The sequence below is a fragment of the Amia ocellicauda genome, chromosome 9, assembly GCF_036373705.1.
Source record: "Amia ocellicauda isolate fAmiCal2 chromosome 9, fAmiCal2.hap1, whole genome shotgun sequence".
In the NCBI taxonomy this organism is placed as follows: Eukaryota; Metazoa; Chordata; class Actinopteri; order Amiiformes; family Amiidae; genus Amia; species Amia ocellicauda.
This window is the reverse complement of record NC_089858.1, coordinates 41095420-41156367: the sequence shown is the minus strand read 5'-3', so window position 1 is coordinate 41156367 and position 60948 is coordinate 41095420. Positions and strand designations below refer to the sequence as shown.

General features: G+C 38.1%; 1 protein-coding gene across 2 annotated transcripts; it reads left to right on the top strand.

Moving 5' to 3' along the window:
* Positions 1-6713: 6713 nt before the first annotated feature.
* dok2l (docking protein 2-like) lies at positions 6714-31103 on the top strand. 2 transcript variants are annotated; one of them, XM_066714484.1, is made up of 5 exons: positions 6714-6877; positions 11431-11736; positions 14796-14913; positions 28372-28544; positions 29050-31103. In XM_066714484.1, exons 1-5 carry the CDS (start codon positions 6818-6820, stop codon positions 30031-30033), a joined length of 1641 nt encoding a protein of 546 aa, XP_066570581.1. In that variant the 5' UTR covers positions 6714-6817; the 3' UTR covers positions 30034-31103. The 2 variants fall into 2 exon arrangements, with proteins under 2 accessions (XP_066570581.1, XP_066570580.1); XM_066714483.1 differs by having other exon boundaries at positions 28369-28544.
* The last annotated feature ends 29845 nt before the right edge of the window (positions 31104-60948 follow it).

The window sequence follows — 60948 nt, the reverse complement described above, 5'->3', positions numbered from 1 at the left end:
TGCGCATTATGCAGTTTCTAGATACAAGTGAAGAGGTGTATGATTCTGCCTTATCATGCATGCATGTAAATAGAAGTACAGAGATACACTGCAGAAATAGGATCCCTTCCTATAATTGGATTGTGTACGCTTCTAAATAGTATGTAGTCTCTTGAAATGGATGAAGGAAGGAAGTTAAGTGACTTACGCAGGGCCATACAATGAATCACAGACTGGGACTTGAACCAGGAACAGCTAGGGTAGCAATGTGGAGTAGTTATTACTGGACTCTGGACTCCTGAGCATGGGTTCAATCCCTGGTGGGGGACACTGCTGTTGTACAATTGGTAATTCTATGTAAAAATGATGTGATATATTATAACAATTGTATTATAATAATATGTCTAACTCTTATTGTAGTGCTCTTTAAACACCTGTCTTTGAGGGATCCTAACTTGGGTCTCTTTCAATCAGGAGTCCCTAATTCTGGTCTGGGAGGTGGACCTCTAGTCTGGGTAGATCCAGCAGGTTTTTCCTGAATACACAAGCTTATGCTTTCCAACGGATCCCTGAAGTACAAGTGAAACACATATTTATACTCTAAATATATTAATGTCAGCATTTCTGTCTATTTCCCATTGCAAAAGGCACTCCTTAGTATAACTGTGTCTATAACCATAAGTCTTTAAGTTAGAACTTATTTTCTATGTGGACTGTACGAGGAACAAGGAATGTTTCAGGTCAAGCAAATCACTTCACAGCTGTTGCACTTAAGTGTAGTGATGCATTTTGTTGACCTAGGCGTATCTCGTATACAACACTTCCAATTAATCTTATGTGGAGACATTCGTGTTTTCCAGTGGGCGGAGGGCTTCCAATCTGTCCTCCATTTTGAGCAGCACTTTCCCTTTGTCTTAATCCCAACCCAAATCAGGCCCTCTTGGCTGACCTACGGATTGGGAAGAGGACAAACACTTCCAACACAAAGATCACGACAAAGGTGAAAAACAGTAATCCCAAGAGAGGCCATTCTAACTTGACAGCCAACGAGGCCATTAACATATCAAGTCATGGGAAATATCATGGCCCGATTCTCTCTTTCCACACGCTCCAGCCTAAATGTCAGGCAGCCACGCTGGAATTCATTGTCCATTGAGAGCCTGTTCATTTCTTTTAATTTTTTTTCTCTCTCTCACAGTTCTGTTAATTAATGGATACAGGCAAGAACACAAGGAACAGTCTTGTAGAACACAGAAACCATCTGCCAACCATCTTCTCTATATACCCAGGAACCTGTACTTCTGTACTTCCACTCAAACAGGCCTGACAATTCGATTGGGTGGGACAACAACCTCTCAAAACCACAGGGCCGCCCACCTATGCCACACTATGGCAGGGAGGGGGTTCATTTTCCCTCCCTGCCTGCTCATGTCCTTCAGGTGGTTGGGGTGATTGACCTTAATTGACCAATCAACCCCAGCCAACTGCTATATAAGGAGGCCTCAGCCGCACATATTGGGGAGTTAGAGTTGAGATGTGTTGAAAGCAAGTGGTGTTTTGTGTATGTCGTGGTTTGTTTTATGTTTTTACCACAGTGAAGACCTTGTCCTTGTGTGTGTACTTTGGTTTGTTTGTTTTGTGTATCTTTTTGGTTGGCCCTTGTGCCTGTTTACTGTTACTTGTTACCTGCAGTCTCTGAGCCTCCATTCCTGCCCACCACACACACACGGACATAAGCATAGACCATAAAAAATGCACATAATGAAGAAGATGAGGATAGATCACATAACAACACTTACAACTATTTACACCTAACCATAATACCCAGATTGATTACTATTTGCAGTCCCATCATCCTATGTGCTTAGTTTACACTGACTTCACTAACTTAAGGTTATGTTTTTAGCAACTGATGTGATCATTATTTCAATAAATTAGCACTGGCCAGAAAGGAAACAAGAAGTACACATTTTCACTTTAAAAAAACTTAAAAACGCAAATTGTGGTCTATAGTGTGTAATTCATTACTGATAAGGACTTAGACAGACAAAATTAGACCAGGAAATGGATCCCATTGATTTCTATGGATCGTTAGTCAGAGATTTAATCACACAGGGTCGATTGCAACGAACTTGCAGAGTTAGTACGGAGCTCTGTACTAAGTGTGTACTATGATCTCGGGATCATCCCCAGCTGTGTACTAAAGTTAGTACCCATTGCAATGAAAAAAGAGGCGGAGCAAAGTTGGAGACTAGCAGATTAGTGGTTATGAATCGAGTTATGAGTAGTTCAGTAACAAAAGCAGTCAATACATTGTGATTTGGCACATTATGTTCCCCTTAGTACGGTGCTATCATAGTTAGTCTGTGGCTTGAGTTAGTCCCGTACTTAGTCTACTCTAGAGGGCGGCAGCAGTGATTTTGGGGGTCGTTGCAATGGAGACCTTTTTAGTCCGCAGCTGGAGACTAACTTTAGCCCCCGAGTTCGTTGCAGTGGGTATTAAACCTGCGGACTAGTTTAGTATGGAGCTGTGTACTAACCATGGGATCATCTCCAGCTAGTACGCAGCTTTCAGTTCGTTGCAATTGACCCAATGTGGCTTCACTCAGTTCTATTAAGTGGACTCTTGACAGTTTTCTGCAGGTCGAAGCAGTGTATAAAAAATGTATCCCAGGATAACTTTCAAACATAGGGTGTGAATATATTGGACAATGAATGTAACACTCTCTGTTCAGAAAGTGGCTGGACTGCCATGGGAACCATCAGTGAGGCGGGGACAGATGCTAAAAATAACTTAGAGCTGACAAAAAAATAACATTATCTTGGGAGTGTTGACTAGTGCATTTCCCACAACAAAATCTGCCCTGTGTTGAGAGGTAAAATTATTTGAATTTTTGTGTAGCCTTTTTTCCCTACTTTAAAATTATTTAGCTTTACATACAGATTGATTCATATCAGACATGTTTGAGAAGGATTTTTATTGGGTGGGGGAATCACCAATAATTAAAATGCACCAGCGAAATGTTGACTAATTAAGCCCAACAATCGTCTCAATTAAGCAATTGAATGATGTGGATAAAACAAAACCCAGAAAGCACTGCTGCTCTCCAGGACCAGGGCTGCCCACCCATGTCCAGTACTATAATGTTCCAATAGGTGTTAAAAATAAAAAGTAGGGTGACGGCAGCAGTTTTGTGTTGCAATCATCTTCTCAGTGTTGCGCTATGACCTATTTATCAAGTTAAAAAAAAACTTTTGGAGTTATCTGAGATTAACATGGAGTTTGTACTTATACATATTGATGCCATGGTTTTGAGGTATTTTTATATATTTTTTTAATTTTCATGCAATGAAGAAACATCAGCTCTGCAGACTCAAAATAGAACAATCAGCAGCAGACGATGAGATGAGCAATTATGTGACAGTTTTATCTGCTATGTTCCCCTTTTGGAGTCTTATAGTCTGAAGGAAAAAAACAAAACAAAGCAGAAGTAGTTGATTTTAGCTCCCTGTAAAACCCAGATATTCTACCAAAATACACTGCTAAGAAAACCCATGAAGAAAACAACTCATCAGCAAGTCATGTAGTCTGCTTCTAATAGGTGAAGCAGCTTTCAATATAATCTCAATATACAGACACAAGACACGAGGGCATAAGTGAGAATTAAGGGCAATATAGTTTTAGGAAGTATAGACACATGGGTGTGGGGGTGTATGGGGAAAACTGCAAATTATTTAATTGATTTATTTATGTGAATTATTAATTTGTTTGGTGACTGCTTTATCCAGAACGATTTATCATTAGTTACATTTTCCACTTACATTCCGGACCCATCTGTACAGTTATTATTATTACTTTTTGAAAATATTTTCTTGTAAAGTATCTTGCCCAAGGGAAGAGCAGAAGTGTCACTGCCTAAGACTCGGGTATTGGGGGTGGGTTCAAGAAGTCTGTATTGGGCATTAGGATAATGTGGGCTCTCTTGTATGCTTCTAACAACTGTACACTGCTGTCCAAGAGAGTGAACCCTGCGTCATAATCAGCTGTTGCCGAGTCCCAGTAAGCTGTGAGTATCATGTCTTTAGAAGTGAGGGGGCGAAGGCACTCATTCAGGGTGACACACAACGAGCCACAGGTTGAGCTGTGGCTGGAAAAGAGGAACCTCCTCATAGCAAAACAACCTTAACTAAACCACTGGACAGCGATGAGATCTGGCAGTCAATCCTTTGTTCTAGAACCAGGCAAAACAGATTCTGCAGACAGAGCGAAACACATGGAGGTTTTGATCTTTTGGGTTTTGTCCGGTTGTTTTATTTGTTTTGATGAGTAATCGGGAAGACCCATCTAGGTGAGTTCCAAGTATTGTCAGCAGCATTATGTTATAGTTGGCTTTGAGTCTGGGCCCAGGGAGCACTTTTCTTTTTTGCACATGAAAAGCCCACACGTTTGGGGCTGTGCAAATCAGCCCACGCTGGTTTCATGAATGAAGGGGTTCCACCAACTGCTACAAAGACTACATGAGGAACACACACACACAAAAATAAAAAGACTTAAGCAGAAGACAACCCAAAGAGTTATCTCTCAGAGAACAAAGACCCATGCAAGGAAGTTGGCAGGAAGTTGCACTGCTCAGGATATATATCTGCCTGTACTCACAAAAAAAAAAAAAAAAAAGGAAATGACACTTACAGAATACAGGCTTTGCATCAGGTCAAAGTCAAGATTAACTGCTTGCAGTGTGACTTTGTAACCTGCCATACGTACCCGTGAAAAGCTTTTTTTAGTGTAGTGTTGTTTTTTTGCTTGTTTTTTCTACTGCATGGCAGTGTGAAACTTCAAATCCTATAAATAACAGTGCACAAGCAATTTCACTAACGCAGAGATGGTAGTGAAAGCGAAATAAAAAAAAACTAAACAAGAAAACATCAAGAAGACAACGAAACAGCCTAGAAACATGGCGGCATAGACCTCAAGGTCAGCAAGACAGTAGCACCTAAAAAAACGCTACTAGAATCTAGAGGTACATGTACAATCCCCACTTATATTCTAGGCAGATGGCAAAAAGTAGTCCTCGAAATGTGGGGCAATTACAGGACACAAAACTCTTTGTGCCTTTTTTCAAGAGTTATTATATTATTATTTTTCTCAGAACTAGCTGCTCTGTCCATCTGAATGTCTATGTGATTGCTGTGACAGGTTTCATATGAGCCTGGCAATGCCATAGCAATCCACCATTTACCAAAACTCAGACGGTCATTTCCATTAAAAGTAAGGCTGCCTCTTGGTCACCACGCCCAGGTGGTGTAAAGTAGGGTTATGCTTATGAATTTACTTCCTATCTACATAAACACCTGGACTTCCTTGTTGTCCAGCAGGTATCATTAGGATGTGAAAGGTGTAGATGAGATACTTTGTGCTGGCAGCGTTAAACAAGGGGGACACACAAATAAAAGCAAACTTGAACGAACAAACAAAAGAGAACTGCCCATGTCTTGGACATGGCCTGACCGGCACCTTACCGCAGTGCTAGCATTATTGTTTTGCTTCAGGAGATAAAGCTAAGGTCCTTATAGATTGCATATCTACATCGCAGTTCAATTTCACACAACACAAGTGTAATCTAGGCCCTGGGCAGGACATCTGGCTTAGCAAAGACAATACATGATTTGCCTACATGAGTCACCTGACCCTTCATTTTGCAAGCCCCAGGGAGATAAGGGTTACCAACCACAATGGATGGTTGGAAAAATAAGAGATGACTACCATTACAGCTAATTATAGTAACCAAGTATGGTATTTTAACAATTGTGTTGTTTTTTATTTTGCATGTAGAATAATCACAGATATTGAAAATATGCATATTGTCCTATTGTTTATATTTTGACAACAAAGAGCACTTTTGTTGACAGCCTTTCTTTTGGATCACTGTGTTCTCTCGTGACAAAGATGTTTTGACAACCATGATCAGCATCCATTACAGTCTACCTCAGGAAAACTTTAAGCAGAAACCTAAAAGTCTAGTATACTGTGACTTGACTGGATGAATTTAAATCGGAGTTTGAAATAGCTGCAACATCAACACACTGTATGTTTTACTCAATACTAAGAGTTTTAAACTATCCCCGGATGAAATTATCTCATATGGCCGAGGAAGGTAGCTTATAAAACAATAAATAACAACAATACTATCTCACATACACCTATACACCTTCAATTTTGCATAAGTTTTGTATTAACTAAAGAGTAATTCTATGATTCAAATTTTGGTGATCGGTTATTCAGAACAATACAACATAGTCCTGGACACTGAAGTGGTATCTCAGCAACAGGTAACTGTTAGTGTATTCTGAACACTTAAAAGACTGGAAAAAATAAGTGCAGCTTCCTGTTTGTGGCAAACATACAATAAAAACTGGCAAGCCACATAGCTGGATTTGCTAGAAATCAGTCTTGCAAGTGCTGACTAGAGGATAGAGGTGTTCGAGTGAGGTCTCTTGCCCCTTGAGAACAGAAGCAACTTATAGCTTGGCCATACAACCACTGTGAGAAGGCAAAATTAAGCAACTTGGGTCTAAGGACATGGATTTTTAAACATAAACACAACAAAAACAAAACAACTAAAAAATGGCTGGTTAATTTGTAGTGAAACTAACAGTAAGAGCAAGCTTTACAAACAGCTAGAAATGCACAGGAAGTTTGAAGTGACAGGGAACTTAAGAGTGTTACGTCATCTCGTTACCACAAGGCTTGCACAGTGCCTATTTAACGTACAAAAGACAAGACGAGGGAGGCAGTATCTGAAAAGGGAAAGAAGCGGACCCTAAAAGGCAGTGTAAGATGGACGAGGCCATTCGGAAACAGGGAATGCTATATTTGCAGCAGCAGAGGTTCGGGAAGGTAAGACAATCCATTATCTGAAACTTTCCTGGTTTGGTCTGCATAGCTCTTGCTGGTAGACTTGTTTGTCTTGTACTCTGCCAGCCTAGAGCCTAAGTCTGCAGCCCTCTGTCTTAGAGGTGTTAAATGAAATGAGTGAGAGAAATCAAATGGATCTTTATTTCAATACAACAAAACCAAACTAGTCAACGGCCATTTCAAGAAAAATATTGAAACCGTTGAGTCCTCTGTGCTTTCTACATGAGTACACAACTCTTTAGTTCTTATTTTTGTTTCTCTTATTTGGAAAAAAAAAGTTTCACATTATTAGGTATTTGAAGGAGCACGTGAAAGATGCATTTAGTGCATTGCTCTGTGAACTTTTAATTTCATGTATGGATTATTTTCAGTTTCCTTGAGTGACTTTTGCAGCAGCAGTAGCAGGTTCTTACCTTGATAAACTGCAGCCAAGTTCTTTCATACCATTCATTTATTTCATACCTGAATCTGGCTATCTGGAAAGCCATAATCATTGATTCCACTGAGTGTGGAGAATTTGCAGACTGAGGTGTCAGAAGGGGGGTAAAAAGCAGTAATAATAATAATATTAATAATAAAATACTTTAAAACCAAAACACACACTTGGAATTTTGAGTATGTGTCCACGTGTCATCTTATGGCAAATTGTTTCACCTTGGAAATAAATAACACATTGCTTAAAGTCATTTTACCAAATCAGCTGCATTAATAAAGAAATACAAAGCTTAGCGGTGAATTATGTAAAACAACTCCAATTAATATCTCTGCAAGTTTTCACCTTGAATTAAGTATTCCTTCAGTCTCACAAATCACCTTAATACTTTGGAGTTAACACGCAACTTAAGGGAAAATATACATAATTTGTTAACTAAATTACTGAAGGCGAAACTTAAATATCTAAGGCGTTTTATTTAATGGATCACTGCACCTAAGAGAAAAGCAGTTCAAAGCAAAAGGATTGCAGAAGCAAGTTGATATACCGGGAAACCATGAATATTAACACACAACAACAACAACAACAACAACAACAACAACAACAACAACAACAACAACAACAACAACAACAACAACAACAATAAAATGCTTCCAACGAATCTGAAACTCCCATGTATGTTAAGGTGAGAACTTTATATAATAAAATAATTGGTTTCCTAAGCATAATGGGAGAAAACTACACCTGTCTTGCTTTGCCATACCGGAGAATCTTTAAGCAGGAAGTCAACTGAAACAGATAACAAAAACATAAGAATAATCATGTTGACATCGCCACGATTACTTTGCATGTTTCCTCTGGCTTTTCTGAGCTTTTGACATTTTGTATAAAAGGAAAACGTTATTCTCTAAAGTATATTTGAAATTATTTCTCAAACTTTTTAGATTATTTTAGTGAAGACATATGGAAAGCTACTGGGAACAACACATAGTGGAAACATTTACAAAGATGTCCATACCAGAAAAATATGTATTGTTGGGCTTGCCGGAAAATATTGCAGTATGTGATTGAAATGATATAAAGTATTATACTTAAATAATATTAATAATTATATTCTGAGAAATGTGTTAAACTGAACAAACTTAAACAGAGTTTATAAAAGTAATAGTAGCACTGAGGATCGATCCCCTTTTCAACTACAATAGTTTCATGCTGTGAATAGACACCCAAACTGGTATCCCTTTTGTTTCTACTTGGTCTAATAATGAGAGATGTTAGCATTCCAAGGCTTGCTTTATAATATTTAAAAGAAAGTTCCCCCAATAATTTAAGGTCCTATTAATTAGTAGAAAGCGTCCCCTTCTAAAGTATAGAAGTTTAAACTGGGGAGCTATTTGTTAAACGGGGAAAACACACCCAAACTGGGATTGCACTTATACTTATGTTGTAAGTTGCCCTGGATAAGGGCGTCTGCCAGGAAATAATAATAATAATAATTCACCATGCAACAATTTAGTGTCTTAAACTGGATTGCTAGCATTCTGAAGCTTCCTTTCTAATATGTAAAAGAATGTTCCCACAATTATTTTAGGTCCAATTGATAGCAGTAAGCTATCCCTGTTAGGGAGGTATTTGTGAAACTGGGAATAGACAGCCATTTGACAACTAGTGTCCCACATGCCACAATGTTGTGTCTTAAATTGCATTATTAGGGTTCCAAGACTTCCTTTCTAATATTTAGAATATTTCGTCAGAATTGTTCTACTTTTATTTTCTACTTATATATTTTAAACTGCAGCACTGTAAAATGCTGAGGATTAAAACACAGCTTGGATCAATCGTTTCTCAATGTATGTTGCATTCGTACACTTGTTAATTAATTAATTTACTCAATATGACATTTAACTAAGACATTAATATGGTAATTACCTCTGAGTGAAAATCATTCAGTACCAATATTTATGTCCCTGTGATTATGCCCCCTAAGATAAATCAAATGTCAAATCTTGACCTGACTTTGTGTAAATATAATTTACTCAATGTATTGTTTTCTGTAGCCTATGTATTTCCTACTATTATTATTTCAGCAAATAATACATATTTATTCCCTTTGCCTAGTCCTTCTAGTGCTTGCATTTCTTGAAAGGTGTGCTATGATTACAAAATAGAAAACTGATTAGGTCACAGCATAAAATGTCAAGCTAATATTTCAGGTGTATTTCTTTTCTTTTCCACAAGGATGTATTATCTATTAATTCTTCTCTGTTATTTGGATGCCACATATCATTTTACACTGTTAAGTTATGTTTTCATTTTAATTGTCATATAGCAATATGCACATTGACATGACACAGACTTAAGTTCATATTGATAATAATGAATAATAATAATAATCAACTTATAATTGTCACATTAAAAACAGTACATTTGTCTTTTCTTGAGCGAAACATTACATGGTTTGGCAAATATGACAAACTGACCAATAAAAAGGCACAAGACTTCAAAATAATTGACTTTGGGTTAAAGTAGTTTTTATATATTTTTTATTGCCAGGGAGAATCTACCAAAGTTACCTTTTATGGAGTTTTAAGAAGAATCTTTGAGCTTACAATCACAGTGCTTCAAAAGTAAAATATTGAAATGGCTTGTGTAAGAGAAGGGGGACTTTTTTTCACCACAAACCGTATCTCTATGATGAGATTAAGACACTGTTGCTGAATGCATAAAAAGGGACAATTACACAAAGAAATAGACAACCACATTGCACGTATTTTGGAAAAAACACAACCAGAAAATTGTCTTTCCAGGCACTATGTATAAAACTATAAAGTTAATTTGCTTTATATTAATTCAGAGTGGAAAAGCTCTATCTGCCAATACAGTGCATTTGTGCCACTTAAATATGACCGTTCTTACTGGAAAAAACAAAAACAAAACAATTGTGGCTACATAGCTGTAACTGTTTAATCTATATTAACATTTGTGTGAACTTTTATTTGTCAAAGGTTGCATTTGTGAGCATTTCAATTTGATACATTTTACGTCAAAACACACACACACAACCTATATATTGTTCAAACTGAGTCTTAGCTGTGTGCAACAGTCCTTTACTATAAGAACATGAATAAAAAACATCTGAGTCCGAATAAATCAACGTTAGACTGAGATTTGGCTCCACATACCAGTAAAGGTTATGGTTAATGTGAAGGGGTCTAGGTGCCAGCACGAAAAGAGCTCTGCATGAAACCTAGCAACACAATACCCTACAAGTCTACAGAAAGGCTGCATAGTGAAAACAAAACACACTAAAAGTTTTTTTTGTTTGTTTCCATTTTCCATCAAAATGAGATAGTTGGCAGCCATTCTGACACATTTAAGCTCTGAAAAGTGGAAGAAACCATCTGAGAAGGGAAAGCAAAACACTTTTCATAACAGTTTCTAAAAATGTATTTAGAGAACATGGGTCGAATAAATTCCAAAACCCATACTGTTTCTCTAAAAGACAGATTTCAGACAAACATATGCTTTCTATCAGTAGTGTAGCATCAGTTGGAAATAATTTAAGGAATTCAATGTGCTTTTTTTCTAAAACTCCTTTTTTAATATAAATGCATTTACTTCCTGAAACCAATCCAATGGGTTTTTGACTGAGCAGTTTAAGAACTGAATTATATTTCTGGCACAATCTAGTACTGATGAACCCTGCTAATAAAAACTCATGCAGACATGTTTTTATTTTAATTTCACTTTAATGATTTGCGTATTGTAATTTGACAGATTTGGGGGAGATGTGAAATGAATGGGAAACAGATTGCTTTACGTTAGTCTCTGTCATTCCTTGGGACAACAGTTTTTAGGTTTACTTTTAAGTATATTCCAAACATTTGTTGACACAAGTAAAAAAAAAAAAACGTCCTTGTTTTATACAGAAGACATAATCCTTATTCTGTTCTTATGTGCAGACTAAACCCATATTTACATTTATTTACAAATCAATTACATTCATTTTAAGTTTCCAATTTTATTATAGAACACACACACACACATATATATATATTGAATGGCCTTTCTGAAAATGTCTTTTTCCACTTGTCCCATACAGAAATGGAGAAAGGTGTGGTCGATAGTGTATGGTGAGAGTACGTGCTCCATTGCCAGAATGGAGTTTTTCGAGTTCAAAGATGGGGGGAGTAACACAGAGAAAACGGACAAGACCCTCAGGAAACAGGAGAACAAGAAAGTCATCAAGCTGAGTGACTGCATACGGGTGTCCGAGGTGGATATAGAGGGATGCCCGAAAGACTGCGTTCCGTTCCTGGTGGAGACCACCGAGAAACTGTTTGTGTTTGCCACCGAGACCTCAGAGCTGGAAGACTGGACGCAGAAGCTGTGTGAAATTGCTTTTCCTGTAAGTTCACAAAAATGTTCTCCCTATTTAGCAGTCGCTATGCAAGGCCATTTTATTCCCACTGAGGGCAGAAGAACAAAGGCTGCACTTGACCAAACATGAGCAATTTGCCAATTGCCCCTGGTTTATTTGTTCATTAGGTGCCCTAACACACAATGCAGGAACCAATTAGCTTTGAATCAATATTAGTTTTTTTTTTTGTTTTGTTAGTTTTTTTGTATCAAGAGTAGACACCATTTAAAAAATGTCCAGAAATATAAGGTTAAAAGGTTAATCTCATTGATTGGGAAAGTTCTTTCTTACTGTTTCTGCTGACTTGTAGGTCTGGGTCCTTCCATTGAAAGGGCACATCAGCTGAAACCTGTGGAAGGTGCACTTTATGAACAGCAATATTATGTCTGTTGCTGAGGGAATTCTTGGGACGTGACCATTCAGTATAGTCCTTCCAGGCAGACTACTTCAATTCCATATGCATTTTCATTTGTAATTAAAAGCAGATCACGAGATCCACTCCTACAAAAGAACTCAATAGTGAGACACTGAAGTTGGGTTGAGATCAGTTGTAACATCTCTCTCCTGCAGTGCCACAGACTTGTTGCCAAACTGTGCTTCTCTGGTGAATTGCTATTTGCTATTGGGGTTCAATTTACATGTACATATTTATTTATTTTTACTAAAAATGCGGCTAGCTTATAGATCACTGCCCACTCCAGGGAAAACTAAATTATTCCTTCTTTCAAAATGTTGCAGTTCGAATCTAACAGTGTGGGTGCCAATCTGCTCATGGACTCTTGGCATGCCCGGCCTCTTCTGTGAAAGGAGCCAGACGGGAGCTTGCTAATAGGATTATACAAGGGACTCTTGCTGAAATCCGTAAAGCGTTTGGCTCCAGTAAGGGGCAGCTCGTCTGAACGGACTCTCAAAAAGCAGTCCCCCGCAGGAAACGTTAACAATCAAAACCATTGTGTCAGCACTGCCAGTCACATTACAGCCCAGTGCAGAGACAGACCTTTCATCCAGCAAGCATTCATGAGTGGCTGTGCATGGGCTAAACCTGGGGCCGTGAACTGTGTCTGTGCTATTTCGGTGCATCTCCATTTACAGCAGTGTACCGTGCTGTACTGCATGATGTATGAATCTACTACAGTGTGTTCAGGTCTTTTACTCACCTGATATGGCATCATCAATTGTTAGCACTAAGTTAAGCTTCAGATTTATTCTCACACTATACAGGTCAACTTGCCTTATATATTATTAATAGCTGTAGTTGTCACACCCTTCAATTCATATTTTGTTATAAATGTAATACTAATATAAGATTAATTAAAGATTTCAGTTGGCTGAACCAAGTTAGGACAGACAGGAGGTGTGTAAAATGTGGACTAACAAGCCATTGATATCTATGAGACATAAGGGCAAAGTTTCACACCCCTCCTGTCTTAAATGAGCTCACTTAAACACATTTTTAAATTTTCTGATCTTCATTGCATAAAAACAAAAATAAAGAAGCATCTTGAACACCAAAAAAAGTTTTATATTTTTATGAATGTCTCTAAAACTTGTAAAATCTAAAATGTTTTCAAACTCTTTAATAGTTAATTGTTTATATTACTTAACAATCTAAGTGGGCTAAGTGACAAAGTGGCCCATGCAGGACCACCCCACCTCCCCTTCTACTGGTAGTTCACCCTACTTAACCATAAACACCTTAAGGATAGGGACTTAATTTAGCAGGAACCCTCACACAATTACATGCCATCCCTACGCCGAAATGCAAGAGGAATTAGACTCCAACAAGTCAAATCACATACGGCTTGTGCTTTAACACCGCATGTAGCACTAGAGTACCCCCTGACATGCTACAGTATCATTTATGTTTGCTTTTTCTAATTAAAGAAATTTAACCATTGTAAAACAGATTTATTTACTGCATACACCATGTTAGTTCTAACAAAAATGATTTGCTGACTATTTTAATACGGGAAATGCTCAAGGCCAAAGCTCGATATAATGTGGTTTCACCTATAACGTGGTAAGATTTTAACAGGGTAGAGGTGTATTATAAATAATTCAACAAATAACATTGTTTCAGGTTTGTGTGGGCGTCAGTTCTTTTGCCCACTTTTGTACGTACCTATGAACCACCCATATGTGATAGATATTCATAAATACAACTGGAAACAGAGTACTCCTCAATATCAGCCTTGAATGTGAGAAATTTTATTGAAATTGAAAAATACTGACCAGTGGCTACTGTCCGCAAGGTAGAAGCAGGTATTCTTTGGGAAAAATAATACATCTGTCAGAAACAGGGTATGCAATTAACGATCGACAAGGAGGTTTAAAGATTTGGTTACACGTGTTTTTTCCATGGCATGTGGCTTCATGTAGATAAAGAAAAGAAAACTGGGAACTATAATAGACAGCTTTTTTGTTTTAGCACAAACAAAACCAAACTTGCTACTGTATAGAGAGTGGTCAACAAACACACAAAAGGGACAGGACGTTCAGTAGAATGTAGGGTGGTACATTGTGGTCTGTCTCTTGTAGCTGTGAAGTATACCACTAGGAAACATCACACGATTGTGCAGATGGAAAAATATCGCCCCCCCAAAAAATAAGCAAGAAACAAACAAGAAAAAAACATATTGTTTCAGATTATATTGTTTGTCCAAATGTATGTGTTGAGTAGGACTTTTACCTACCTCCTAATTTGCCTTTCAAAACCTCAATATAAATGCCAGCTTCTACTTTGGTAGGGGTCACTGCCTACTTCCCCAATTGTTTTAAATTAAAATGTGGGACACACATGTAAAGATGCTAATGTAAGGTGAGAAATGTCCTTTTGTTTCCTTTTGTCCTTTTGTAACCCAAATGGCAATGGGAGAGCTTGTATTGTAATGTGGTGACAGGAAAAATAATACCAGCCCATCTGGAATTTCTTACAGCCCCACAATTGGTACGACAAAACCCACATATTAACACAGCCTTTGTGTTGCATTTGATGAGATCGAGAAGACCAAAAGAAACAAAACCCTTGTCTTATTTGTGTCATGCAGATGAACTGGAATGACCGACCGATCCTGTTAAAAAAGAACAGCATCCAACGCTCAGTCAAGGCAGAATCTGCAACTGTTTCAATGGAGGATAACTCCCTGTACAACACACGAGAGAGTGGTAAGAAACTAAAACCATCACAGTCGGAGCCCTGGCATTCTCTTTGAGTGCAAACTAAATAAAAACCTCAACAAGCCACTCTGCTCATCTTTGGGTGCTCAATTGCTCCCGAGAACTGGTGACAAAAAAGGTACTTATGTATCATTCTGAAAATGAACCTTTGACCTTCAGAAAGTTACATTGACAGTCGGAAGGTGGGTGGAGGTAGATGCCCTCATGATGTTTCTTTTCAGTGGTTTCAATTAGTACTGATGTTGAAACTGAGTTTTGCACAGCACTTGCAGCAAATGCAATCGAGTCTGCTTACTCTTTAGGGGTTGAGGGTCAATGAGACAGTGTTTATCATTGTAAATCATTCTAAATAGGATGTTAGCTTTCTTGTCAGTTTTTGGAAAGGTATTGTAAATAATGCATGAGGGAGCTTTAAGTGTAACATGACATTCCACAGCATTGTGACCGTTTAAAATCAAAACAAGAGAAAGCTAATGGGTATGATTCAATATCAGTTTCTAGCTAAGAGTGAAGCCAAAAATCCCAATCTTTGCACACCCTTATGTGATACTGTTGCCACTTTCAAATGAATTCTACAGCTTGCCAGTAGCCAAAGAGGAATCTAGCCCTGAATTAATGGTGGCAGCTGCATTCTGAACAAGCTTGGAACTTTTCAGGTTTCAAATTGGTTGTACCAGTACTGTACAGTAAAGTTGAGTCCCAATTATCAGGAGGAAAGTTACAAAGCACAAAATTACTTATTTGAAATGCTAAATTCCAGGTCAATATAACAGGGTTATATAATATAGAAACAAACTAAAATAAATAAATAATACATTTCTGCACATATTTTCTTCCTTTGTATTGAATAAGATGTGTCAAAGAAAATTCTGCATTAAGCAATAATACCCTCTAATTGAGCACAGAATGACTAAGCAGTATCTGATAGTATTCAATTTCATCCTAATAGAATACTTTAGGAATAACAGACCTGGTTATGTACAGAAAAACAAAATGGATGAAAGATTTAAACTTTTTACACCACCACTTTTTAGTTAATGCAAACTGTATTCCATAAAGCAACTACCAAAATGTGACTAAATTGATTTTATTTTTATTTTTTTTGCACCTCTTGAAAGGAAATTAGTTTTGTATTCATGTTCACTGCATAATTACACAGCTGTGCAAGTTGAGAGAAACAACTGTAGGAAAAAAACACATTTGTGTGTGTGTTGCCTGTATACATTGTGCTTTGCCACTGCTTACTGTGTCAGATGGGCCCTGCCCAGTGGAAATTACACTACTGCCATGACTGATTGAGCCATATTTACACCTTTAATGTTACACTAAGTTAACAAAACAACAAGAATAATACAAAGAAGGTGGGAAGTGTGACATCAAACTTTTGGGGTCCTAATTTAGGTAAACACAATTTAATTTGTACTATAAATAATTTGGGTGGTAAATTTAACCTCGACGTAACATTTTTATGAATGTGGCATGCTAATATATCTTGTATCTTAAACTGTTCAATATTTCAGGAAAGTGGAGCGATACTGTAAGCACAAAAAATGCCCTGACCCTCATAACATTATAAGTAATTCATGTGAAGGTTCTGATTTGGCCTGTCTATTCAGTGATGACTCAGAACATGTAGAATGATAATGTGTGGGCAATAACAGACAACTGTCATTTGTCTGCAAGAGGAGATTAGTTTAGTGTTATATCTGCAAATAGTTTAAAAACAATAATAATAAATCCTTACTATACTAATTGTAGAAACATGACTGTGAGTCAGCTATTCTTTCCCATTATTGAAATAACCTCAAACTACTTGAAGCTATTTCAGTCTCCAATTGCAAATCATTGACTTTGGCCTGCATACTACAGGAGTAATGACAGATTTATTATTAATAGTGGCTTAGACCTAGATTGATGATATTCTTGGACTTCTTTACTTAAAGTAGTATTAGGATACCTAAGGTTAGTGTTAATAATGGTCACCGAAAGCAGCTCTACATTTTTTGGTAAGCAAAATCATGAAATCCTATAAGCTGTGACAACATTATGATCATGCAAAGGCAAACAACCAACCAACCCAAAAAAAAGCATCTTGTTCTTCTTTTCTTCACAGACTGTGATGTCTACGTAATGGAAATTATCAAAGTTTGGCGGCTTATTTTTCCTGTCTTGTGGCTGCCAAAGCTAGCACCATTTTTAGGCCTCTGTCAATGCTGACCAGAGGGATACGGTTATCACGTTAAAAATGTAACTTCCTGCCCAGTACACAACTTCTGCAAACATTATTCTGGCTCCTCTTTTTTGTGCAGGAGTAGCCATCTTGCTGTTTTTCTTCCCAAGAAAAGTGAAAGGGGGTGGGTGGGCATGTCCTGGACTACTAGTTTACTGTGGTGTGTTTCGTATGAACATCGTCTTCTTATTGTGTTGTTATTGTGATGTGGTTCAGGGCACTGTACTGAGATTTCAATCTTGTTTATGCCAGCAAGATGCATTTGTCATTTAAATTCAAGTATTTGCATCCGTATGACAACATTTCAAGAAAAGATTGTATTTAAAATGATATGCGCCCTTTTGCCCTTTCTTTGAGTTTATTACTGTAACTCTAAGCATATTATGAGAGCACAAAAACAACAACAAAATGGCTTGATTTGACTTAAACAAGTACCAGTACAAATACTTCTATTGCATCAACAAAAACTAGATGTACTACATTACCATTATCTGAGCATTAGAGAGATGCATGTCAGGACTGGGTAAATAGTTACAACATAACTTGCTGATTTAAATGCATACAAGCTTAAAATAGTTTATAGTGGCATGTTGGGTTAGAGGTGTAGCTTGTGTGGGCAGACATGTTTGGACTGGAGTGGTCATCTCAAGTACCGCTCCAAGCACCTTACCCACACAGCCTCAACAGAGTGACAAACCTGTTACGCCAGCAGAACAGTCCCCTCACATAATCTCACAGTCTTATATGCATTAAGAGATCTGTATCAGTAGCTTGCTAAGGTGATTGACGGAAATCTTTCTTTAAAATTGGCTCGGACTTAGCATTTATTTAATTGAAACTGCTCTCACCTTTTATGTATGTACACTGAATAAGCAATTCTAAGCTATGTGAAATGGAAAACACAGTAAGCTTGACATGGCATTAATAAAAAACTTTTTGATAATTATTAACATTCTCTATTTTAAAGTGTTTTTCCAACAAATCTGACATTGACTGAATTCAACAAAAACTGTGGGGGAGTTTTTCTTATGTCTTCCCACACAGTGACATTGCAAAGCTCTGTGAATTCATGTAAGTAATTCAAATAGATAGTAATATGAAGTATACTGTGCTTTCATCAAGTTGAGAAAATAATCACATTGGAAAGAAATTAAATGTGGTGCCCCCGTCTCGCTCTGTAAGCAACTTCTGTGATTGAATTACACAATAACAGTAAAGCTCTATCTGAATAGGAATCATACATTCTCGACACACATGCAGAAACAAAGGATCAAGTAATTCAGTTTAACAGTGATCACTGCAGGGCTACAGAACATGAAGTAAAATAAAGGGATCCCTTATGGGTATTGAAAGTAGTGAAATGTAGCAAAGAACAGTGGGAGTTGTTAAACTGAGGTTAAAACAAACAAACAAACATAGCTCTTTAATAAAGGGAAGTCTGGTCCTTTAGGAGTTTTTAGGTGTTTTCTTCAGGTCTCTATAGGACTGAGTTTACTCAAAACATCTGCTTAAAATTGAAAGGTTTCCCAGTGTTTATAAATAGATGACTTCACGTATAAAATCTGCTGGACTAGAGAGGACTAATGTTGGAGACTTCTGCAATAGAAATATTTATAGAAGGCAAGCACACACATTAGTATAAGCAATGTTACAGAGGTGGAGAAACAGACACCTGAGTAAAATTACAAGGGAATAACTAAACTGTGTTAGTCCTTATTCATAAGGTCAATGTTATACTTAATGAGTATAACACTTTATTCACCTCTACCCCCCCCACCACCTCGTCCTGCTGTAGTGAGTGCGGTGATGTCTAATGGCTAAAGTTAAATGTCATAGTAGCCGATTCTGTGTTACAGTGGCATTTGAATAGACTTGTAGTGACATTTTTGAAATGTACTTAGGGTAATACTGTTTGACATTAGGAAATAAAACACTGGAAATTCATCAGCCATTGTATAAAGTTTGTAGAGGTGAGCCAAGTTGATACACTAGTTGGGGGGTGGGGTGGGAAATCAAGTTATGCTGAATATCAGATCTGAAGAGCATTTTTGCAAGGGGAAGGTGACCGGAGATTCCGCAATGAGCTTACAGGATTGTTTCTCTCTCTCGGATGCTGTGCTGTGTCAGGTATTGATCGAACAGGTGCAAGCAAAGGCAGCAACACAGCAGCCCTCTTTCACAAAGCACACAACAGGAGCTGTCTTCTGCAAGATTACCAGGGAGAAGCGGATCCCCAAACCTATTTGGTTGAGCGCTGAGACGCAAAGCTGCCCCGCTGGTTGATCAGATTGGACGTGTCAGGCCTTTTCGGCTTTTCACTCTGGATCGGACATTGGGCACGTTTCAGTGCTGCAACATCAAAGGTGTCTGCCCAGGCTTGCCATTCCAGCTGGCCCACAGCGCAGGGAATTGCGAACAGAGCTTCTTTACAATTTGGGCTCAGTATAGCAGAAAGCATCATATTATCTTCAGCCCGACTGAATGTCCCTTAAAACAAAAACCCAGCCATTACACCCAAACTTATTTTTCTTTCTCCTGGTTCAGTAGCGTCTCACTTGGCTAAACGTACATTGGCAAACCTTTGACAGGAACTCAGGCATGGCATTTTATTTCTGCACCAAAAAATGACTTGAAAGTGTATTTTAAATGCTGACCCAAAAAAACAAAAACAAAAAGACAAACAATAATTTATGCGTCTTTTCCTTCCAGTGTGAGGTAACAATCTCAGGTGCTATGTGTAACATTGCCAGCTCACTGCAAAAACACATTTTTTTTTTTGTGCTGCTAAAAGTCTCAAGGTGATTGCCTTTTTACTGCTCTTCACAAAGTGGCAAATGTGTTGGTGAACAAGAGCACAAACAGACAAGGAATAACCAGAGACCATCATCCTTCTTGTCTGCATCTAAGAAGGTTGTTTAAAATAAAAGAAAACAATCAAACAAAAAGACCTGCACCTGTTTTCACTCAAACACAGTAGCACAGAGACAAAACCACACGTGGAAGTCATAGAATCTATTTTCTGCACAGGAAAGTTCTAATTTAGTGCTTCAACACTACAGGAAGGATGTTGGCTTTTTTGTTTCTCTCTGTCTCTTGTCTTTTTTTTAACTCTTGAGGAAAGGCTGTAAGATGATATCAAAGTCGACAGCTGCTGCGATACAATGGGTCTTTTGCGTTTTGAGTTTGAGAATGATTCTTGTGGCTTTCCTGCTCAAAGTGCAAAGACAGAAGAAAATAAAAGGAAAAAAAAACATAGTAACTGCTCCTAAGATATGCCCCCTTAAACAGGTGTGCAGAAAAACAAAGCAAAAGCCGACATCGACCAAAAAAATTTACAATATTTACAAGAAAGAGTAATACAATTGCATGCTGTATTTGCTTTAGCTAGCGATTAACTTGCCTTAATTCCTTTCTGTGGAAATATTGATTTGAAGATAGTTGCCCTGCAGCATAAGCTTTACAAGCCGGGTCAAATAGTGCAGAAATTAGCACTGCAGGGCTACAAATCATGAAGTAAAATAAAGGGCTCCCTTGCCAATTGTGAAAGTAGTCAAATGTAGTACAGAACAGATGGGGGTTGTTAAACTGAAGTTAAACAAACATAGTGGAACACAAGAAAGCATTGGAAAGACACTGTAGGTACTTTATATGTGTTGTTAAAAAATAGGACAGGGCTTATGTAACCAGCAACAGCTACAACAACTTAGCATATTTGCTGTGGTTAACCTTTATAAGAGCAATGCTGGTGCAAAAAGCTTTGCAAAGAGGTGCTGAGTCATTGAGATTCAGGTGCCCCCACATGACTAAAATAAGAGTTGACCAGGAGTCAGCATATGCTAGGCACTAAATGACTATAGTGTTACTATTCCTAATGCCCCGTTTCCACTGGCGGACGCCCCGGACGCGTCCAGGTTTTGTGGCCGGTTAACTTTCTGCTCCCAGACGCGGCCGTAAGCGTCCGTCACCCACTGAGGAAATCCTTCTCTTTCAGGAGCGGAGATGTGCGCTGGACTGCAGACAGACAGGGAAGAGATCAGAGACATTGTGTCGGAAGATATCATCTCAAGTGCCGAGTGCGATCACGAAGAAAATACAGTTTTATTAGCAGCATGGATTGAAAACCACGTACAGAAACAATGACTGCTTACAGTTAATATCCGAGTGCATTAAAAACTTGGATTTCACAGGACCGGTGCAGTGCCCTGACTAATTAAAAATAAACTGAAGGATAATAATCGGATCGTAGCAGCAGATTTTATTAATATTGTATGAACAGCTGGACGGTGTTTCAGGCTGTGTTGTGTGAATGGTGTGCAGGACAATCCGCAGAGAGAGTCAGTATGAAGGCGATTCAATTAACGTGTGCCCATTTACAAGTTAAATGAATGAATAAATAAATACAGCAGATCTGGGTTCCCTCTAAAAAATTAAGGACTGGTTTAATAAATGCGTCCATAAACGCCATGACTGAAACGTGCGCACTTTATTTAAATTATAACCTGCCCCCGGAACAATGCAGCTGATAATGTCAGGATATGAGGGTTTAAAGAAAGGTTAGCGGCTAAATGTAACACTGTGGCGGCCAACAAAGCCAGGGAGGCTTTTTGGGAGCGCATTGCCGACAGAGTCAATTCGTAAGAACAGTGTTCTTGTCATATGTTCTCTATTTTGTCTTACGGATTCTTGTTTTATTTGTAATATGATTGAGATGTAAGGACATGTAAAATAGTATATCTAAATATGTGACAACAATTAGGATACTTCAGTTATAGCCTACACATGGGCTACATCTCTGAAATTAACCAGTTACTCACTGTTATTGAATTAAGATCTACTCCCTAAAGCACCCAGGCTGTAGGGCTGCCTGTATGAATTGAATGCTATTGTGTTCACAATAACTTCATTCTAACAATCATTTCAGCTGCAGCCCCAGTGGAAAGCGCACCTGCAACAAGTCCGGATGAAATATAAAAATATTCTATCATGTGGTGTGTATTAATAATTCATGTGTTCACAGCAAACAGAAAAAGGCAGAGAGTGAAAACTGGAGGAGGGCATGATTCACGCATATTTCGGGAACCCACTCTTGGTCTTGGCTCAACGCCTAATGTGTCTTTAAATGTCTTGAACATAAGTAGGAATTTTAAGGACAAAATAATGTAGACTAGCCTATATGTCAGATCAAATACGATATGATCAAATACCTGAACACTGACGCTGTGAAATGACTTCATATTCACATTATCCCCCTCATGTTCTCCCAGGGGTGCTCTAATGGGGATATGCTTACAGTCAATTACAGTCAATTTGGATCAAAACCTCTGATTGATCAAAAAACGATTTTAACTCAAAATAAATTTAGTTTGGTCTAGATAAATACCTCAGTCATTGCCCATTTGGTTCCCCCTACATCCGGAGACTAAAAACAACAATAAATTCAGCAAGCAACCATGATTTCCTTATGACATGCTGAGTGTGTCTCACAATTTTATTTTCCTCCTCCTGTGCAAAATGTGCTTCCCGTTTTCTTGCAATCATTTTATGTTTCCAACTAAGCACCTGGAATCACCAAACATGTATTTGTTGAAAAAATATTTAAGTAACCTGTTTTACAAGCAGCAGTTGCTAATCTCCCTGTTTTCTGTCAAGGATCTAAATATGGACACAAGAGAGATGAAGTCAGAGTATGAACACCGTGTTGCTCTAGTCAGGAGCTCACTCTGATAACACCCCAGTCACAGACAGACTTGTGTGACATGCCTAGGAAACTCACTGTGATGAACACCTAAAGCATCACTCAGACAGCTGAGATCCACCCCCTTAACACAATTCATTAGGCAAGTGTTCTCTGGACTGTAGGACACAACATGTAACTGTGATATTTCAGAAGATGAATGATTTGGATTAGTGTAGGCATGGCAATTAAATGTATTTTATATTGATAGTGTTATTTTACCGATAGCTGTCCTGATACTGTAGTATGCCTTGCTGTAGCTTGTTTCTCAATGGAGTCATGATAATGCACTGTTTCAGTTTAAATATAAAAAAATCTGAGTCAGCTTTGAAATGTCTTCAAGCAGGAGAAGAAAAACAATTCTTATTTTTAATTTTCCCATTGCATCATGTTAGTTATTGTGGTTTTCAGTAAGATACGCTCTGTTGAGCTATTTATATGTTATAAAATGACTTTACACATTGGCTGTGCCTATATGCTGATAAAAGCATGTTGTAAGTCACTCTGGATAAGGGCATCTGCCAAGAAATAAATAATAATAATAATAATAATAATAATAATAATAATAATAATAATAATAATAATAATAATAATAATAATAATAAAAAGTAATGACAGTAGAGGTTACAGCTGGATTACAGTTTTAGAGTAACTTGGTTGTCTTTATTTAACTACAAAAGGTCTGGCTCTGGACCCTTATGTTGTGATTATGTTGATTTGAATCAAAAACCAAAAACCAATAAACCAAGAAAAGAAAAATAAGTAGATAAATAAATTAAGAGTAAAGTCTCAGACTACTACGAGGAAGTGAAGGCTGTAAATTGTAATGACTCAATTTATGCAGTGTAATGTATTGCTTTATCCCTTAAGTGTAAACTGATCACTTCTTTTTGGCCACGTGAGTAGTGAAGTCTTCAGTGAAGCACTTCCTGCTGAGGAGAAACTCGGACCCCTCTGTGTAACTATACAGCTGTAAGAGCTCCACAGTTTGTTTTTGTTTGTTGTTGTTGTTATATACACAAAGCATAAAAATAAATAAATAATTGAAAACAAAAATAAATGGCAAATTCAATTAAAAATGATCACTATTTAAAACTGAAGCCAGCCATAACCATCTTCATAAGTCATGACTCTTTTTCCCAGCATGTAAACACAGCCAATGATTATATAACAAATCCAGATAAGCATGGTGCCTGCTGGATAGAGATGAGTGTGGAAAATGAGGCCCTGGAGCAGTGTTCATTTTTGATCAAATTGGTCTCTGCAGGGTGAATGTAGGCGAGCTCAACATTAGTGACCTCAAACTGGAGAGACTGATGGAAAAAGGAGTTGCCCTTTGCGATTATGAACCAAAACAAGCGAGATTTTTAATAACATTGACAGGGCCTTGACTTTTTACCCCCTATGCCAGACTCCTCTTCCCACAGCACTCTCCCTTTCACAGTGCCAGTATATTGATTAGATTTGTATGACTTGAAGCAAACAGTCACACTCCCAGAGGCAGTGGTGAAATACACACCAAGTTCCTGCTGCTGACACGCTGCTTGCTGCGATCTGAAGTCTGCAAGTCTAACTGGTCTCAAGCAGAAATGTATGAAAATTCAATCCCCACACCCCCACAGCAAGGAAGGCACTGAAACATTCTTCAAGATACATTTGGGTGATTCTTTTAATTACCTGCAAATGTAAATTTATTTTAAGGCCCATATTTTTAGCAGAACTCATGTTGCTGCTGATAAGATTTCACTACAACTGAATTTAATTAACTGCCTCAATTAATGTTAAATATTTCCCTGGGTTTATTTTGGAGTCACGTGTAACTGTATATATAATTTGCCTAAGGATAATAACATTTTCAATCCTTTAATATATATATAAAACTTAAAACAGAAATGGATGTACAGAGAATCATTACAAGATCTTACCATACATTGAGATATAGCTTTTGTCTGTCAACCAAAGCACATTATAAATGGTTATCAGTGTCTGTGGGTAGCTGTGTATCAGACAAATTTAGGTCAATTGGGGTATACCACCTGATGGGATCTCTTTGCTCATTCGATAATTTGTTAGGGTTTGGGGCATGCAGAAAATGCAAAACTGCCAACACTAATTCTGCAGACTAGAACTGGGGAATAAAGACAATCTTCATGATCAAATGGGTTGGATGTGTGGAGTGGAGATCAAAAAAAGTAATATTTTGTCTCTTAAAGTGTATTCCTGTTGAGAAGAAAGCAAAGAAATGGAGAGGAGTTTTTAGCTGAAGCAAAAGCTTTTACTTTTGATCGCTATAGTATTTGCCTTTCGTTCCAAGCAAGCTCGCCGTAACTTCATAGGTATGTTTTACCCGATTTACTGGATCAAGCTATCAGCAAACTTTGCTGCAGTTTGCAAATGATATGAGAAGAACTGCACCTTGAACACAAAGAATATATCAAGGCTAATACATTATTGACTGTCAAATTGGAATATATTTAAATTGATTAAATAATCTAGACTTAGATAGGTAACTATCTGAGAGGGCCACTGGAGGACAGTATACCCTTTTACCCTTTAATTGCATGATAGCCCTGCTGTAAAGGTATGCCATTGTATTGTACAGACTTTGAAATGACACATGGTGAGTGAGGGACTCTCTCCCTTTGGAACCAAGGTTTTACTAAATAGAAATAGAAAATGCTTTTATGGTTTTGAAGCATTTCACTCACCTTATAAGGTAATTAGTCATTAGTAATTAGTTCTTATGCCAAATGTTCCATACCAGAGCTAGCAAACTGAATTTGCATACTGTGGTTACTAGCAAGAGTAGTCTTGATTGGTGTGCTGTATCATGAGGTCTAGCAAATTAACTCTCAGAATACATTTCCTGCAGTCACCAGACTTTAACAGCTTTGCATGACATCAGTCTATCACGATCAACAAAATATCTGTAACCATCTCTGTATATCTGTGTATTTGTGACATCGTATGTTTCACCTCAGACTTTTAGTATGTATTGCTCTCAACAGCACTGATCAAAACATATTTGCTAAGAAGAAGGAGGAAGAATTCTATAACATTTCAAAGGATGAGAACAGGTCCCGTTTGACAGCAATGTGTCAAAATTGCCAATTGCTTCAATAGAACAATAAGAACAATAATATCATCATCAACATAATTTAAATGTTAAATACATGCTAAGAATGACAGGTTAAATCATAGAGGGCTGGCATGCAAAAAGGGCTTGCGATCTGTAATCACATTCATTGTTTAAATGCTAATCCTATACTACCTATATCCAGAGGTGTAGTGGTAGGAAAAATGTAGCGGTCCCAATCAGAATCAATCAACATAGTTAAAGAAGATACAGTAACACCCTCTTTCCATTTCACATGATTTTATCGGTTATTAAAATATATATTATATAGCATCTTCATTATAAAAAGGATTTAATTGAACTTCTGCAGTTGCTGCTTTTTAAAAACTGACAAAGTAAAAACATGTCTACACACATTACACCCCAGATTACCATCTGCACAAGGACAAGGAAAGTGTCAAGGTTTCTCTTTTCTTCCCATACCTTTCTTACTTCAGCTGCAGTGTCTTTTCACTATCTGTTTCAGTTGTGGTTGATGTGGAACGACGCAAAGTCATTGATTAAATTTTTTTGTTACTGCTGTTTTATTGATTTGTTAATGCTGTTTCCAAAATATTGCATCAAAGATTCCTGGTGAGATTGTTTCCAACAACTCGTTGACATTTTGGACAACTGACATTTTACCATAATTATCACCTCACATAAACTGCTGTGTATTTTGGTTTGGATCTACCAAGGCTTGTACAGGTGTTGCCACCCGACAACTCTCATATATTCAAATTGGTCATTACCATTCTCGAGAACTGATTCTCGCAGGAGACTCTTGAGTTTCAAATTGCATACTTGTATACTACACTACGTGGTTTTGAGCATACCAGACAGAGTAGTATGTTCACACTGAGAAAGAAGACCAAATTAAGTACACTAATGACCAGGATGAGATCCTTAATTCAGCCAAGAACTGAAGTGTGGAATGATGTACACTTTTTGCACTCAATATGTCCAGGCAGAGGAAGAGGCCTGGCCAAAAATCAGTGCCGTCTGGCCAAATAAATACATGAACGGCCAACACCTCCCAAAATGTAAAGCACAATCGCACATGTTTCGCCTACCACTTGGGTTTGCCACGCCTAAACCTTCTCTGTAAGCAACCAATCCCCCCCACTACAATCTGCGATCGCTCCCCACCTCCACAATCCGCAATCGCACACACCCCAGCCCTTGACAATTCAGTATCAGACAGCCTTGCCTATGCAAATTTCTGCAGGAAACCCAGACATATTATTTCAGACAAAAAAACTGACAAGGACATATTTTAAATACATGTATTGATAATATTAAGAATATAAAATAAATATTATTTAGAATTGAGAAACATGCCACTCTGACTCCACTACATTCCTGTCTATATCCTTCACCACATTAAACAAGCAGGTGAAGTGGGAGATAACTGGTGCTTTGCCTAAGTGACTAATACTTTAATGCAATGTAGCAACGAAACTGAACATTTGACTTTTCATAAACAATTAGAAAAATACCTTGGATAGGTCTGACATTTTTAAATTTCCTTTGAAATTGAAAGTTAGGGCTTTTTGAAGTCTATGTAAAGAAAATAATAGTAATAATAATAATAATAGTAATAATAATAATAATAATAATAATAATAATAATAATAATTATTATTATTATTATTATTATTATTATTATTATTATTATTATTATTAACATTATTATTATTATTATTTGCCCTGTACCTGCAGGTTAGGCGATGTCTGGATGTGATCCTATAATAGATGAAGCGATTAATGCAAATGCATTGATGGGTGGATTATGTATATTTTATAATTATTCTTATTCATGAAAAGTCTAGCCCCTTCACCATCGCACTGGTTTTGGGTCAAAGTCATGCCACTCTTATAGCAATTTATCATTCACGCTTCTATACAAAGCAACCTACAGTGAGAAACGGCCGTGAACAGCTGCTTCTGAGTCACTTTCAACAGCATTTCACCTTAAGGATGGAGTGCAATGAAATGACACATCTTAGAGTCAGTGATAGGCTGAGCCTGACCTTGGAAAGTCCCTTAAAACAAGTATTGTATTTTAAACTAACCATGAGCGCCAATGTTTTTTTAAATATAAAACCCTTATCTATGAAGGATAAACATTGTTATAAGAAGGTTTTTTTAAATAGTGTTTTATCTGGTATTTACATTGACAAATCACATTTATTATTTTGTTTAAATCTATCAAACCTTGCACATATAGTCTGTAAAATCGAGGTATAGATGGTTAAAAAACATTATCAATCATTAAAATCCAAGCAACAAACTGCAAGAGTGAACAAGAAAACAAGTCTGTACTCTGTCTGAAATAGCGGTGTGTTTCTGTCCGTCTCTCAAGCAGTGAAGGAGTTCAAAGTTGTCATTCGCAAGACAGAGGCCACAGAAAGATGTCATCTACGTGGGACATACATTCTGAAGGCAGATTATGACAGCCTTAGTCTGAAAGACGTGAAGTCTGGAGAAATACTCTACACTTGGCCCTATCGATTCTTGAGGAGATTTGGGCGAGACAAGGTGAGCGTAGCTATGAAAATGTTCTGCAGATATATCCAGGAGATACAGGTAGCCAGCATCCTACCATTGAAAGTGTTTTAGCAATAGTTTTTACAATCATAGTATAGAGAATTACAGTGTTTGGGTGGGAGGAGGAGGGTGGTTATTTCTACCAGGACAAAATATGAGGTCCGAACATCCAATCTGCAACATTTTGTAAAGCAACAGATTTATGTATGCCTTTGATTGGGAAGAGTATGTGCATGGGTACTTGTCCTTTACAATTAGGTTTGCTTTACTTTTGAGGGAATGTAAAATTGTACATGAACGGACATATGCAGAAAACAAATATCTGGCAGAAGTTGAAAGTGTTAAAATAATTGAGCTGCCCGATATGTAATTGTTCAGAAACTGAGCTCCATGTCTTGTTTGTATGTCACTGCAAGGCCTTCTATGAACAGTTAACATCCTTACTGTCTTCCAAATACCTTTTGTGAATCAGTCCTTCGTGTATTTTTTTTTTAAGGTTACATTTTCCTTTGAAGCCGGACGAAGATGTGAGTCAGGTGAAGGAAACTTTGAATTTGATACCAAAAATGGCAATGCTCTTTTCCAAGCCATTGAGTTGGCCATCAACGTCCAAAAGAGCTCCTTTGCAAACCACAAAAAGGCTCCTGCTGGCCCAGAAGAGGACCATGTGGCCTCTCCCAGATCTCACGGAGGGGGCAACGGTGGCATTTACAGTCTTGTCAATGATGCTGCAGGGGAAATCCAAGAGAGGTCTGCTGAAGCCTTAACCTCTGGAGTCAAGAGCTTAACCCTAGATTCCAAACCACTGCCACGGAAAGCCCAAGTCAAGAACATTGCTAGCTGCCCAATCCTTAAGCAAGATGACCAGACCTACTCCCAGATCTCCCTGATTCCTGGGCAGCAGGTGGACCCAGAGAAGGACAAAGGCCCACCTAAGGGGCCACCGAAGCCCAGCGACCATGATTCCGAGTACGCTGTGCCTTTTGACACCATTGCCAAAAACTTGTCTGCCACTTTCCGGTCTTTCTCGTTGCCTGTGCCGGATGACCCCGAACCCGAAAGGGAGTCTTATGTGGCTGACATACAAGGCCCCGAACCTCTCTATGACTCCATTGATGAAATGGCTGTGCGGAGCAGATCCAAAAGCCTCAAGCCCACCTATACGCGAGTAGAACACATCTATGATGAGCCCGAAGGATGTGCGGCAGCGGCAGCATCAGTACCTCTCCCATCTCTCTATGATGACCCAGAGGAGATGAAAGGCTTTGCTTGGAAGCTCCAGGGTACCCCGACGGACCCCGCGGGCCACGAGTATCCCTACAACCCTAACATCGATGACTACGCTGTCCCAAAACCTGCAAAGAAAGCCTTCCAAACAAGCAACTACAACAATGGCAGTAAAGATAACAAGAACCTGGACACCACTTACGATAACGTGATGATCAAATTCAAGGACAAGGCGGATAAGACACACACTTAAAAGGTGACCAGCCTGGCTTATCAATGTATAAGGGACAGTTTGAAAGTGTCTGCACCTCAGAAAGTGTGCAATGAAGTGAGTGGAATCATCGCAGGGATGGTAGAATTGAATACAGTGACAGGAATAGCCAGGGGTCTACATCACTTTTGCAGAAAGGATCTCACATGCACGGTACACATCCTTTGTTTAAGTTCACATTGGCTTGCCTTTAAAGCAAACAGCGCATTTTCTTCCTCTCTCTGAAATGTTCTGCGGCCCTTCCAACACACTTGCCTTCAGAACTTGTTGCACAACTTAAATGGAGGAGATAACATGTTCAGCCAGTAAATAATTCCAGTTGTTCCAAGTGTTCTCTCTCTTAACTGCTTAGCAAGCCATCAGGGTGGAACTCATTTATCCATTGCTGGCCCACATATGTACCCGTGTATGACTTATGTTAACCCCTGTAAATAGATTTCAAAGTGTCAGTGTCAAAACCTAAATTAAATAGAGGCTGCTTCTGCTAATCACTCAGAAATAAAGACCAACATTAACATTAAGTCAAAACATAAAGCAATCATTGATAATTTCTCTATAATTCAATCTTTATAAAATAAAATGTGATTTTATTTTTTCCACTAGAACGTATTTATTGTTGACTGGACAACCGAAGATTTGACTAAGGCATATAACTTGTACCCACAAAAGCTTGATGGGTTTCCATTGATTAGAAACAATTAATAAAATAAAGTACTGTTTGTAATTTTCTATAGTATTCTATAGATTTTCAAGAATGTGACTGTGACACCAATAAGTCAGAGGTGTTTTAACATTCAGTTCAAACTAAGTAGAGGTCTGTTATTTCACAGTGTATGGCCTTAAATTACTGTATATACTGTATATATAGAAAGAGAGAGAGTAAAATCTACCTGGTCTTGCATTAGGTGAAAGCTGATGAAATTGCAAACTTTAATGACCAGAAGTAGCTTTCAAAGATAATGTGATGTTATGATGTCGAAATGTACAAACTACAAAGCAGAAGTAAAATATGAAATGTTGTAAATAAAAAATAAAAATGCTGAACAACCTAATATGTTTGACCATATGAATCATCTGATTTATAAAGGCAAAACTGTTTTACATGACAAACACAATACCTACTAATTCGGACTGAGCTGCTATGAATATGTTTTAGTCGCTGCTGTACATCAAGTGAAAATGAATAATTTTGTGTAAGGGTTTTTGAGTTACTGTAATTAATGGGTTGGAAGTAATACATGTAACACTACTTTTGATGGATATGCTGCAATTTGATAAAGTTTTACCCCCATATTTTAACTATGAGGGGAATAAAAATCATTAGTTTTGATAGATATGGCGTAAAATTCAAACAGCTTGGCTTACATTTGTCACCCAAACTAAGTTATAAGAAACACACACACTACTTGCAGTTTTAAGTTTGAATCATTGACACCATTTATCAGCTGATGCTTCTTCGGTATGATTCTCTTTCGTTCCTCATCTGCCTTTGGAGAATCTGCCCAGTTCTAAATGTAAACCTTCAAACCCTTCATTTGTAACAATGTTCTTTGGCGATTCATTTAGTTTAATGAATATGATTTGTTATACATTATACTTGTAGAAATCAAAGGAGCAACAGTCTGAGGTTTACACAGCCCTGGTCTTTTCAGTTCAGTCACCTGGAAGCTTAACAGCTGTCTCAAAATAAAGTTGGCCATTTTGTGTCCCTTCTAGCATCATGACACAATATATCTCTGATACTGTTACGTTCATGGGGTGCATGGAGTGCAGGGCTTAAGGCAATATCACAGAACAGGCAAAAGGTCTGTGGCTGGTACACACTATATCAGTGGTTCTCAAACCTGTCCTGGAGTACCACCTACCCTGCTGGTTTTTGTTTCAACTGAGCTTTTAATTACTTAATTGAACCCTAGTTGAACTAGTTGTCTAATAAATGAGAAAATGCTCAGAAATGCTGCGGAAATTGCAAACAAGACTTTGCAAAGAAGACTACAAAGAGAGGTGTGTATATACTGAGGGAAGGGCAGAAGTAACTGGGGACAGGTGTTAGTTAAATGATTATTAAAGATTGGGCAATGATTCAATAACAGCCAGAGAAAGGGAGATTAGAACTGGTGTGATGGAGACCTCTGGTGGTGATCTGAGTCATATTGTGGGCCTGACAGATACCAAGAAATGGAAAACAACCAAAAGGAGAACCACACAGAAGCTGGGAAGAGGAGATCTGAAGCTTTGCTGGAGTAACATGAAAAAGAGGTAAAACACATGGGGAGGTCTTCATCCATCCATCATAAATTAGATAGAAAGATAGTCTGATTAGTCCCCAGATCAATGGTAGTCAATAATAGTCCTGGGGGCTCATCAAGACTTGAGGTTTGTGTTCTACCTAAGTTCTCAATGACTTATCAACTAATAATAACCCTTCGCTTAGCAAAACGGAGCCAGTAAACAGTTGGTTCCAGGTTATAAGCAGATGGGGATGTAATGAGACCTGCAGGACTACAGCCCTCCAAATCCAGGATTGCTCATTGCCCTACCTTCTTTCTTGCCATTAGAATTCCCCATCCACTTAGAGACCAATTTCATTTTTGCACCTTCTACAAATTAAGATATTTTATTGCCTTTTTTAATGAGATCCCAGAAACCTTATGTCCGTCCTTTGGAAACTAGAATATAACAGGGGCAGCTTGATTAATTAGAGTGGCTGATTTCAAGTAAATTACAGCCATTTATAATATAAAAAGAAATGAACACTTATTAAGTAGGTTACATGCACACGTTAACAGCGTCATTAATCAATGCAGCAGCGTCCTGATAGGGATTTTCACAACTGCTTCGTCTCCTTATTAAATAAATAATAAGGGCGGCAAAACTCTGACATGGAAATTATTTCTAAGCTGGCAGATAGAGAATGAAGATGTCACTGGGCTGTATTAATTCATCTGGCCTGTCATTTGTACTTGTGTGCAAAGCTTACCTTCAAGGATGTAACGGAAAGTCATTATATTTAGGTTTCTTAGTTTTTATTGCCACTTCTTTATTAAAAAAAGACTGCGTGGAGTCCTTACAACTAGGAACTAGGAACTGTTTTGCCTTCTAGAGGACAACATATCAACAACCTAATTCAAGTTGTTAAGGCCTATTATGTAAATGAAACACACTTTCGAGCCCATTTAGAAACCTTTGTTCATCTTCGGTCAGCACTTTACAAACAAACAGACTAAATATATAGATTATTTGGAATCAGTTCAAAGACTAGATTAGCTTCTAGTCTAAGAGGATTGTCCCACACAGAAAGACTACAGGGAACTGAGTCTCTTTTGTTTTGAATAGAGACAATTATGAAAGGACTTGAGCTTGAAAGGTTTTGGCACAGTGAACTGCAGTGACTTTGCAATCAACAGTGACAAGTAGAAATTAAGAGGAGTATTAAGAGGCTGAAAACAGGAAGCACAGGTAGGATTGTGAAAGTCAACAAGTAAAATGACAAAGGTTGTAGCTTTCATTCCTAAAAGGACAATAAGGGTTTTAGTTCCTATTCTGTAAATTTCAGTTGAATGGGGTTCCCAGCAGGCCTTTTATGGTTAAAAGTAAAATAAGTAAAACCCATCTTGATTTCCTGGAGAAGGTGCTCTCTATCCAGAGAGTGAGCAATCTTATGGATGTATGGCCAGAGATTGTTAACTCCTATATGTATGATATATCTTGCTGTGTTTTCATACATTTGCAGTCCTCCCAGGGATTTTGTTTAGTGTACTGTGCATGTTGGCTATTTCAGTCTTGAGGAGTGAGTCAACTGAACTGTTAGAAGTCACCAGCTTGCCAGTTCCACATGACACATTTTAAAAATAAAATATAAGGCAAAACATGCAGTAGCTTTATGTCTTCACCTATACTAGCATTGAAGAGCTGGAAATTACAGGAGAACATCCTGCACAATAAATCAAGTTGAAACGCAATCTAAATGCAAATTAAATAAAATTCTGAAATGCAAATATATATGCTTAAACTGTAGCTGCTAATATTTGAAAGACAGGACATTTCATTTGATGAGAGAGAGAGTGAAAGAGGGAGGGAGAGAGAAAAGTTGTTTGCAATTCTTGAATATGAATTTCCTTAAACAACTTACTGATAGAAGTTTAAAAAAAAAACAGTGTTCTGGTTTGCTTGGATCAAAATAATGCCTGAAAGTCTGAGTCTGAGAATATATCTTAAAAAGGAAGGCAAAAGTTCAGGATAAAACAGAATCATTCCACAGAACTGAAAAATGTATTATATCTTTGTATTCCTAACAGTTTGCTTTTACATAAGGACTTCCCATTTTATCTCAACAATATTTTACTATATTTAAAGATATCTCTGAATCATTTAAAGATATCTGCAAATCAATCAAAGATTGACATGTTATTAATTGCTGGAACTAAATAAGTCCTAACACTTAGTCCAATGAATATATATTTATTGAAATTCCTTACTTAATGAAAGTATGTTTAGAAGGGGGTGTTTCATTTAAAAAAGGGGGGGTTAAATAAGAATCATAAATCTCAATATTGGGGAGTATCACATTTTATCCTGTAATTGTAAAACTGTTTTGCATTCGCTATATATATATATAAAAAAAAACTATATCACTCCAAGCTCCTGAGAAACATTGGTGGTGATCTATTCACAAACCCATTGATGTTTTAAGACATTATAGCATTTCCCCTAGGTCTAGTGATTGAAGACAAATAGCATCACTCATTTTTACAATTTCTACATCAGTCTCAATGTAAACTGTACCTTTTATTTTCAGAATTATATATATATATATATATTTATCTTGCCAACTTCTCATCATCGAATAACATGAAATTTTAAGATTCTATAAGTTGCTTACCACCAGAGACCCTTCTTGGAACCTTTCCCAGAATTCACATACAGTTCGTTTTCTCTGTAAAGCTAATGTATCTAATTCATACTAGTAAGGTGCACTTATTGTCAGCAGGATACAAATCTTGGCATTGTACAATCAGCACAAGGCTAAGGCAAGGCAGACAGGGGACATAGCAGCATTCCTCTTAAACACTAAGCTAACCTTTTCCATAACCTTCTGAGACAGGGATGCCATGCAAACAAGTACACACTAGATGGCAGTATCTCTCTTCATTGGTCTATCAGCTGTGAAAATATCAATTAGGGTGTGTGTGGCATGGCTCCCACGAGAAACCCTTGCCCTGGTTACACAGATATCAATACCAAGAAAGCCATGCTCTCTATATAGTAAAGTGTCCTTTCATCACCAAAGCAGATTGGGGCCAGAGAAAGGGAGGAGAATAATATCCCTTTTAATATATATATATATATATATATATTACTGTCTTTAATGTCAATTACAAATGTCTTAAATTAGGTATTGCATTGTTATTTCAAATCAGCGTCATTTGAATGTGTTTTTATTTCTGTTAATTAAATATGTTAATTCGTTATGTGAATGATTAATTATGTTAATTAATGCTGGTCATCCTCATAATGCACTCAGGCTGAGGAGAAGTCAACGAGCAAGTCTGTTCGGAAGCAGAGGAGGGTAACTCAGGAATACCAGGACACGGTGACTCTTATCGGAGGGCCAGAACCTTTTTGACACAGTTTCAGCCTCAGCCTCTCTTTCACACGCCACCCGAGCCTAGTGCCAAGATGTGGTGCAAACGGGAGCAGCACAGTGGTAGCAGTGAAGAAAATTCTTTATTTTGATTAATCCTCAAGACTGTATTTATGGTTAGTTCAGCCTCTCTGTGGTGAACTGTGTGTCAAGAGAACAGACTTCCTGCTACAATCTCCCTCTTAAGAGCACTGTATGAAATCCAGATTATCTGCACTGGCCTAGAAGTTGCAGCCTTGTGCCAGTTTGCCTAACATTACAGAGATAGCTTTATGAAGATGGTTTTCCTCTTGCATTTCATTCGGATGCCCCTTGCTTCCTCATATCCTCAACATTCCTCATCACCATAGGGTTGCTTCACTAGATTTTAGAAATACCACCATTCACCTCAGCCAGTCTTCATAAGGTAGTGTATCACTCAGCATTTAGAACAGGAGATGCCCAAACTCCAGTCCTCAGAAGGCTACAATTCTTGGTGGTTCATGTTCTCAATGACTTGTGTATGTATGTATGTATTTACTTTAAATTTACTGTATCTTGGGCCAAACTTTCAACTACCTGGGATCCACATACTATAAACCTCTACCCTAACATGGTTTAATTTGTTATCAGAAGACACTTTTTACCACTTATTAATAAACAAATGGCAGGAAAGAAGGTTTGGATTTGAAGGTAGGTCAAAATATATTTGGTTTAATAAAAAGCTTCTGGAAGCTTCTGGGCTTCACAGGACTAGATTTTGGGCACCTCTAGCATTTAAGAGTTTAGCCACCAGAGTAAACAGTTATAAATAAAACTCTTTAGTGTCCCTTGATCTTCAGCTGAGCCAATTGGTGAAGAGGCCAAATACACCTTGATAAAACACTATACAACAAACATTGGGTTTCAGGGTTTTGTTGTAATTTTGAGTAATTTACCAGGTATTGATATCCAGGATGATTTACATGGTTTTACAAACACTGTAGTACATATACACACCATTACAAAGTTGCTATGAAAGATTCAGTCACATTTTCTGCTCAGTAACTTTAAGGTGGAAGAGAAGCAGAGAATGGTATAGAGGCGTAATTTAAAGATGTGTCCGATGGTAATAACCAAGAAGTGAATATAGTGAAATAGGCTTCACTGACAGATTTTTGCTGAGCAATGGCAATACAGTCTTGTAATAAAAGCAAGCTACTCTTTCTTCAGAAGCACAACGCATGCAAATGCAACATTTAATAAGATACTAATGTAAGCCTAATTATTTTTTTAAACATTTAATCCTTGACGTCTTGTAACTGCTTTGGCTAATTGTAGTCACATTAACGAGGATTAGTCACTTATTGAAATGCAATGCTCTCCTTTAACATGCTGTTTCAACATTCTGTGTTTAAATTAAGAAGTTTAAACGGGGGGGGGGGTGATTTAACAAGTCAATTTAGCTGTTATACATAACAAATCCGTGTATGATCTCCCATTCGTTTTTAGTTGAGCATTTCTCTCGGTTGTAATTGAGTAACACAAATGTCTTAAACTCATGTAAATGGAATGAACGACAAACAAAAAGTCAGAAGCTCCATGTATAATGCAATCAAACCTTAGGATGCATAGTTTATGATGCTTACTTTCTTTACTGATAGGAATGCACTGAACAGCTCAATTGACATATTTAAGATCATATAGTTAAACACACAAATATATACACCGATTAGCCATAACATTATGACCAACTGCCTAATATTGTGTAGGTCCAAATACAGCCCTGACCCGTCAAGGCATGGACTCCACTAGACCTCTGAAGGTGTGCTGTGGTATCTGGCACCAAGAAACTAGCAGCAGTCCTGTAAGTTGCGAGGTGGGGCCTCCATGGATCAGACTTGTTTGTCCAGCACATCCCACAGATGCTTGATTGGATTGAGATCTGGGGAATTTGGAGGCCAAACTCGTGATTCATCCTTCTTCCATTGCTCCGTGGTCCAGTTCTGATGCTCACGTGCCCATTGTAGGTGCTTTCGGCAGTGGACAGGGGTCAGCATGGACACCTTGACTGGTCTGCGGCTACGCAGCCCCATACGCAACAAACTGCGATGCACTGTGTGTTCTGACACCTTTCTATCAGAACCAGCATTAACTTTTTCAGCAATTTGAGCTAAAGTAGCTCGTCTGTTGGATCGGACCACACGGGCCAGCCTTTGCTCCCTACGTGCATCAATGAGCCTTGGCTGCCCATGACCCTGTCGCCGGTTCACCGCTTTTCCTTCTTTGGACCACGTTTGATAGGTACTGACCACTGCAGACCGGGAATACCCCACAAGAGCTGCAGTTTTGGAGATGCTCTGACCCAGTCGTCTAGCCATCACAATTTGGCCCTTGTCAAAGTCGCTCAGATCCTTACGCTTGCCCATTTTTCCTGCTTCTAACACATGAACTTTGAGGACAAAATGTTCACTTGCTGTCTAATATATCCCACCCACTGACAGGTGCCATGATAACGAGATTATCAGTGTTATTCACTTCACCTGTCAGTGGTCATAATGTTATGGCTGATCGGTGTATATATATATATATATATATATATATATATATGTATAGCTAATTTATCGGCACAGAGACTTAGATACCTGTCTTAGAAGTCCTGTAGTGTCAGCCACTTCAGTCAGTTTCCTCCTATACCCAGAAATAACCCCCTGAATAGTCAGTTAATTGTAAGCAGACCCAATTGCAAAATAATCAACCATAAAGCAAAGAAAGAAAGACACGGGGCAGGGGAGCCTTCAGGTCCAGCATACTGGGAGTGTAACGTTAAACAACCCTTCACTTAAATGTATAATTTAAAACTGCTGTCTGAATTCGGTCAGTGTGTCTTGTTCAGATGGGATGGGATGGGATTTTACTTCTGTCAATATTTGAAATGGTTTATATAATGACAGGACAGGTTCTGGACCCATACTCTGTAAATGAATAAATGGATAAAAAATACATTTCTGTAAATGTATGTATCACTGTAAATTCTTAAAGAGAAATGTCAAAGGGAGAGAGGAAATGAAAATAAAAAGTCAGACTGCAAGACTTATGTTCAGAATTGAGTGGAGTAAAGGCATTTCATTTATTAAAGACTTCAGAATCAATATTTAAAGCATGTTTGGTCTAAATAACCCAAACCTTGCCTTACCTTCTCTGTCTACCAACAAGCCTTTGTAGATGACTGGGAAGAATAAAGTAGTAACCATCCAGATGTTTAATTCCCTAGACCAGTGATCACACAATCGACATCACGAGCTTGCAATTGTAATCTATTATTCATCAGGCGGTATTATGTTAACATTCCAGCAATGGAATCTCTTAGCACGTTATACAAGCTAATTGATTATTTCCTCCTTCTATGCTGCAGTACAATACGTTCCCTTCAAAATCTAAACTGCAGCAGTCTCTGTAAATGTATATCATTTGCCAGAGGTGGAGAGCATGGCGGAACAGAACTAAATTGTGTAATGCCCAAAACAACAACCATAATAAAATAACAATAAGGATAAACAAAGCCATCTGACTTCGTAATTAAATTCAGATAGTAACAGAAAAGTATTACTTGGATAACTGGGAACTATTGGGAACTGGATTGTAAGATTTTCTTCTGACTCCTACTCCTGTGATCCCTCATACACACACACACACACACACACACACACATGCACACGCACACACGCACACACACATTATCTGACTGCAATTTGTCCATTAGGGATCCTCTAGTGAGCCTCCTCAGAAATATGCCTGCTCAGACGCTGATATCATTTTAGATACTGTACAACGAGCAATTAATCACTGTCAGCCGTCTGACACACGTTAAATAATTTACCGAGTTGCAAACTGTCAAGAATGCAGTTTTTCAAGAGGTGTTGATTGCACATTTGTTTATTTTTAGTAAAACACAAGATTGTTTTTTTTTGGCCCTTCTTTTTTTTTTTTTCGATTGGAAAGCACTTGATTTTCTCCTTTATTTCAACTGGACCCCAGAGTCACTTTTCTGAATTGTTCTTATCTCGACCTCTTCTGGGTTAGTTGTTGTTTGGTTTATTGATCAGGTCAGTGGACAAAGATTTTTTTTTTTTTTTTGTGTGTGGGTCTAATGTAATTGTTAGATATAAATCAAATCAGAGCAGCTGTATTTACAAAAGAATCACGTGTAATGCCTTCAGAATCATGGAAACGTACTGACCAGAGAGGACAGTTCAATAGAAAACATATCCATACTTATTGATTGCTGATACTCATTATTAACCTCTTAACCTAGAGTGGATCCGTTCATTCTCTTGAGGAATTCAAGCTCTGAAGACCTCATCTTTGTCATTTTTGTCTGAAGCAAAGCTTTTTGTGCATGCTTTAGTTTCCATAGACGACCAGCTTAGATCCCCAATCCAAAAGACATCAAATTGTTTTCCAGGGTTTCAAATTACTTCGGTGTCTCAGATACAGTTTTCATTCTCACATACTCAAAGGATGAAATACATTTCATTAAAGGTAACAGTTCAACTCAGATCTATATATACTATATACTATATATATATATATATATGGTAACTACACATTTCTAGGTTAAATATATTTCTTATGTTCTTATGTTCGTATAAATTTAGCTCTGCTTACTGTTGTCACACCTAAAGGGGGAAATACTTCCTGATAATGAAAAAAATAGAAACCTTCAAAGTGGAATTTCATATCCATTCCTGCTACTCAGGCTGACAATGTCACAAGGCAGCCAACTTGCATTCCTTGACATCTGTCAGCAAGACTCCTTAAGGTTTTAGTTCCCTCATTTTGACTTCATTTTCTGATACCATTCTCTCACTAGCTAAACCTGTTTGCACATTTAACTCATCAGAAGAGTTTCAGTCAAGGCTTGGGCTTAGCTTCAATTGTTGCTCTGGGTGGCAGTTGGGGATAACTTTATTGTAAGGCCTATGGATTTGCTAAGGTCAGGGTTGTAGAAAGATTAGAGACAGCATTTAGATAATGTCTGTAAAATGGTAAAATGGGGAAGTTTCATACAATGTGTCTTGGTGGGGGGAAAAAGGGTACATATATCCACTTAATGAATAGCCCTCAGTAGCCAGGACACCAGTCCCTAGTCAATAAAGTTAGCCCAGTAGAAAGGCTGCCCCAATAAAACTGGAGGCTGACATTTAGTAGAAAGATGAAAGTCCAAACCCAAACGTAAGTGAAACCCCGACCCTAGAATGAACCCCGAAGCTCCTTCAAGTGCAAAACATTACTTTTGAACAACCTACTATTGCTACATTAACTTGTATAGCTCAACATACACCATCTTTAAATCTACACCTCACTTTAAACCTTAAGTGTTCATGTATGAGGCTTGTGCATGTTGGTTTGAAGAGGTTATAGATAAACTGGAGGCTTTGAGGATGCGAAGGGAAAAGGTTTGTGTATAGTCTGCCAGTGTGAGGGTTCAGCTGGAAACAGGATTAAAAACCCCTCACAGTAGCCAGCAATACATAAATGCCACATTCCATTCAACCAATCTTCAAGTTAACCCACTAGAAATGCAACCAATGAGCAGTGCTGTTATTATTAAGCAACAATGGGAATTTGTGCTTAGTGGGTGGCTTGACATTTGATTTAATCCAGGCCTGTTTCATATATTTTAATAACCAGTAGAAAAACATGTTTACTGTATTTCAAACCAAAAAGGCCACATTTTTTCTTCTCTTTAATGTTTTGCTTTTCTCCAATTGATGTTGGAAAATCATTCAAACTTATTCTAGAAAATTCACTCACCTGAGGCTTTAATCATTTTAGTTTCTCAAAGCTACATTCACAACAACTAAATGAATAGCCTTGCTGCTAAATGTAGCCTTTCATGTTACAATGTTTCTTTCTTTTTTTTTTCTTTTTTTTTTACCTTAACCATGGTGTTAAAACATAAATCCACAGAAAGTTATTGCTTATTTTTATCATTTTCTATGACCTGGTCTTGAATAATTTCACATGGAAAAAGACCAAACTGAAAAAGCACGTATTGCCCAGACAATTTGAAACAGTGGGGAGAGAAAAAAAAGATAAATTAATAGACAGAATGAAGCTTTGCTGGAGGCTATGTTGTAATTTAACATGTAATTACTGGTCCAGGAGAAGACAAAAATAATAATTTGGATTCTGCATTTTTATATATATACACTCACCTAAAGGATTATTAGGAACACCTGTTCAATTTCTCATTAATGCAATTATCTAACCAACCAATCACATGGCAGTTGCTTCAATGCATTTAGGGGTGTGGTCCTGGTCAAGACAATCTCCTGAACTCCAAACTGAATGTCTGAATGGGAAAGAAAGGTGATTTAAGCAATTTTGAGCGTGGCATGGTTGTTGGTGCCAGACGGGCCGGTCTGAGTATTTCACAATCTGCTCAGTTACTGGGATTTTCATGCACAACCATTTCTAGGGTTTACAAAGAATGGTGTGAAAAGGGAAAAACATCCAGTATGCAGCATTCCTGTGGGCGAAAATGCCTTGTTGATGCTAGAGGTCAGAGGAGAATGGGCCGACTGATTCAAGCTGATAGAAGAGCAACTTTGACTGAAATAACCACTCGTTACAACCGAGGTATGCAGCAAAGCATTTGTGAAGCCACAACACGTACAACCTTGAGGCGGATGGGCTACAACAGCAGAAGACCCCACCGGGTACCACTCATCTCCACTACAAATAGGAAAAAGAGGCTACAATTTGCACAAGCTCACCAAAATTGGACAGTTGAAGACTGGTAGAGTCAGAATTTGGCGTAAACAGAATGAGAACATGGATCCATCATGCCTTGTTACCACTGTGCAGGCTGGTGGTGGTGGTGTAATGGTGTGGGGGATGTTTTCTTGGCACACTTTAGGCCCCTTAGTGCCAATTGGGCATCGTTTAAATGCCACGGCCTACCTGAGCATTGTTTCTGACCATGTCCATCCCTTTATGACCACCATGTACCCATCCTCTGATGGCTACTTCCAGCAGGATAATGCACCATGTCACAAAGGTCGAATCATTTCAAATTGGTTTCTTGAACATGACAATGAGTTCACTGTACTAAACTGGCCCCCACAGTCACCAGATCTCAACCCAATAGAGCATCTTTGGGATGTGGTGGAACGGGAGCTTCGTGCCCTGGATGTGCATCCCACAAATCTCCATCAACTGCAAGATGCTATCCTATCAATATGGGCCAACATTTCTAAAGAATGCTTTCAGCACCTTGTTGAATCAATGCCACGTAGAATTAAGGCAGTTCTGAAGGTGAAAGGGGGTCAAACACAGTATTAGTATGGTGTTCCTAATAATCCTTTAGGTGAGTGTATATATATATATATATATATATATATATATATATGTATGTATGAAGTATATACACTGTATAAAGATGTTCATAAGGTTTTATTAACGATAGTGGCATCTTAGGCTAAATTGTTACTAAATCGTTAACTTCAAGTGTTTCTTCTTGCATAAATGATTTAGCTTTTCTTGAAATAAAAATTAACAAATAAATGAACAATGTACCTGTTGTCTATTTAATTGAGAAAGTGTACTTTTACCAAGACAAGATGAACCATACAGAAACAGGCATACAACAGAGGACTCCCAAAACACCAATGTGTGCAATTAAAATAACCCGAAACATGTTCACAGCTTAAGTCCAATTTGTACTGAAACTTACATCTGGTAACACCTGAAATAGATCGGACCACAATTCAAAATGATATCCATCCCTCAGGCAGACATATATTGAAGTTTAACCACATGGCAAATGCCTGCACTGAAACACCTCTGACCTTTAGAAAATGATGAAAGCAGAGGAAAAAAACGTATCTGGAAATATTCCATCACAGGATTCTGGGATTCTCGCTCACTTGCTAACTGAACTCCAATTATCCCACACAGGAGGTCTGACTCCAGCCTCTCTCCAGCTTGTTTTTCCATACTATGCAACAACTGAGAAATTGCACCTGTAGGCTGTAGTGATCTTCTCTTACACTGTCATTTTATTCAATCTAGGATGTGGATGAATCTGTTAACCCACAAAGGCCAACTTGGATAAAGGTGTCTGATTAATAATAATAATAATAATAATAAAAATCATAAATTTAGCTTTAATGGAAATCAAAAAAAGATTATCCATCCATCCATCTTCAAAACTGCTTATCCTGGTTGCGGGGAAGCTGGAGCTGATCCCGGCCAAAAAGATTATTATTTATAATTAATTTCTCAGTGGACGCCCTTTCTTACAGTTACAGTTTCACAAGGAACATTTGCAAAACATAAAAAAAAATAATGCAGGAAATAAAATCAGTGCAATAATAGGGTTAAGGTTAAAAAAATATATATGTTGCAAAATATAGAAAACAATTCCTTCAGAAAGGACCTAGACATTGTCGTAAACAATTCCAAAAAAATGGATGTCACGTAATATCTGTAAATACGCCTACAACCTTGGGATTCACATGAATGTATCCTTGAGAAAAACAATGAAATCTTATTTAAAAGTCGAGAAACTTCAATCAAATATAATGTCTTGATGTATATATTTGATTTTCTGCTTTGAATATGTATACTTTTTTATTCCATTGTCTTCTCAGTTAAAAAGAATCTAAATAAAACAAAAAAATAAAACATTCTATTTGAGAAAAACATTGTGTCTTTCACCTGACTCCTTTTCTTGTTGTGTGTAGAAAAAACAGATCTCAGAACAACTCAAATCAAAACCAAGATGGTGAAGCAGAAAAAGTGATCTTAAGAGAAGGCAATTGGGAATATTCCTGACTTTTAGCAAGATCAAGCTGTTTGTACCTAGAAGAGCCCAATTCAACTATGTTAATTTATAACAAAGTAACTAGTCACAACTTCACAGGTCTCACCACAGCATTGTGAAGAAATGAAAAATGATGTCTCTCTTTCTCCAATTTGTTTTCCTATACCAGTCACTTTTGGAAAATACATTGTCTACTGTGAAATGTAATTAATTAATTAATTGTATCTTTATTATTATTATTATTATTATTATTATTATTATTATTATTATTATTATTATTCATAGGCCTTTATCCAAGCAGTACAACAGAGGAAAAATATATGAATGTATTATATTGTGAACAAGCATTTGAATTCATAATGATTTAAATGGTTTTATTCATATGGAATTCCTTTTTAATAAATAAAGTTGATCATATGTATAAATTATGTTTCACACATTCATTCATATTTTTCACAACCCCCTGGTGAGCGAGTAAGAGGGTATTAATTCATTATGATTCTTGGATATTAAGTGTATTTTTTTCTCTAGTGTGTTCCTCATGAATTTATGTGTAATTCCTTTCTAACAAATGATGTTAAACACAAATCAGGACTGGTTATATGAAGAAAAGTGCCCTTTTAAGCAAACACAATGTATGGATTCATCACAATTTTGAATTTTAAAATGCAGTTTTTCTTAGAAAAATCTCTGTTATGCCAAGTTACTTTTTCTTGTCAAGAATAGGCCTAATACTTATTTACAAGTTAATCACATGTTCTTCATGTTACTTACTTATGAACACTGCTTGAGCAGACCATTATGTAACTGTTAATAATATCACAATAAAATAAAATGTTAAACGGTATATTTTACCGATATTTTATGACTTCACCATGGAGCTCTTACAGCTGATCACCTGCTTGCACAAGGTTTCCAAATTCCAGTATTATTTCCTCTAGTTTTTTTCTTTTAAATTATTCTAACCAGTCAAAAGCTCTCTGTGCTTAGTCCATAAGCTTCATAAGTAAATTACCCAATCAGTTAAGAGAGGTTTTGGAAACCGACTCTACGGCTCTATTCATAGGAGAGAATTACTTTTAAATTTAAATTTAAATTTATTTTATTTTTAACTGGAATTTATCCAAGCAGGCAATTGGGTGTAGGATCTCCATGGTGAAATATCAGTACAATATACGGTTTAATATATTGTAGTGATATGATACTGTGGATACATGGGACTGCATTATGTCTATGTGTTGGGGTATGTGTTGGGGGTGTGGTGGTTAATGTTATTGTGCTTATTTTTTATTCAAAATTGTGATGAATCCATGTATTTTATTTGCTTAAAAGGGCGCTTTTCTTCATATAACCAGTCCTGATTTGTACATGTGTTTAACATCATTTGTTGGAAAGGAATTACACATGAATTCATGAGGAACACACTGGAGAAAAAAATACCCTTAATATCCATGAATCATAATGAATTCATACTTGCTTGCCAAGGGGGTTGTGAAAAATATGAATGAATGTGTGAAGACATGATTTATACATATGATCAATGTAATTTATTAAAAAGGAATTCCATATGAATAAAACCATTTAAATCATTATGAATTCACATAAATGAATTACAAATGAATTTCATCTGAGTTCACAAGAATTCCATAATGTATTCATGTGTTTTTCCTGTGTTTTACTGTTGTAATTCATGAGGAATTAATGCCCTTTATTGTAAAGTGTTACATAATAGTCCTTTAAATTAAATGGAAGGCCTCTGTTCAGTCTATGCTCAGCCTTTGTCTGCTGAAAATAAATCAATTTAATTCATGCTGGCTGGTAATACTATGCATGACCTTTGACTCCAGTAGTGCAACTGCATCTCTACAGATCTTCAGTAAGATATCTATGTGAGCAGAATGGAATGCAATATTCTAGATGAGGTCATCTTTGGTACATTAATGTTTGTTTCGCTCTTTCTTTCACTCATATACCAGGCCCTTTTGTCTGTCAAGTAGCCCTGAGCAACGAACTTCTCATCAAGGTCAAATCAACTTTTATAATTACCGCACTTACATTTTCCCAAGCGGGTCAATTTACACTAAGGGAGAAGCAGATTACTATAATGCTCAAATTTCTATTTTTGTGTAAATATTAACACCCTTTTAAAGTTAATATATTTTGGTCTCTTTGCATCTCTGGATTATCTGCTAAAAGGTGCCTTTTAAAGAGGAAGGATTTAAAATATATGTATAGATCACAAGTGGAAATAAATAAATAATAAAACACAAAGTGAAATGTCAATTGCACTGATCAGTAAAATACATTTGTAATAATGGGTTGAACTAGTCATATTCACGCAAAACTAACATATTAAAAGTAGCAAGTCACTGTATATTTTTGAACAGCTTCACATTAACAATAGTGTGAATTAGTTAGTATAACTCTTTTCTGATTAACTAATGATTGCTCTAATGCGTTCAACTTTTTCCAAAACTGTTCATAAATGATAAATCATGAACAGTACAGGATACCAAGGTAATTACTTGTCAGGCACAACAATATGCAACACAACTGAGAAACTAAGATGACTGTAACTAAGGTAACTGTGATGTTGAGGCATGCTCAGTGTTTTTCTTGGCGTTGTGTCCTCAATCTTGTCAAGGCTGCTAGGGTAACATGCATTCTGTGTTTTTCAATAAATAAGTCCATATATAACATGAATCAGTATCAAAGACTGCATATATGTGCTCCCTTTCAGATAGTCACTTATGTCTTTCCATCTACACCTGTCTTCATAACTCGCTTCACTTAATAAGGTCTTAGTTTCTTACCACCAGAGAGAGTGAGAGAGATGAGAGAGAGAAAGAGAGAAAATACAACACAGGAGGTTTTTGAATGAAAAGGTACGCTGAAACACAAGCAGTGCTTTTTAAAGGTTAACACACTCAATTCACAGTACTTCAGAACAGACGGGGTTAATGATGTGCTGACCTGATACTTCATTAAAAGAGAGAAGTGCCTGCAGCTGCACCTAAGAGGGATACAAAGGTTTGGTGAAAAAATGGAGTGGAGTGTCTATCTATTTTTTTTAACCTATCCTCTCTACCAGCACACATCTGGACAATCCCATCTTGATGCTGTGATGTTCTTTGAAGACCTCTTGTGATTTACCTGCCTTCCCTGGTTTGTTTGGCTAATGCTAGCTAATCCAGCTCAGCTCACAGTTCTTAACATGGCTAGTTGGAAAAAAAAAATTGACATTAAATTCCTCCCCTGGACTGGACCCCATGTCTTAAGCTGTAGCTGGCACTTCCGCATTGCATAGCACCTAAAGAAAAGCCAAGAAACCACATAAACAGAGCTGCATTTGCATTTGTTGGTATCAATATGCTAGCAAGCAGTAGAATGTTTGTTTTCTGTCCATTGCAAGACTCTAGGACCAGGTTCAGATTCCCCATTTCATTCAAAAATGGTGTGTAGTTACAAACATAGAATTCATGCCAACTGCTGCTGAGCCTCTTTTGCAAACTACAAGGTCTCCAAGAATCCCTGTGTCATCTACTTTTCATTGCAAATTGACTCAAATAATAGCTTTCTTTTAAAACTCTTTTAAAGGGATATGTTGTAGTAAAAATATAGTCAAATGTGCCCTCTTGTTGATACTTCTCCTGATAGCAGACAGTCTTATCAATACTATCACCAAGGTCTATACCAAGAAGGCTTTTTATCCTACATCCTGGTGTTTGGATACATAGTGTTCTGTCCGGCAACAGCAAGGTTGCGTGTGGTTGGTGTTGCAGTGCCCCCGTGTCCACTAACGCTGCAGAGTGGAGACGCGCTTAAAGTGGTGAGTCCCGCTGCACTAGTAGAGCAGCTGGCCTTGCTATTGTAAGCAGAGGGTGTAAGAGTTGACCTCTGTAGCCCTGCTTTGTAAATGCTGATTGCAGACAGTTCCTGGTATGAGTGTGATTGCGGTCCTTGCTCCTGGGCACCCCAGATGTGGCCCCAAGGGGCCCCTGTGGCTCCTGTCTGGAGTAGTGTTACCAAGGCCCCCTAGTGATGCACCTCAGGGCAGGCTCCCTTATGAGCTCGCTGCCTACTCCCTTTCGACGGTTTTGTTATACAGTAACCCCTGCCCCTTGGGCAGTGCTTCTGACATGAAAGATAACAATAGGTTTGCGATTGCCACCCTGGTTATCTGAAAAAAAAAAGCACTGCCCAAGGGTTGTAAGGTCACGCGGGAGTCCTAGCTCCTGGCAAAAGAGAACCTGTGCAGATTTCACATTTTATAGAACAGGAAGTGGAAGGGAGCTGTTTGAGTGATGTGTGCAGGGGCCCAAGGCAGCTTTGATAGAGTGACATTTTTTATTGGGTTCCTACGGAAGTACGCAGAAACACCTCCCCCTTGGGCAGTGCTTAACTGGGTGATACCTGGGGTTGCATTCGCAACCTATTGTAATTAAAATATGCTTCCCAGTGCTCCTGTCATCTTAATGTATTGTTAGCACTTCTATCATTTTACTGCAACGTCTCATATACTACCGTACCAAGCACATACCCAGGACTTAACGATTATATTTGCAGTTGGAAATGTTTACTCAATAGCAATGCGTTGTGTACTGTTGCCATGGAAATCAGCTTTTTTAATTACTTCTCACTCCCTAAACAATTGCCAAACAACTCTTAAATAGGCCACTGGTTTTACAGGGCACAGGTAAAGATGTGAATTATGTTGTGTCCAACACCTACATTGTGAATTCTCTTAGGTTTGAAAAAACGCCAAACTTCTCAAATTCCATCAGGCCGTTTAAAACTCATTAATTTGTTGAGAGAGACCAATAAACCCTGAATATATGATTGGGTGACTAATGCCTCTCCTCTCTAAGGAAGGGAATCAATCCCTTCTTCCTTTGTATAGATTAATTGATACAAACTCTCACTGTGCATCAATAGTCGACATCCTGACATTCAAATCTACACTATGCAAATTATAGGCCATACTCAGTGCTGATTTGAAATTGTGTCTTACTTCCTCACCATCAACACTGGGTTAAGAAATAATAATAATAATAATAATAATAATAATAATAATAATAATAATAATAATAATAATAATAATAATAATAACTAAAAACAAAACTAATAAATAGAACAAGAGTCCCACTCATGGTGATTTGGACTGTGTTGACTTTGCATTTCTATTTGGCTTGTTAGTGGCAAATAAAGAGACACACATGCTGGGAAAAACAAATAACCAGACAATGAGACGTACAAAACTGCAACCTTTTGTTTCTGTGTCACAGGACAGGCAAGCAAATGAGTAAGTATATAATCCCTAAATGCCGCAATGTCACAGGATAATGAATGGTCTTTCAACAGTATGCGGAGCTACGTCACTCTCTGTGAGCTGACTAATTATGCAAAGGAGGTGAGCTTGGGATACCAGCATGTAACTAGGATAAACATCAATTGCTGCTCCCAGAACTCCCAGTAGTTGTTTTGCTACCCCCCCCTCTCTTGCTGATTTTCATTCATATAACAAAATTGCTGTTTCCTGGAACTTAGAACTACAGTGTTTTCTGTCAAAAAATAACTGAACTATGAGCAGTTTAAAAGTAATCATTAAAAAATACATTTACAAAATCCACGCATGAAAACAAAGGAAAACTAATTATATAGTTATTCTGACTATGATTTACAAGTCACCAACTTCTCTCTACTACAGTATATTAATACAATACACTGTTCAGAGTTTACAAAGGTCTATTTTCTGTAGAAGAGCCTATCAGAAAAACTCAGGACACATCTCTCTTTCTCTATCCCGCTTCTAATGGATGATGTCTAACATTTCCTGGTTTTATGACTGAGAAGTATGGTGCAAGTGTTGTCACTTGTATGGGGCTTAACTGATCATGACACATAGTGGAAAAAAGAAAGCATTCGATAACTGAAAAATGACAAATAAAAGCCAATAAAGTTACCTCTTCTTCAACAATGCCATTTTGTGTATTTGCCTGACTTTTATTAACACCAAATTCTATTGAGTTACCTTTACTTATTTTATTGGTTTAACAATGGGGGATCTCTTTCTCATTTCTGCATATTACCAAAAAACTACAGAAAAGAAAAATCCATCTTTGTATCTTTAACTAGGTGGCTTAATTATGGTTAATTACATCACAAAAAATCAGGTAGGTTGCCAAGTCCTAAACAGGAAAAGGGAAGTTAATGCAATCTATGGAGAGCGAGAGAGAGAATGAGAGAGAGAGAGAGAGAGAGATACTGAAAAAAGTTTTAAGTATGGTAATTTACACAGACACTCACCATTTTTTATTACTATTTTAACTTAGGTTTAAAAAACTAGTGACCGGCAACAGTTTACAGTGATCCCTTAATTTGAACTGCCCTGGAAAGGTAGGCATATAGAGTGAAGTAGTTTTATGTCACCCTTTTAAAGTGAATACATTAATTACCAAGTCTTCCAGCCCGGAAACTGGAGCTATTCCACAGGTGAAGAGTCTGGCCAGGAGATGAACCCTCAGTGAGTTATTTCTCAGGTGAAGGTACAAACACATGCTGTGAAGGCAAAAGACTGTTGAAAATCTGTATCTATCCTCCTTCTACGAATGTAACATTAATTCTGTTGACCGTTGTGCCAAAATCCTAGACCTTGTCTTTGTAACGAGTTTAAATGTTTATAGATAGGTTCCTGGAAGCATCCCAGCTCATATTATGGTTGATATAATCTTAAACAGTGCATTATAAAGGCTTAACAGGAGGTGCTACACATTGTTAACCGGAGCAGTACAAGGCTGCTTGACTCCCCCTTTGTTAACAATGATTTACTGGGATATCCTCTTCTATGTTTATAAGGGATTCTTTTGCGGATTGGCTTCTGTGTTGCAATGCGCACCTCTCTCAGCACTTTGCAGTTCAAGAAATCACGCTGCCATGCTAGCCACAATGATTGCACGGTGGAGATGCTATGAAAGGCAACAATACGGATTGATCTTAATTGCTCAAAATCAAAGCCACAATCAGAAAGTCTCGATGACAGTTCTAATTGTGTGAGTAAATCCTACATTACAGAGCAAAACAAGGATATTCCTCGGTTCATATGTATGGCAGAATAAATACTTAATTATGAGACAATTATCAGAGAATTAGTTCAATAGTCCTTTTCCTTTCTATAATAGCATTACGCATTTGGTGTATGTAAAGCTTTCACTTACTTAAAAACACATCACATATAAATCATATATATATACACTCACCTAAAGGATTATTAGGAACACCTGTTCAATTTCTCATTAATGCAATTATCTAACCAACCAATCACATGGCAGTTGCTTCAATGCATTTAGGGGTGTGGTCCTGGTCAAGACAACTCCTGAATCCAAACTGCATGTCTGAATGGGAAAGAAAGGTGATTTAAGCAATTTTGAGCGTGGCATGGTTGTTGGTGCCAGACGGGCCGGTCTGAGTATTTCACAATCTGCTCAGTTACTGGGATTTTCACGCACAACCATTTCTAGGGTTTACAAAGAATGGTGTGAAAAGGGAAAAACATCCAGTATGCGGCAGTCCTGTGGGCGAAAATGCCTTGTTGATGCTAGAGGTCAGAGGAGAATGGGCCGACTGATTCAAGCTGATAGAAGAGCAACTTTGACTGAAATAACCACTCGTTACAACCGAGGTATGCAGCAAAGCATTTGTGAAGCCACAACACGTACAACCTTGAGGCGGATGGGCTACAACAGCTGAAGACCCCACCAGGTACCACTCATCTCCACTACAAATAGGAAAAAGAGGCTACAATTTGCACAAGCTCACCAAAATTGGACAGCTGAAGACTGGAAAAATGTTGCCTGGTCTGATGAGTCTTGATTTCTGTTGAGACATTCAGATGGTAGAGTCAGAATTTGGCGTAAACAGAATGAGAACATGGATCCATCATGCCTTGTTACCACTGTGCAGGCTGGTGGTGGTGGTGTAATGGTGTGGGGGATGTTTTCTTGGCACACTTTAGGCCCCTTAGTGCCAATTGGGCATCGTTTAAATGCCACGGCCTACCTGAGCATTGTTTCTGACCATGTCCATCCCTTTATGACCACCATGTACCCATCCTCTGATGGCTACTTCTAGCAGAATAATGCACCATGTCAAAAAGGTCGAATCATTTCAAATTGGTTTCTTGAACATGACAATGAGTTCACTGTACTAAACTGGCCCCCACAGTCACCAGATCTCAACCCAATAGAGCATCTTTGGGATGTGGTTGAACGGGAGCTTCGTGCCCTGGATGTGCATCCCACAAATCTCCATCAACTGCAAGATGCTATCCTATCTATATATGGGCCAACATTTCTAAAGAATGCTTTCAGCACCTTGTTGAATCAATGCCACGTAGAATTAAGGCAGTTCTGAAGGCGAAAGGGGGTCAAACACAGTATTAGTATGGTGTTCCTAATAATCCTTTAGGTGAGTGTATATGATGCACATTAGGGCATGATTGTATCTTCATTGCACTGGGGCAATATGCTTAGGCTAAGAAAAAAGCCACCATAATAAACATTCATAAACTCACTTCTTCCACAGTGCGCCTTCAGGTCTGCCAAGGTCACATATAAGCAAACTGAAGAAAACAATGTTAAGAAGGTGTGACTTGGGTTAAAATACATTGGGAAACCTAAATAAAGAATTCAAAATTTACGATTGAAGAAGAAACATAAAAAAAGATATACATATAAGCTGTAATGATATATCAAAAATTCAGTAGTACTGTAGGTGTTACCCCAGTATATGCATGTATATCTGTCTGTGTCTGTGTGTGTATCTGTATCTATATGTAAATGTATGTGCATTTCACCAAGCAGAAGTGGAAGTATACACTCAGAAGGTCAGTATACAGTATCTTTTCTAAAGCAACAAAGTGGCACCTGAACGTAACACAGGTTGACAACCCTGCAGACGAGCTTTTCAACTCATTTTCTCCATTGAAAGCTGCCCATTATTTCACACTAACCGTCAGCACCTCCTGTGAAATCACATGGAATTACTGTGCAAGTCATCTTAACTTAAAAAAAGAGAGAGTGAGAAAGAAAAGGATCTGGAAACAGAGGAATTTGGTATTAGAATTGGCAGAAAATGAGGCTTCCTTCAGTGTGAAACCTCATTGTCAAAATATCAGACTAGTGAGAGAGCAGGAGCCCGGTTCACAGAACAGGTGCATCTACAAAAAAGAAACGATAACCCAGAGGCAAATAAAAACATAAATTCTGTGTCTTCTTCAATAAAGGCATACAGAAACAGTCAACATGTATTATATTGTCATTCCTTTGTCGAAGGCCCAGCTAGTATTTGAAGCAACTGCAGTTGATGTACGAAGAAAATGTCTGTCTAAGTATCGAATTACTGTGTTGGCCAGCAAGAACATACTTAATTCCTGGCCCTGCAGAAACCCAATCTTGTACAAAGTCACCACTAAATCACCAAGATTGGTAACACACGGTAGCTAAAGATTAAGAAAGCAAATCACTTGTTGATTGAAGGGTATAGAGGTGCCCCCCCCCCCCCTCCAAGATCTAGAAATGAATGTAATTAAGCAAAACACCTGCTTAAATTTATCAGAATGAAACATTGCCAAGTCTTCATGCATTGCTTGATTAAGGGAGGCCTATTAAACAGGTTAGGTTTGTGGCTCTCCAGGAGACTTTTGTTGTTGACGATATTGTTAAGCACCACTCAAAATTACAAGTATTTTGTTTGTGGGTTTTGTTTTGTTCTTACAAGAAAATAACATAACGCTGCAGACTGTCCCCAAAATCCTTCTCAGTGCTAATTTAAGAGTCCTCTTAGGGAGTTTAAACAATATTTTTTTATATTGTTTTGTAGCATGCCAGGTCAATTCTCCTCAGAACCTTTTGGCAACCCTCGCGGTCTACTTTAAAATTCACAGAGGCCTACAGAGAATAAGCTATTTAGAAAGGAGGTGGATACAAAGATCTCTGCCACAAAGCAGTGCAAAAATGTAATAATTTGAGGTCGGCCTCCCTTTATTAAAGGAACAATGAACGTGTGACAGTGCACACACAGTCAGACGAAGTGGGTCACAATGATAGGCCTTGAAGAGAGCTGGGAACAAATTGCCATTGAGTGAATCCATTCAAGACAAAACTACAGTGGGTGGCGTCCTTTGCGGGGCGAGAGATCGGGACCCCTGAGAATAATCAGCGCAGTTGTCTGTTGAGGTTTTCTACTCCATGTCCCATGGTTGAGAGAATTCAACTAAACCACGGTACCCTGACATATTTCACTATATGATTGGAGCATTGCATATGATGAGGTACAGCACAGTTCTCAGCAAAGAAATCTGGAAGCTTATGAACTGAGAAAAGTAGCAAATCATACATGCATGCACACACAGAACTAAAATCAATACCAAGTCATTAGGTGAGGCTTCTACTGACAGAATAGTGTCATCTGGTCTTAACCAGGTTTCAGTCAAGGCGAGTACATCTATGTGTGTGTCAGATATGGTGTCATTTATTAAGGCTGCTTTACTAGGTAGTGAATGGATGTTTAAGAGGGCCAGCTGAAGGACCTTTTGAATAAGTAGAGAAGCTATGAGGAGCAGAGAAAATAGAGTCTTTATTACGAGCCAGCTATTTGCTTTCCTGATCCCTTTCTTAAGATCTCTTTGTAGTTCAAAATATTATTTGTATTTTGTTCATCTCGGTCCCTTTTGTATGCGCTATATGTCTCAATATTTTTTGCAAACTTCTACAGTGAGGGAAAAAAGTATTTGATCCCCTGCTGATTTTGTATGTTTGCCCACTGACAAAGAAATGATCAGTCTATAATTTTAATGGTAGGTGTATTTTAACAGTGAGAGACAGAATAACAACAATAAATCCAGAAAAAAGCATTTCAAAAAACATGATTTGCATGTTAATGAGGGAAATAAGTATTTGACCCCTTCGACTTAGTACTTGGTGGCAAAACCCTTGTTGGCAATCACAGAGGTCATACGTTTCTTGTAGTTGGCCACCAGGTTTGCACACATCTCAGGAGGGATTTTGTCCCACTCCTCTTTGCAGATCCACTCCAAGTCATTAAGGTTTCGAGGCTGACGTTTGGCAACTCGAACCTTCAGCTCCCTCCACAGATTTTCTATGGGATTAAGGTCTGGAGATTGGCTAGGCCACTCCAGGACCTTAATGTGCTTCTTCTTGAGCCACTCCTTTGTTGCCTTGGCTGTGTGTTTTGGGTCATTATCATGCTGGAATACCCATCCACGACCAATTTTCTATGCCCTGGCTGAGGAAAGGAGGTTCTCACCCAAGATTTGACGGTACATGGCCCCGTCCATTGTCCCTTTGATGCGGTGCAGTTGTCCTGTCCCCTTAGCAGAAAAACACCCCCAAAGCATAATGTTTCCACCTCCATGTTTGACGATGGGGATGGTGTTCTTGAGGTCATAGGCATCATTCCTCCTCCTCCAAACACGGCGAGTTGATGCCAAAGATTGTGGTCTCATCTGACCACAACACTTTCACCCAGTTCTCCTCTGAATCATTCAGATGTTCATTGGCAAACTTCAGATGGGCCTGTACATGTGCTTTCTTGAGCAGGGGGAACTTGTGGGCTCTGCAGGATTTCAGTCCTTCACGGCGTAGTGTGTTACCAATTGTTTTCTTGGTGATTATGGTCCCAGCTACCTTGAGATCATTAATAAGATCCTCCTGTGTAGTTCTAGGCTGATTCCTCACCGTTCTCATGATCATTGAAACTCCACGAGGTGAGATCTTCCATGGAGCCCCAGACCGAGGGAGACTAACAGTTATTTTGTGTTTCTTCCATTTGCGAATAATCGCACCAACTGTTGTCACCTTCTCACCAAGCTGCTTGGTGATGGTCTTGTAGCCCATTCCAGCCTTGTGTAGGTCTACAATCTTGTCCCTGACTTCCTTGGACTGCTCTTTGGTCTTGGCCATGGTGGAGAGTTTGGAATCTGATTGATTGATTGCTTCTGTGGACAGGTGTCTTTTATACAGGTAACGAGCTGAGATTAGGAGCACTCCCTTTAAGAGAGTGCTCCCAATCTCATCTTGTTACCTGTATAAAAGACACCTGGGAGCCAGAAATCTTGCAGATTGATAGGGGATCAAATACTTATTTCCCTCATTAACATGCAAATCAATTTATAACTTTTTTGAAATGCATTTTTCTGGATTTTTTTGTTGTTATTCTGTCGCTCACTGTTAAAATACACCTACCATTAAAATTATGGACTGATCATTTCTTTGTCAGTGGGCAAACGTACAAAGTCAGCAGGGGATCAAATACTTTTTTCCCTCAATGTATTTAACCATTTTGGCCAATGCTGTTTGGTCCTCAATTTTCTCCTGAGCCTCTTGGTTTTCAACTGAATCTTTATCCAGTGTGTTTCAGTCTAACTCTTGTAAGTACCACCCCATACCTTCAAGGTTTGCTTTTCTAAAATTGTGGACCATTGTTTTAGACTTGGTCCTTGTTTTTGAAAGTATGCCTCAAAGCTAACCATATTGTGATCACAGTTTGCCATTGGTTCTCTAACTAGTGTCCCTCTGACTCTATCTTGGTCATTTGAAAAGATCAAGTCAATGCATGCACTCTCCCTGGTTGATTCCCTGACAAATTGAGTTAGAAAGCAATCATTTACCATCTCAACCATTTCTATTTCTGCTTCTGTAGTCCCAACTGGGCTTTCCCAGTCTATGTTTGGGAAATTGAAATCCCCCATTATAACAGCCACATCCTTGCTACATGCAGTCCTGATTACATTGTACAATGCAACATCTTTCTGAATATCTGAATGTGGTGGTCTGTAATGCACTCCTACCACTAATCCTCTGGATCTTTTATTCAAAAGTGTAACCCACAAAGATTTTGGTTCATTACTAGAATCTAATTTGAGTTCTTCTGCCTCAATGTCATTTCTGACATATAATGCTGCCCCACCTCCTCTTGGATTTTGCCTGTCTCTCCTAAACTGTGTGTATCCTTTCAACTAGTATTCATCCCCATAATTTTCTGTAACCCATGTTTCTGTCACTCATACAACATCATAGTCACATGGACACCATGGTGCACTGGTGCTCAACTGCCCTCCCATCTCCCTCTGAGCCATAACTGTCCGACTCGGTGTCCAGCAGTTGGAACCCGTTGGGCATTTCTAGCTCTTGGGATGTCTCTAAGGGATGTGTGCGCCCTTTTCTGCGGTTACGACCTACTGTAACCCAGCAATTCTCTACACTTTCCAACTCTAATGCCTCAACTCTCCTAGGTTTTGGCGTGCACACCATCTCTCTCATGGGCTGATTGACTAATTATTCTATATCACTAATACAGCGCGGGTCAACAAGCTGAGCCTCAAGATCACAGACCTTGATCTCTAGGACTTCAACATGCTGACAACGTTCACAAATTAAATCTTCGTTTTTTTTTTTGGTCTCTTGGTTTCTGTCCCCTGGTCAACTGCTTCACTTTTTTGTCACCGAGAAACAGCGCAGCAAACTACAGACAAGATTAACTTAAATTAAGGCAAAATTAACTGTCTGAAACTAGGAACACAACAAGATGGCTGCCTCTCACCTGTACTCCTCTCCGTCTGTGGCAACTTGTAAATACTTCAGTTTACGTCTTGGTCTCAACAGCAGCTTTAAGTACCCTTTTGTCTAGCTGCCCCCAATTCACACCTAACTGGCTCCAACTGTACTGTCCTGTGTCTGCCTATGGCAACTTGTAACTGCATTTAATTAAGTTTGGACTTACGTGCTAGTGTGCATGTGAAGACCCCTGGGGCTTCTGACAGTTGATCCTGATAAAATGGCAGTGTAGACGCAACATCACTGATCCTGATCAAATGTATACTGATGCATTTGATCCTGATCAGAAATGGCAGTGTATAAGTGCCTATTATTTGCCCCATCCCCGTCTAGTGTTGAGAACACATGGATTGTTTGGGTGTCTTTGATGGCTTTTCTGTGCTGTAATTCCCTTTTGTAAAATTGCTACCTCTAAAACAAGACAGAAACAGCACGTGTTCACACCCGCTGTTCATCAAAACATTTATTAGGTCAGGATCAATGTAAAACACTGCAGATGACTTCCAAGTACTTGCACTCATTTATCACCATGAATATTTTTATCAAAAGAATATGGTGTAAGCAAGACACACCACTGGTCTGTTGGCTTACAGATATACACAATTCAAAGTCTTTGTTGATGAAAAAATAATATTACATATATTTATACTTTTCCCTCCCCGAGGAGTTACTTTTCATGTTGTTAAGACTTTATGTGTGAAATTTCAGGCTAATTAGCATTTCCAAAACCAGTTGGACCACACAATCCTAAGTGGAGTTAAAGGATTGACAGAACCCCAGAGGGAGCTAATCACAATTCTGAATACATAGCAGCATGAAAATGAACATGTCTATAGTCACACAACGAATAAGACTGACCTAACTTACACTTGCCTGTCATGGAAACAAGAGGCCCAGGACCTGTACCTGTAATGAAAAAATTCAAATCGAAAATTTACCTAACAGAAGGTGAAGCCTAGCTATGTACTGACTTATTTTTTGGATGTCCACCTGCTTCTTTCTCTGCATCATGCAGGTGTCTGGTTCTGTCATGAACTGCGTCATCCTTTTCTCAGGCACCACTTGGCACAGGCAGAGATCCTGTTCACATCAGCTGAACATGCGCAGCATCTGAGCCAGCTGGGATTTCATGTCCTTGGTGTCATTAAAGGCATGGAATTGAATTGCACTATAAAATAATTCCAGTTAAAGGGACTACGTAATGGTGCATCCAGCAAAAGCCTTTTACTCTGAGCTGAGGATGCAACTTATATTGGATCAATCTGCTATATGCTATTGCTAGCTTTATCCTGGGTTTTGGCTTATGGGATACATATGACCACATGGTAGGAATGGTCCATCCTTTTATTCTAGATTGTTTAGAGAGGGTCATTGGAAGTAGTTTAGCTACATTTAGCAGTTATGTGGACATATACAATAAAATTAGATTTGTGTCCGGGTAAGGTTTAGGCTTAATATATATACATTTATTAAGGTGCAGTGCTGTGTGGGGCTCAAAATGGCCACCAAGCAAGGTACTGCATTCCCCAGAGAACCTGACCCACAGGACTTCCTTGAACTCCTGCATAAAGGCAGGAAGCCAGCACACCTTGTTTGTTGTGGAAGTAGGAGTTGCTTATTTGGGGAGTGTGTGGAGAGAGAAGATGGAGAGAAATGGAGACAACAGAAGAAGAAACTGGTAATTGAGCTTTTGCTTATGGACTTTGACTCTGAGTGTGGATTTGTGACTTGGATTCACACTCAAATAATAATAAATAATACATTCATAATAAACCACATTCCTTCCTGTGTGTGATTGTATCCATAGACCTATCATATTCAAACGAGCCCGGCAGCATGTCTATCTCCACAATATGTATATAACTATTTGAATGTACATACAATATACAGACACAGACATACAATCAGACACAGAGAATAGCTGTGGCACTTTACATTTAAACCAACGTTAAGAGACTTAAAAGAAGTGTGCCAGAACTTCCAATGAAACAGTAAAAGATTGTTCAGTCATGATATTTCTAGTACTTAAAGATTTGTAACAGCATATGTGTTTCATTGTCCTGTATTAGAGCGATAAAACAGCCCTTTTGATGGGAAGACCTTGATAAATACAGATATCTGTGTTCTACCACCAAACACTGCATCTTTACCAGACCGGAATCATTTGAATCAGTATAACACATCTAAAATCATAACCTCTTTTTCTTTTTTCCACCTCTCCCCAAGCCTTGCAGAAATTACTGGGCTTGTTTTTCAACCAAGAAATTGCTGGGCCTGAGTGCCAGTGTCTTATTCATGAAAGGATTATTCTTTCTTGAGCTGCAGTTCAGGATGTAGATGATATAATAGACACCCATAGGCAAATGGAGAAATATAGCACTACAGATACAATGCAGTCCTTCTTAAATGAGCACAAAGCCAACATATAAATAAATTAATAAATAAAATGAGTATTGTTGGTTCTGTTTTTTTCTTCGTCTCTAGTGTCAAAGAACTCTTTTTGGACAAAAGCGGAATTGTCTTATAAAACCTTCAGCAATGTCAAGACACAAAGTGAGTCATCTGTCATGTGTGAGATAAAAGAACAGACATGTTTAATATCTGAGAGCTTAGGATGCCTGCAGACAATGTGCCATGCCACAGCAGAAGTCATCTCTGGAAGCAGTTTGCTGGGAGAATAAATCCTGAACTCAAGAATCTCTTGAGGTTCGCTGCTTGTCAACAATGCGCATAACTCAAAAGTAGCAAAAAGGTCAACAAGTACAATTGGTCACACTTTACAATAAGGTACAGTGATTTCTCATGAATTAATATATGAATACCACAGGATA

What these genes read in the sequence shown, in the direction of transcription:
- dok2l (XM_066714483.1), top strand. Translation starts at nt 6,818, where the DNA reads ATGGACGAGGCCATTCGGAAACAGGGAATGCTATATTTGCAGCAGCAG. An exon ending in AGCAGCAGAGGTTCGGGAAG is followed by an intron (nt 6,878 to 11,430) that starts GTAAGACAATCC and finishes TGTCCCATACAG; the next exon opens with AAATGGAGAAAGGTGTGGTC. An exon ending in GTACAACACACGAGAGAGTG is followed by an intron (nt 14,914 to 28,368) that starts GTAAGAAACTAA and finishes CCGTCTCTCAAG; the next exon opens with CAGTGAAGGAGTTCAAAGTT.